This window comes from Phacochoerus africanus, chromosome 2, assembly GCF_016906955.1.
Source record: "Phacochoerus africanus isolate WHEZ1 chromosome 2, ROS_Pafr_v1, whole genome shotgun sequence".
NCBI classification, from domain to species: domain Eukaryota; kingdom Metazoa; phylum Chordata; class Mammalia; order Artiodactyla; family Suidae; genus Phacochoerus; species Phacochoerus africanus.
Genome location: NC_062545.1, coordinates 257,394,918 through 257,467,006, shown reverse-complemented (window position 1 = coordinate 257,467,006; position 72,089 = coordinate 257,394,918). Strand labels below are relative to the sequence as shown.

Here is a 72,089-nt window from a genome sequence, read left to right as displayed (position 1 = left end):
ATGCACCTGCTGAAACTTGTAACTGGTGAGGCAGAGAAGAAGTTATGGCTCTCTAGGTAGAGCTTCACTCACAATGGCAAAGCTCTAGCTTTTCCTATGAACAATCCTAGGTGTTCCAACATGACAATGGCATTACCTGCTTTATGACTGCACTAACTAGACTACTGGTTTGGCTGATGTAACACAGACCCACATTAGCAAATGCATGAACAAGGTCATCTGTTAGTTCTCTTTCCAGGGACGAGATGGTGCTTCCATAATCATTAGGGCAGCATACCACAAGAATCCATTGCCTCTGTTGCTTGGATTCGCTTGTTCATATATAAGTTCTGGATTCTAGAAGGCTTATGGGGAAACTATAGTCCCTATCCCACTGCATTTGTCTTGGGGCTTTAAATCATATTCATCACCCCCTGCTCCAATATGCGTCCTACATCCACCCCCCCTACCCCCCCAGCGAGAACCTCTGCTAGTCTTGGTGGCTTACCTAGTGGCAGGACTGATTCATCCTGGAAGGGTCTGAGGCCATGGTCACCTGCCCTTCATACACTGTGACTGTGCATTTGTCCCTTTACTATCAAGAGGGGGCAGAAGAGCACCAAGGGCATCATCTGGAGACCAAACATTCCTTCTTACTGTTACTGAGCAAGTTCTCCTCCTCATGATCAGAAATAATTACCCTTACCAGCATGGTGACTCCTCTTCCTGCATGATGGTCCCTCGGGAAGAGGAGCCCATCACACCCTAGAAAAGCAGTCATAAACTCTACTTCAGTGGGTCTCTGTGTTCCCTTGAAAGTATTCCCTTTTGGAAACCAAGGCCTCCAAACACCCAGAATTCAGGTCTGCCATAAGGGATGCATCAATTCTCTGAAAGAGGACACCCCCACTGCCATCCTCTTTGTCACCAGTCCACATGTTCTACATTCTGAGGACACAGTGACACACAAAGATCACTGATTTAGAGTACACATGCATCCTGGAAGATGACGTATGACTTGCATATTAGCGCCTCAGCTGTGTTTTCAATAGGCCTTTCCATCACTCTATTAAGATGGCAGTTTCTGGATGGGGAAGAATGGGGTATGATATGTGAATCTCCAGGGCCTCCTTAAGTAAAGTGGGTCCCCTTGTCTGACACAATGTTATAGGGGACCCTGTAGCAGTGAATGGTACAGCCCTTAAGCTCTCAGACAGTGATATCAGGCGAGGCCCTGCAGACAAGAAAAGCAAATCCACACCTGGCTTATGTTCTATTCCTATCAAAATGAATCACTGGCCCTTCAAATGGAATCTCCCTTGGGTTCACCTCCTACCTGCTAGGAAGGGTGCCCGTGTCTTATCAACACCTCTGATGGACTTGACAGTTCTTGCCTATATGTTCCAATTACCATGAAATCATGACTCAATTACCACGAAATCATGACTATGACAGTCTTCCCGATGTTCAGATAATTTGGGTTCCCTCAGAATATATTACGACGGAGGGAAAAGAGAGTTAACATAGCCCTGGGGCCTGACTAATGTACATTGTTAGGCATTCAAATTGAATATAAACTATATTTCACTCCTTCTTCTGACGGGAATGGAAAGAACACATGTATCTAAGACCCTGTTAGTCACCCTATTAAAGATACCATATCCAGAGTTCCTGTTGTGGTGCAGCAGAAATGAATCTGACTAGTATCCATGATGGTGCGGGTTTGATCCCTGGCCTCACTCAGTGGGCTGGGGATCCGGCATTGCCACAAGCTGTGGTGTAGGTTGCAGACACGGCTCGGATCCCACGTTGCTGGGGCTGTGGTATAGGCCAGCGGCTACAGCTCCAATTCAACCCCTGGCCTGGGGACTCCCACATGCTATGGGCGCAGCCTTAATAAAAGCAAAAAAAAAAACCAAAAAACAAAAAAACCACCATGTCCGGCATAATGGCTGCAATTAGGATTCCACCTGAGTGTAGTTTGCAGTAGACTCAATCATCCTCCAAGAACCATCTGCACCATCTGTAGGAGCCACAGGTGACGGACGAATGGAAAGATGGGGACCACCCACCCTATGTCCTTTAGGTCTTTAAGGTGGCCCTGATCTCTGTCACTCCCCACAGCACACAATATTGTTTTGACAATACAAGGGAACCTAGAAAACATCTTGAACGGAATGACAATGAACACACCATGTAAAAATGTGCAAGAAGCCACAAACAAGGTGCTTCGAGGTAAAAGATTAGATCACGATTTTTTAAAACCTTTTCCTTTTTTTTTTTCTTTTTTTGTCTTTTCTAGGGCCACACCCGCAGCATATGGAGGCCCCCAGGCTAGGGGCTGAAGGCTGAATAGGAGCTGTAGCCGCCGGCCTATGCCAGAGCCACAGCAACGCGCCAGATCCGAGGCACGTCTGCGACCTACACCACAGCTCACGACAATGCCGGCTCCTTAACCCACTAAGCAACGCCAGGGATTGAACCGGCAACCTCATGGTTCCTAGTCAGATTCGTTAACCACTGAGCCACGACAAGAACTCCAAAACCTTTTAATTTTCTAATGTAAGTATTTAAAGGCAAAATTTCCCTCTGCATTCCAGTTCAAAGTGTTTTCTAGTTTATTTTGTATTATTTTTTGGGATGCACAGATCATTGAGAAATATGGTATTTAAGTATGTTATTCCAAATATTCAGGAATTACCATTTTGTTACCGATTTCTAATTTAGTTCTGCTATTGTCGAATATATACTCTGCATGATTTCAATCCTTTTAAATTTATTGAGAATTGGTTCACGGTTCAGCATACAGTCAGGAATACACTGGTGAATGTTTCATGAGTTCTTGAAAAGAATGTGAATTCTGTTGTTATGAGCAGAGAGTTCTATAAATGTTATTTAGGTCAGTTTGGTTGATGCTGTTTCATTCTTTGATATCTTTAGTAACTTTCTGTCCAATTTGCTATCAGTTATAGTGTAATGTTAAAGTCTCCAAATATAGTTGTGGATTTCCCTAGTCCTTTTTCAATTCTGTCCGTTTTTGAGACATATGCCATATATTTTAAAGTTCTGCTAATTTGGTATCTTTTTAGGATTAAGTCTTTTTGATGACTTACTCTCATATTCCTATAAAATGCTGCTCAACAGCCCTAATAATATTCTTTATTTGGAATTCTACTTTGTCCAATATTAATATTGCTAGTTCTTTATGCTTAGTATTTCACATTACGTATCTTTTTTCAATAGTCTGATTTTTAAGTTACCCATGTCTTTGTGTTTAAAGTGATTTCCTTTTTTGGGAGGCAAGATGGCAGAAGAGTAGGGGGACGCACTCGCCCTCTCCCACAAACACAGTAAAGTGATTTCCTTATAGGCAGTGCATAGTTGGTTGCATTGTTATCCAGTCTAACCTCTGAGATTTAATGGAAGTGTTTTCTATTTATATTCAATTTAACTAATAATATAATTAGATAAATCTACCCTCTTGTTATTTGTTTTGAATGTGCCCCAAATGTTCTTTGTTCCTGCTTTTCTCTTTCCTTATCTTCTTTTGGATTAGTTGAATATTTTTTTATCATTCTATCTTAATTCCACTATTGGCTTATAAGCAATACTTCCTTATTTGTTTGTTCACTAGGGTTTACCATATGCATCTCTAACTTATCACATACCACATCACATAAAAATTAAAAAACTTTTGAGAGTGTACTTCCACTCACCTCCTCACATCGTTTTTAGCATACAATTTATTCTTACATAGGTTAAACTCCACAATATATTGGTTTGATTCTTCTTTCATTAACCAATTACTTTTACAGATATTTAATATATTTAAATAAAACATTGTATTTACCATTTCTGGAGCTTTTCAGTTCTCTCTGTAGATCCAAATTTTTATCAGTCATTTCCCTACCATGTGAAGAACTTCTTTTTTTAACATTTCTTATAGTTCAGGTCCGTCAGCCAAAAATTCCCTCAATTTTTTTTCTAAAAAAGTCTTTATTTTGCTTTCAGAGTTGAAGATTATTCTTGTCAGATATATGTCAGATATATAAATCTAGGTTTAGAGTTTCTTTTTCCTTTCAGCACTTTAAAGATGTTTTTCTGTTCTGGTACGTAAAATTTTTTGATGAGAAATTGGATTTATCTATTTATTTCTCTATACATAATTTTTTCTGGCTTTTCTTAAGATTTTTCTCTCCATCTCTTTTTTTCTTCATCTCTTATTTTCAGAAATTTAATCAATATGTTCATTTAAGCAGGGGTTTGTGTGTGTTTTTCCAGCTTGAGATCTGATGAACATCTTGGATCTATGGATTTCAAGTTTTTTCATCAAATTTGTAAAAGTCCTTGTTATCCTCCAAATGTTTATGTGTATATATATGAATTTAATATATGACAAATGTAGGTTTTGCTAAGTCTGTGGCAAAAATATATATCCTTTGAGATAAATGGATTGGAACTTTTTTTTCCCTCTACTTCACTCCATTCACAAAAATAAATTGCTTTTATATAACAACCTCATGTAAAGAACATAAATATAAAATTTTTCAGTGAAAATAAAAGAAAATTTAAGAACTTAGTATAATATCTTCAACATATTGCCCTAGCAAAACTTGTATGTATTTATATAAAAATTGCTGGCCTTGTTCTACAGCACAGAGAACTCTCTCCAATATTCTGTGATAATCTATGTGGGAAAAGAATCTGAAAGAGAATGGACTGTGTACATGTATAACTGAGTCACTTTGTTGTACAGCAGAAATTATCACAACACTAGAAATCAACTATACTTCGATAAAACTTAAAAAAGGAAAAAAAAAAGATAAAAGTGCTGACTGAACAAACTTAACTACTTGCTAACTTGGTAGGCAACCCCCAGACACCCCCTTAATCAGATCTGCCGAATGTGACTGTGAAGCTGATGTCAACTCTGCTCAAAATATTCATCAGCTGTTCTTTGAAAGGAAAATTATAAGGATCATGAGCTTTTTGGGAAAAAAATGTCTTCTTGTATTTGGTTCAACTGCAACATATAGCAAAACAGTAACAATAATGTTTTAAACAAAACAGAAATCTAGTTCTCATGTTAACATGGCAATTCAAGGTTTATACAGAGGCTTGAATACCATCAGGTACCCAGGCTCCATCCCTCTTACTGCTTTGCTATGCTTAACACATGGCTTCCAGCTTGTGACCCAAGCTCCATATTTCTTACCTGTTTATTTTATCTTAGCCAGCCAGAGGGAGAACAAGAAAGGAGGAAATCTTGGCCCTCCCTTTGAAAATATTTCCTGAAAAACTGTCAACACTAACTCCACTTACACCCCATTTGTCAGAATTTAATAGCATGGCCACAGCTAACAACAAAGAAGTCTGGGGAATGAGGTTATGTCCTAGGCTACGTTTCCAAGTAATTTTAGGTACTATATTGCTAAGGGAGAAGGGGGGCAGATGTTAGGGGACAAGAAGCCTTTCTGTATTGCTCATTCTCTCCTTCAACAAAGCTGTCTGGCCACCTATATATAAGGCACTAGTGACAGACTCTAAGAATGAACATACAGTCCCTCCCACGTGAATTTGACAGTGAATCTATCAAAGTTGAGTAAGAACATGTATCTTTTATATGCTGCCTACAGCCTACTTCCTACCAGCTTTGTGTGTAACTACCTTGCTGGTTTAGTTCCTACTCATCGCCAGTACCATGGCTAAGCTCCACAGAGAACTCAGCACCACATTATGCACCACGAGCAATCCCTGACTATTAGAATGAAAGGCAACTTCAGAGATCATTTAATCCTTTGTGGTTAAGAAAACTAAGGTCCAGGGAGAGGGGGCTTACCCAAGATCCCTCTTTTGATCTCTTTGCTGGCAAGGACTTAGATCTCTATCTGCAGTCACTACAGACTTTGTCAGGACTCTGAAATTCAAGAAGTAGAAGCTAAGCTTCCCTCAGGATTCCCCTGATGTCTGAGTCATAGAGAAAAACCCCTAGGGACAGTCAGCAATTAACAAAGCTGCAGCTGTAAGAAGGTAGCTCACTACTAGGTATTTGAACTTCTCACTATTAAATGGGAATTGATCCCACCTAGACTGCTGAAATACCTTTCAAACCAGCATCCGTCCAGATCTGAAGGTGCTAGACTTAACTTCCTATGCCATCCAACACCAGCTGCACGTCCTTGAGCACACCCCTTAACTCCACTGAATTTCAAATTTCTTACCTATAATTTGGGGGTGATCATCCCTACATCATAGTACTGCCAGGGTCCAATGAAATACCACAGATGATGACACAATACCTGGTACTCGATAAATGTAACTTTTATGCACTTACATTTATATATCATGGCCTCCAGGAAAAAATTCCTTTATCAAAACTATTTTGGATGATTCACCACTTCAGATCCTTCAGTGGCTTCCAACCACTTACAGAGAAAAAGTGCAAACCCTCAGCATGATTTTCAAAGTCTCTTCTTAAAAATGGGGAGCTTTAGCATATCCAAGATGGGACTAAAACATAACTCCTGTTCCAGTATAACTATAGTAAAATGTAGAAAGTTCTACAAGAGGGAGTTCTGTCGTGGCTCAGCGATTAACAAACCACACTAGCATCCATGAGGACTTGGGTTCAATCCCTGGCCTTGCTCAGTGGGTTAAGGATCCTGCATTGCCATGAGCTATGAGCTATGGTGTAGATTGCAGACATGACTCGGATCCTGCATTGCTGTGGCTGTGGTGTAGGCCAGCAGCTGCAGCTCCAATTCGACCCCTGGCCTGGGAACTTCCACATGCCCCAGCTGCAGTCCTAAAAAGACCAAAAAAAAAAAAAGGAGAGTTCTACAAGAGATTAATATATAGAGCACAGGGGTGGAAGCGGAGGCCCATTTATAATAATGATGCTTATGTTTCCTCAGCCATTCCCTTTCCAGGGACTGGAACACATCCTAAAAGACTAACTATTGTCATTTCTAGATTGCAGTGTTGTGAGTGGTTTTTAATAATTTTGTTATCAATTTGAGTACTTTATAATTTTTTAGCAGCAAACATCTGTAGAATAAAAGTTACGTGATAATGAGAGTAATATGTCAAGACTCTAACTGAAGATTAAGCTGGTAAAGGAAGTAATGAAGGTGGAAGTCTGTGAATGAAGTCAGATATTCAATGACAAGTCAGAAAATTTAATGACAAGGTAACACCAGTGGTCCCTGGGGTCATAAGCATGAATATGTCACACAGAGGATCACCACCGTTTATTCTGTCTCAAGTCCGAGGGTCATTTTTCTGTTTCCAAGATTCTATGGCTACATCTTAAGGCAGGACTTGTCACTGAAGGGCAGACCTCAGCTCTGAGGTAAGCAGCCGACAAGAGATTCAGATCTAAAATACATCAGAAAATCATGCAAATCAGTAAGAAACATACAGCCGCCCCAATAGAAACATGGTAAGAGGAAACAGGCAATTTACAGAAGAGGAAGCCTCAAAAGCTAGCAAGCTTATAAAAAGATATTCAAAATCATTAGCAATTAGATAAATGCAAATGCAATTCTGAATCTAGGAAAAATTACAAACATTTTTGCCATAGCAAAAACTATAAAACTGTGTTAAAAACTTGTCGGTCAGGATGTGGAGAAATTGGAACCCTGGACATTGTTAGTGGGAATGCAAAATGGTGCAGCCTCTATGGAAGACAAGATGGAGGTTCCTCAAAAAATTAAAAATAAAACTACCATATGATCCAGGAATCCCACTTGTAGGTATATACCCAAAAGAACTGAAATCAGGATCCCAAAGAAATAATCTGCATATCCATGTCCAATGCAATATTATTCACAATAACTAAGACTGTTTCCATACAATCTAAATGTCCATAGACATAGGAACAGACAAAGAAGATGGGCTATATACATACAATAATAGAATATGGTTCAGCCTTAAAAAGAAGGAGATCCTGCTACACATGACAACATGGATGAAGCTGGAGGACATTTTGCTAAGTGCAATAAGGCAGTCACAAAAGGACAAATACCGCATAATTCCATCATATGATATATCTGAAATAGTCAAGCCCAAATAAGCAGAGAACAGAATGACGGCCAGCGGCTAGGAAGAGGGGAAAATGAAGAGGTGTTCAATGGGGATAAAGTTTCAGTTATGCAGGATAAATTCTAGAGATCTGCTGTACAACACACGGCCCAGAGTTAACAACACAGTATTGTATACTTAGACGTTTGTTAGGAGGGTAGATCCCATGCTAAGTGTTCTCATCAAAAAATTAACAAGATTAACAATAACCCAAAGAGGCACAAGGAAACTTTTGCAGGGGACAGAAAAACTGAAAACAGAACTGGATTAGCAGGGATGGAGGAATGTAATGATCATCGTGTCCCAGCGACGGAACATCCGGGAAAGCAAACTATCAACACTGACTCCCATACACATACGCTTAGCGAGCAATCTCCCTCCAGGGCACAAAGCAGGAGAAATTCTCACACATGATCATCAGAGGAAACGCCTGGGGATGTTTACTGTTGTGTGTCTTTTGGAGTAAGTGAGAGGATGGGATGGAAGGGAATTCTGATGTCCGTTTCTGGGAGGATGAGCATGTAAAAGCAGGTAAATACACACTATAAAATACCATGAAATAACAACAGGATTTTATACGAATGGCTCAGATTACAGTTGTAGTAACATAGATGGATCTTAAAAACATCACCCTTGATTGGAAAAAGGGAAAACCAGGGGAGTTCCTGTCGCAGCTCAGCGGTAACAAACCTAACTAACTAGTATCCAGGAGGACGCAGGTTTGATCCCTGGCCTTGCTCAGTGGGTTAAAGATCTGGCATTGCTGTGAGCTGTGGTGTAGGTTGCAGACATGGCTTGGATCCTGCACTGCTGTGGCTGTGGTTTGGACGCCTAGCCTGAACTTCCTAAAAAAGACCAAAAAAAAAAAAAAAAGGAAAACCAGAATAGTACATTTATGCATATTCACAATACGCATTTTGAGAGAACTCATGCAAACAAAGAGAGGGACATAAACCCCAAAGCATCACTTTGGCCTCCCCTCCTCCCACGCTCCCTACACTTTTCATGCCAACAATACTGAAGCGCTTGTAGTTCCACAAACTCAGCATGTGTTTCACTACTGTCTTCCTCTGTTCAGGCTCTTCCTTCCCCCCTACCCTCCTGTCTGGTTCAGTGAGGGATGAACACACCGAATTCTACTCGCTGCTCAATCATCAGAGTTTATAGCTTGCTATTTGGAGCAGAGTAGCTGCTCAGTAAATATTGTTGGCTTAAACTCAGTTTGGACGCCCTCAGCAGGCCTCCCCTGCCCTCCTCTCCGTCTTTTTGTGTAATAGCAACCAGTTGTTGAGCACTCTCTACATCCCAACACTATACTAACCTGTGAAAGGCACACAGGTAAAGGTGATTCTGGGAGCTCATATGCAAAGAAAACTGGGGTATAAAAGTTCTAGCAAGCACCCATTATGGCTCAGTGGTAAGGAGCCCTACTAGTATCCATGAGAATGCAGGTTCAATTCCTGGCCTCGGTCAGTGGGTTAAGGATCCAAGGTTGCTTCCAGCTGTGGTATAGGTTGCAGATGTGGCTCAGATCCTGCGTTGCTGTGATTGTGGCGTAGGCCAGCGGCCTGATTCGACCCCTAACCTGGGAACTTCCATATGCCACAGGTGTAGCCCTAAAAAGCAAAACATTAAAAAATAAAAAGTCCCATGTGTTGATTCTCATTTAATCCCCACCACCACCACTCATTTTCTGTAAGATAACCTTCTTCCAACTGTACCTGGTATCCACTAGTCCAGAGCCCCTCTGATTCACTCCCTTCAACAGTACATTTCCAGCCATATACAGGACACAGAAGAAGATGCCATCTGATGTGTCTGGCTGGGGGGATCTAGAGGACCCTTCGCCTTTACATATCTTCAGCCCTTGTCTGGTAAGGCCCAACTTCACCCTCTTCAGAAGTTTCGGAATACAGAACCTTTCTGGGGCTCTAGGGTGTAAATCTCTTTGCTTTTCTGCTTCTACCAGCTTATGAATCAGACTGCTCATCAGGTCTGCTAATACCAACTGGGCCAGGTGTCCATTTGTTTTCTTACTTTCAGTATCCTATCATCCCCTCTTCCCTTCTTTTTGTCCTTGAGTTTATGCCATACATCATGCTGAAAGTTCAGTCATTGTCGGAGTTCCCTCATGGTGCAGCGGAAGGATCCAATGTTGTCACCAAGGCGGCTTGGTTCACTGCTGTGGCTCAGGTTCCATGCCTGGTCCAGAAACTTCCATATGCTGCAGGCACAGCCAAATGAATAAATAAATAAATATAAATAAATAAAAGTCAAGTCACTGTCACTTTATTGGTGTTTCAAGAGAGAACAGGGATAAATGAGTATGGTCAACTTACCATTTTCAACCAAAAGCTGCCCACTTCCAAATAATTTAAATGATTAAAATGTCTTAGAGGCAAAACGGGCAACTTGCTAAGATCTGTCTCCCAAACTTGTTTTGACACAATAAATCTTCAGATAGTAGAGAACTTACAATGATTTCCCCCCTTACACTTTGATTCCTCTCTTCACTAGGATAAAAACAATCCCCACTCCAGGAATCATTAAAATTATTCTATTTGTGTGCACTGGAAACTACTCAATAAACACATTTAAAAAAAAAAAGTTTAGAGGAAAAGGTGCACTGGAAGGAAGAACATGTGAACTTTCTGAAACACAAATTCTCAAACCTCATCTAGCTCTACACGACCAGAAACTCTGGGTCGGGGGCCCAGGAATCAGCGTTTTTAACAAGGAGACTGTGATGCACGCTCAAGTTTGAGAACAGCTACCTCAGGGTCAGCTACAGCCAAGGGCACAAGAAAATCAAGAACCGACCTGGACACTGTGTTGCAGGACGCTGTTTTACCTGAGAAAAAGTGATTATAAACTGGAGAGCCACTAAGTTAATATCAATTACACTCCAAACTCTAAGTAATTAACAGTATTACATTGGAGTTCCCGTCGTGGCTCAGTGGTTAACAAATCCGACTAGGAACCATGAGGCTGCGGGTTCGATCCCTGGCCTTGCTCCATGGGTAAAGGATCTGGCATTGCCGTGAACTGTGGTGTAGGTCGCAGACATGGCTCGGATCCCGAGTTGCTGTGGCTCTGGCGTAGGCTGGTGGCCAGACCCCTAGCCTGGGAACCTCATATGCCCCAAGAGTGGCCCTAGAAAAGGCAAAAAGACAAAAAAACCAAACCAAACAAAACAAACAGTATTACAATGGAAGAGAGCTAACTTCCAGTCCCTGTTGAAAATGACTCCCCTCCATTCATTCTTCAGTCTTGTGCTTTTACTTGCTCTCTCTCTATCCTGTACCCCGGATGTCTATTCTACAAGAGCTTACCCAGGTCTACAGCATTCTCTACACTGGGTATCCATCGTGCTACTCATAATTACAGATTCGAAACAGCTTTGTGCCAAAGGTGTGGCTGACAGCTTTCCAAGGACCTTTGCTCTTGGAAGCTAATGCGTTAAGGTTTTTGTCACCAAGAGGTAATCTACAACAAAGACAGTGAATCTCTTACCTTTGGTTGGTTTCATTCCAATCTTAGAAAATACAGAGGGAGTTGTACCCCAAAGAAAAAAACTGACATTGATACCTGAGTTATTATGATTCAGAAAAGTTTCTAAGAAGTTTCAAAAGGAGAGTTGGAAAGCCATAAATAAAGCATAATCTATTTTTTTGTCACAGAGGCTTTGCTTCTCATTGCTGACCCACCTTGCTTAGAGGGCCATTAAAATTCTAATACACAAAAGATCTAAAATATTGAAATGAAAGTAAAGGTTTCAATTTGAGCACCTACTGCACGCCCAACAATGCGCAAAGCTTTGACATGTATTATGTCAATTCACATAAAGTTGAAAACATTTCTGAGTTCTACCCTTCTTTTAAATAGGAACGAGTTAGGGTTCAGAAAGGTTGAACAGCTTGACCAAAGCCATGCAGCTAGTAAACCAAGATTAAACCCATATCTATCTTCCTGCAGCACCCATGACCTTAACCATCTTTTGCACTGGCTCCAGGACCACAGAGACCAGTTCCCAGCTCAGACAGAACTGTGTCATTCCAAAAGTTATTGAGTTTTACTCTATCCAGAACACACCTTAATCTCCCACCACCACCAATCTTATCTGCCCGACAAATGACTGCATTTTCTTCAAGACTCAGTATGGAGTCATCTCCTCTATGAAACTTTCCCATCACCCAAAATCTGAGTCAGGCACTTGTTTTATTCTGCTATTGTTTACCTATCTGTGAGCTCTTAGAAGGCAGGGTTGGCTTGATCTCTTGCATCACTAGCACCTAGGGCAGAGCTAAACACAAAGGATATATTAAGCAGTTGTTGATTCAAAAAATAAATTAAAGAATGAACGGATAGATGGATGACTGGATGGGTGGATGGGTTTCAAATGGAAGTGACAGTAGCAAATACATGACTTTAGTCTGTATAGCTTAAGTGTTAATTAGGCCAAAACCAAAGCTATTTATTTAAAACACTGGTGGCTTAAGTTCAGTGAATCTTGCCCCTGATGTTTCTTTTATGTCTCTGCCAATTTTGCATGTCTCCTATTTCCCTCCTTTTCCCCTTTTCTTCATTCCCCCTTTCCTCCTTCTCTCTCTCTCTCTCCCTCCCTCCTTCTCTGAGTCTCTTTCTTTTAAATGTGGATAATATAGAACTGAAATCATACACTTAATATTTTCATTTGTTGTAATATATGATTCAGATATAAATAATGTTCCCCATTCTTAATTTCAAAATACAGTGGATGGAACATTTTCGTAATGTCTAAAAATAAGACACAAAACAACAACAACAAAAAAAAACCCCACAGCTCTCTCCCCTGAATTAATAGTATACAGTAAACTGATTTTTTTTCTCTCTTTTTTTTTTTTTGGTGAGTCAGTGACTACCAACAGGGAAAAAATTATCCAACCCTGTTCAGTGGTACAAATTAACATGATTTCAGCACCTATTAAACACCAGTAATGCATTAATCATAATTACACAGTAATCATATATATTAAACATAATTACATATTAATAATCTTCTCCTCTGCATTTATAGGGCGACAACTGAAGCTCAGAGAGGTTGAGTGACTGCCCCAATGTTACCCAGTAAAGAAGAGAAGGAAGTGAGATTCAAATTCAAGACCTATACTTTCTCATTTGATTAAATATTTTCCCACATGAAATTAAAGAGGTGATATTGCTGGGAGAAAGGAAAAGGAAATTCCCTTAACTAAAAACAAAAAGGATTAAGGAGCACTTTTTCAAGGAGAATACCAAGGTTACTCAGGCATGGTTTTGTAATCACGGGTGCAGAGCTTGCATGCTGACACTTCCTATGATTCAGCTCTGCCGTCTTACTCGGCTCTTCACAAAATTAAACCACATTTTAGAAAAGGAAACAATATAAGACTGATAATTTCTGTTTAAAATCTGATAATTTAAAATAAAGGCGAAAACCGATGGAATGACATAGATTTTTATCTCACCTTCTAGTCACAGAAATGTTGACTGTGAAAAAAGTTTGTATTCCAAATTCCAGAAACAAAACTTTCTTTGCTGGCTCTGGAGGTTTCTCATATTGTTTCACAACCTACACTCCCCACGCCCCCACTCTCATGAGTCTGCTTCCTCTTCCTCCCTCAGTCCGTGCCATGAACCGAAGCCATGCTACAGGGAGGGGGCTGGCAGAGAGCAGCCCAGGAGTGCTTCCCTGCATGTGGCACTTCTGAAAATCTGTAACTACCACTGCCCCATGATTCTCTCAAGCTACTCTGGGTTGAGCTAGAAAAAGGAGGAAACCAGGCAGGATGTTAGCCCTACTTGGGTTCTGAGAATTGCTATTGGCCATAGTTTCTCTGGCTTGAACCATAGCAGCAGGCAAGGTGGAAAGTGTAAAAAAAGAAAGTGCAACTGATGTTCTCGAGGAAGTCATCAGAGTGAAACCAGGTGGGGCCTGCGGAAGACCTCAGCTCTGGCCAGGGCCAAGTTGTCCTGCCGAGTGAGGCTGCCGGCCTGTCCTCCTATCCAGACTCTGGGGAGTCTTGGAGCATCAGCAATATTCTCTCACACTTCATTAGCATCCTATTGAATTCTGCGCCTTCATTCTTAAGAAATCACTTGTCCCATTAAATGTGAGTCTTTCTCAAAGCCAATTCTAAGCCTCCGCTCTGCTGGGCTGCATCTTGATGAGTTAGTACACTACTGTGGTTGAATGTGGGCTACAGATTTAAACTGATGTGACTTCAAATCCTGTTGATGTGACTCTGAGCAAGTAACAACCTTTCTTCACATCATTCTGACCTTTGACTTCTTGGTGAGAATAACTCCCTAATCTAGGTTTTCATTCCCTGCCTCTAACAGGGCCAACTGCCTGCTAAACATTTCCCCTTGGGTGTTCCCTTGTTGCATCAACCATGACAAACAAAAAGCATTATCTACTCTTCCCCACTCCAGCCCCATATCCTTTGCTCTGTTCTTTCTTTCTGCTAATGGAACCACCAGTCACTGAGATTCATTTTTAACTCCCCACACTGAGCTCCGATTCTTCCTCCAGAGCTCTCTGCAGTCCAACTCTTCCTTTCTGGAAGGTTCTGGTCAGTTCATGACATTTTATTACTCTTCATGTGTACTCCTTTCAAACCAGCCTTTATTCCACAGTCAGAAAAAATCTTTCTGAGATCACCTTGACCAAAATACCCTTCCATCACCACCTCCACCACCACTGAAAAAACATCAGCAACCTTCCAGCTGGGAAAAGTGTACACTCTTTGGCCTGTTGCTCAAGGCTCTTTGTATCTGGGTTCAGTTTCTACCAGCCAGGGATCCCTACCTAAGGCCTCTGCTCGCATCAAATCATTTCACTCAACATGTATTCATTCCATTCACCAAATATTTGTAGAATGCCCGCAATGAGCCAAGTATCAGCGCTACAGGAAGTGAATAAACAGACGCAGCCTACCCCCAGTAGAACAGACAGGCTTGGGACATGTAAACACATGTTATCATGACAACCTATGAACTCCTGGGTTAGACATGACAAACTGACCACAGCATTTATATCTTTTCCTTCCTCTAACAAAATGAACTACAAAAGAAAACAAAACTGTTTAAGGTATACATGGTCACCAAATCATAATGAAACTTTAGAAGACAGGATATAGATAGATGAGCAACGATCGACTAAGCAGAGTGGAGAAAATTTCAACCTTAAGAACACAGAGAGGCAAAAACTAAACATGATCAATCATGCACCCTGTGGAACCATCTACAGGCAAGGCTCTTGCAGACCTGATGTTCTGCCGAAGCATGAGGTTGCACATCTGGACACAGAGAGGATTAAACTCTTAGATGCCCCCTTGGTTTCACAGAGCCTGACAACCACCAGCCAGGCAGAAGACAGGAGAGCCAGTGTCTGGAGAAACTGAAGGTCCAGCCTCACTTACATCAGGCATAGAGCAGAACAGAGGTGAGGCTTAAAACGATCAGGCACGTCACCATGACACTTCAGAACTCCATGGAGAGAAAGATGACCCCACGAGTTCCTGTCGTGGCTCAGCAGTAACAAACCCAACTAGTATTCATGAGCATGCAGGTTCGATCCCTGGCCTTGATCGGTGGGTTAAGGATCTGGCGTTGCCATGAGCTGTGGTGTAGGTTGCAGACATGGCTCAGATCTGGTGTTGCTGGAGCTGTGGCATAAGCTGGCCCAGGAACTTCCACATGCTGCAGGTACAGCCCTAAGAGAAAAAAAAAAAAAGAAATAAAGAAAGAAAGATGATCCTAAAAGCTCCAGATGGGGGGTAGGGAGAGAGAAGATAATTGTATACAAACAAACAGGAATCAGAAATGCAATCAGGATTCACCACAAATGCTAGAAGTTGGGGAAAAAAAAAAAAAGAAAAACTGGAGAAAGCCTTCAAAGTTCTGAAGAAAATTTAAATCTAGAATCCATTACTTGGCTACACTTTCAACAAACATGAGGGAAATATATAAATATTTCCAGACATATGAAGCCTCAGAAAATTTACCTCCTATATACACCCTCTTTTTTTAGGAAGTTACTTGAGAACATCTTCCGGCTAAGCAAAGGAATAAAGCAAAAAAGAGGAAGACGCAGAGACCCAAGAAATAAGGGGTCCAAAAAAGGAAAGTAATAAAGGGAATTTCCAGGATGCCAGCAAGGCAAGACACAAAGAGAACAAGCTGTACAATCAGCATAGGGTGGAAAGCTCCAGGACAATGGCTGCAGAAAAATTAAAAATAACACACATGAAAATCTGATCTATTTTACCAACCAGAGCAAAGACTGGCAAACTGCAACCCATGGACCAAATTCTACTTACCCACTTTTGTCAATAAAGTTTTATTGTCACATAGCCACACTTATTCAATTACATATTGCCTAGGACTGTTCCCTCTAACAGCTGAGTTGAATAGTTGCAATAGAGACTGTCTAGACTAAGAAGTGTAAAATTTTTATTATATAATCTTTTACTAAGCAGGAGTTTGTCAACCCCTGATTTAAAGTGGGGAAAAAAAATACTGGTTTGATGGACTGCATAAAAAAAGAACAAATGTAAGGAAAAAATTTATACCAACTGGGGGGCAAATAGGCAACTGTTAACTCGGAAATAAAAAACTGTACGAGAAAAGAAATGATCACGGGAAACTACTTGGAACTCTGCAGTGACCAATTTTATGATCATAAAAACATAAACTCTGATTCTGAAAAAAAATGAAGAGGTGAATAAAAGGTCTAAATTTTTATCTGATATAGCGGGAATTCAACACAAACATGCCACTTATAAAGCAACAGGCAACAATATAAGCATACTTGCTAGAAATATAGAGGCATATTCCATAATAAGTAGCTAAAAGAGAAGTTCCCACTGTGGATCAGTAGATTAAGAATCCTACTAGTACCCATGAGGATGCAGGTTCAATCCCTGGCCTCATTCAGTGGGTTGAGGATCCGGCATTGCCGCAAGCTGCGGTGTAGGTCGCAGATGCAGCTCTGATTTGATCCCTAGCCTGGGAACTTCCATATGCCACAGGTGTGGCCCTAAAAAAAAAAAGAAATAGCTAAAGGAGTTAAAAAGTGATTTGTCTGGGAGTTCCCATTGTAGTTCAGTGGTTAACGAATCCGACTAGAAACCATGAGGTTGTGGGTTCCATCCCTGGCCTTGCTCAGTGGATTAACGATCCAGCGTTGCCGTGAGCTGTGGGTGTAGGTTGCAGATTTGGCTCGGATCCCGCATTGCTGTGGCTCTGGTGTAGGCCATTGGCTACAGCTCCGATTCCACCCTAGCCTGGGAACCTCCATATGCTGCGGGAACAGCCCAAGAAATGGCTTAAAGACCAAAAAAAAAAAAAAAAAAAAAAAGATTTGTCTGATAAGCAGGGCTAAATGAGGTAGGGATTAGTAAACAGGCACTGCTAATTTTCAGTATAAGTCTTTCAATACTTTTTTAAAAAAACTGGGTACATACATTATTTAACAAAGCAGCAATTTTCAAAAACAAACAATCTCAAAAATTATACAAGATAATAGGTGTTAAGAAGCCCTAAAACCAGAACCCTCCTGCACTGTTGATGGGAATGTAAACTGGTACAGCCACTATGGAGAACAGTTTGGAGATACCTCAGAAATCTATACATAGAACTTCCATATGACCCCGCAATCCCACTCTTGGGCATCTATCCGGACAAAACTCTACTTAAAAGAGACACATGCACCCGCATGTTCATTGCAGCACTATTCACAATAGCCAGGACATGGAAACAACCCAAATGTCCATCGACAGAGGATTGGATTCGGAAGAGGTGGTATATATACACAATGGAATACTACTCAGCCATAAAAAAGAATGACATAATGCCATCTGCAGCAACATGGATGGAACTAGAGAATCTCATACCGAGGGAAATGAGCCAGAAAGACAAAGACAAATACCATATGATATCACATAACTGGAATCTAATATCCAGCACAAATGAACATCTCAGAAAAGAAAATCATGGACTTGGAGAAAAGACTTGTGGCTGCCTGATGGGAGGGGGAGGGAGTGGGAGGGATCAGGAGCTTGGACTTATCAGACACAACTTAGAATAGATATACAAGGAGATCCTGCTGAACAGCATTGAGAACTTTGTCTAGATACTCATGTTGCAACAGAACAAAGAGTGGGGGGGAAAATGTAACTGTAATGTATACATGTAAGGATAACCTGACCCCCTTGCTGTACAGTAGGAAAATAAAAAAATTAAAAAAAAAATCCAGCTATGATCATAAAAAAAAAAAGAAGCCCTAAAACCAGATGTTATGATAAAGGATAATGGAGGGGATAAACTATAAATTTACTTCAGTCTTCAGAGAAACTGTTTCTAAGGAGATGAAATTTAAATTGAGAACTTGCCAGCTAGCCATCCAGCCAGTTTAAGCCAAGGGGACTCCCAAGCAAAGGACTAGCCTGTGCAAAGGCCCAGGGTGAGATCAAGCATGATGATTTAATGGGTTTGAGTGGACAGGATTGGCTGAGGGTGAGAACTATTCAAAAACAATCTAGCCGAGACAGCAGGAATGAGACCATGGTGCCACCATGAAGCATCACAAAGGGATTGCTGAATCACTGGCTGATGATACGTGCCATCAATGGACTCAGAAGAATGTGTGGCAAGACTGTGACCAACATTTGGAGCCCATGTCTTCTTTTCATGATTTTTGCCTTAACAACAGACTCCAATCCACAACCTAACAGAAGTTATGTGCAGTCAGAAAGTTGAGCCAGACTGTACCTGTTTTCTCCAGGATGACATGTCAGACTCACCCATAAGCAGTGCGGTGACCTCCCAGTGTCCCTGCTGGCTTTTCAAGCAGCCTGCCTTTCTCACATAAACTCACGCCCACACCTGCCCATTCCATCCCCTTAATCCCTCTGGGGATCTGGGTGCAGGATTCCCCCCAACCTCTTCTCAGATTCCCACCTGCCTCTTTTTAACCGAATCCAAAGTCTTGATCTCTGCCATCACTTGATGGACTTTCTAAGTGCTCTATTCTTCACCCTCCCATAATTCTGTCTCGAATGTCTCAAAACATCTTCCAAGGAAGGATCCAAGAGATGCTTTCTCCCTATTTTCATGAGGAAAATGGACTCTCCTCAACATCAGGGGAAGAAATGATTCTCCTCAACATCAGGCAATGAGCTGACGGCAGAACCGGGGTCGCAAGGCAGCCTGCACCACTTTCGGTTTGTGAGGTCCTCCTTTTAAGAGGCTTCACGAAAAAAACCCTAAACATACACACCTATGGCCAGGAGCCTGAGATTATGAATTTTCAAGATGTGAATCTCCTTTTTGTATCCTTTATTAATAGAGGCCTTTTCATCAATTAAAGACATTGTGATTAATATTTGGGAAAAACATGTTCTCTGTTACATTTCACAATTCATGCCCTTGGCTTAACATGTACCTAGACTTAATTATTTTTGTGTAGCACTAATTCTCTGCATATTAACTCTTGCTTCCTTTAGAAGCATCAGAAAACCTCTACATTATTGCTACTCACACTTTCTTGTACTCATTACAAAGATTAATTCCAAGTATTTTTGTTGTACTGGGACAAGGCAGCACTGAATTAATAATGTGCTCTAAACATTAATTTAGTCAGTGGTCCTCCGTCATTCAGTCTCAAAACTCCTTAGCCTTTTAAAAATCAAAGACCCTAATGCTTGTGTTTGTATGAATTTATCTATATTCTTAGAAATAAAAACTGAGAAACTTTAAGAATCATTATTAATTTAAAAATACCAAAAATAAATCCATTACCGTTAATATAAATGAAATTTTTATTTTTAAAAAATGTATTTAAGGAGTTCCCGTCGTGGCGCAGTGGTTAACGAATCCGACTAGGAACCATGAGGTTGAGGGTTCGATCCCTGGCCTTGCTCAGTGGGTTAAGGATCCGGAGTTGCCATGAGCTGTGGTGTAGGTCGCAGACATGGCTCAGATCCTGCGTTGCTGTGGCTGTGGCATAGGCCAGTGGCTACAGCTCCGATTGGACCCCTAGCCTGGGAACCTCCATATGCCATGGGAGCGGCCCAAGAAAAGGCAAAAAAGACAAAAAAAAAGTATTTAAAAACAGTACTAAAGTGAGTTCCCTGGTGGTCTAATGGTTAGGACCTGGCACTTTCACTGCTTGCAGCCTTGGTTAAATCCCTGGTCTGAGAACTGAGATCCCATGTCAAGTACTAAAAAAAAATGGCATTCATTTTACATTTTTGCAAATCGCTTTCATGTTTGGATTAACAGAAGACAGCTGGCTTCTCACATCTGCTTCTTCATTCAGTTTTTTTGTAAATACATTATGCAGCCTGTGGAGAACTCCACTTAGACTGATAAAAGAATGAGCTGGGAAAAGGCCAAACATATGTCGGTATTGTCGGGAAAATAACTTTGACCTCATGGGCACCCTGAAAGGGTTCCAGGGACCTTCAGGAGTCCCAGGACCACAATTTGAGAACCAGTAACTTAATTAAAATTTTAAAAGTTAAATATATTTATTTATTCAAATGCTACTGTTTTCACTTAAGAAGTTTCACTTAATCTTCCCAACCAAGCAAGGAGAAGAGAAGTTTACACCCTATTACATATAAATAAATGTTTGTTAGTAAGGACACTGGTGAGTTTGTTGTCAAGTAGTTAGACGCATAAGCCATGACTGTGGGGCTCTTCGGGTGGACACCCAGTGGTCAAATCGATGTCTCTCGAAGGTGTTGGATTTCACTTAAGAAATAGCTCATCCTATGTTGAACAGTCATCTGCAGGCAATTCATTAGGATCCATCATTCATTCAATACTTACCTCAGTTCTATTTCATTGTCTAGAGTATAGATTCCTATTTAAGGAAGCCGGGTATCTTATTTTGGTGCCAATGTGGGGAAGAAAGCAATGCCTTAAAACCTGGCATTTGTGGAGCAAAACGATAACCACAGTAATAAAATATGGATTTGCACTTTGCTGATTGCTGGAGTCGAAGAGAAGGAAGGCGACCACGGCAAAGAACAATGCATTCAGTACAAGGACTGAGGTTGTGCATTAAGATGGAACTGATCTCCAATCCCTTTCTGCCACTTACTAATAGCACGCCCTGGGAAAGTTACCAGATTCTGTGAACTTCAGTATCGTCATTGGTAATATGGGGATGACAATGCTAGTCTCCCAGGGGTCTGGGGGAAGTTCATATAGGATAATGCCTCCAAAGTAGCTACCACTGAGCCCGATCCATAGTGGGAGCCCCTCTTTACATATAAATGCCAGAAGGCCCATTGAAGAAGGAAGTAATGTGTTGATTTACATTCAGACACAAGTTCCTTATGTCACTGGTACGCAGACTAGGTACTTTGAATAGTGCTACCTGATATACAGTTCACTTTCCCTGGAATGCCTTTCCATCATCACTATCTAAGATCAATCTATTCTTTAAAGCCCCACTCAAGCTGGAGTGTTTAAAGCTACACCTCCAGGAAATCTATTCATTTCCATTAGAAGAAAATATGCCATTGGTGCTCCCTCTTAACACTACTTAAAGCATGTCTAGCATTAGTGTTCTATATACTCACAGCCTAACTCTCCCAGTAGACTACTTGATGGAAAGACTATGTCTAATATGCCTCTATATCTGCCTTCCTCTCCTCTATACTCTGTACAGGTGCTGGCATACAATAAGTGCCAACTAATGGTCTTAAGCAAACTAAGAGATAAACAGATCTAATCTGATCATGATACCCTCCTGCCCAAACTCCTTCAGTGGCTTCCACTGCACTCAGATTAAAACCAAACTCCCTTCCAGCAGCATTAAGCCAGGTGTGACTATCCTTGTTCATGTCTCCAGCCTCATCTGGCTCTACCTCTCCTTTGCCTTTACACGGATGTCTCTCTGCTGTGTGTCCTTTGAACACATAAAATTCTTTCTGGACTGGGGCCTTCACATATGCTCATCCCTCTTCCTAAAAACCCACTTCCTCCCATTAGTTTCCTGGTCCACAATTTCTTTTTTCTTCTTTTTTGCCTGCAGCATGCAGAGGTTCCTGGGCCAGGGACTGAACCCACGTCACAGCAGTAACAACACTGGATCCTTAACTGCTACTAGGCCACCAGGGAACTCCTGGTCCACAATTTCCAACATTTCAGGTTTCAACTTAAAAACCACACCCTCGTAGTTCCCGTCGTGGCGCAGTGGTTAACGAATCCGACTAGGAACCATGAGGTTGCGGGTTCGGTCCCTGCCCTTGCTCAGTGGGTTAACGATCCGGCGTTGCCGTGAGATGTGGTGTAGGTTGCAGACGCGGCTCGGATCCTGCGTTGCTGTGGCTCTGGCGTAGGCCGGTGGCTACGTCTCCAATTCGACCCCTAGCCTGGGAACCTCCATATGCCGTGGGAGCGGCCCAAAGAAATAGCAAAAAAAAAAAAGACAAAAACAAACAAACAAACAAACAAACAAAACACACCCTCAAGAAGACCCTCTTGGATATCTATCAGTCAGGGCCCCGGCAGGAAACAGGTGTCACACACCAAGTAGGCTAAAATGATAATAAAAGGGCTATATACAAAAGCATGCACAGGGTTTAGGGACACCAACAAGAGATAATGCAGCATCCCACAACTAGCAAAGGTAGGAAGCGATTACCTAGCTCAGGCCTGAAGCAGAAGGGGACAGAACATGTTCCAGAACCTGGAGAGGGAAGTGTAGGAAGAAGCCTACCTTAAAAGTAATGACAACCTCAGAGGGTCACAACTAAGCAAGGAGATCTGGTACAGAAAGGAACTAAAGCAGTGAATACTCCAGCCTCGTTCTTCTCCCACCATCCAAACGGCTAGCCCCCAACTGAAACAGAGGAGCCCTTTCACACAGTCCATGCAGGCTAGCCTTCAAAGAAGGATGGAGAAAGATGGGAAGAAGGATGATGGTGAACAAAGGCTACCCAGCACACCTCCATTCTCAGGCAGACCCTTCTGCTACTCTGCCTCATAGCAATTTGGCTTTTTTCTTCATATTCAGTAACATTTTCACTTTTGTATCTTTTGCTGAATGTCTATAAGCACGTTCAGGTGGTAAATTCCATGGTCATGTAAATTTCCAGTGCAGCATTCTCAGCATCTAGCATATAAGAGATGCTGAATAAATACGCTTGGTAGTGAATGTGTGGACACATGCACCAATCAGAAACATAGTGGCACATAAAATTATGCACGTACACATCTCAAAGGGAGAAACCTCCTCTACAGAATTAAGAAATGCCAGGAAATTTCACATCAAAGTCAATTCAATGAAAACAAAATGCTGCCTAGCATAGAAAATCACTCTAACTTCAAAAAGAGCTGATCGTTTTCTAAGAAGAGAAGAAAAAAATATCCTTCCTATTAACTTGCTGTGAAAACAGTCTGAGCCAGACTAGATAAACTATCGCTGTATTATACAAAATTGTTATCGTTCCCCAATCCACAATGCAGACTGAAATAAGGTCAAGTGGAAGAATTCCTCCTTGAGCTCTTTCTTCTAGATAAAATTGGAGGCTCCCGTTCCCCAATTCATAGCTTCAAAAGAAGGCAAGTGCTAGCACACCCTAAATTCCCTCCTCCTGGTCTTGGGGTTTTCTGCACCTTCCAAAAGAAATCTAGATTTCTCTGTGCTTTAGTGATGACATTATGAAGAATACAGACAAAACTTTTACATCTAGTCCTACATATCGCCTGGTAAGTGTATTTTATTGACAGCTGAATCAGATAGCCAAACACAAACGTTCACACTTGCTTCTCCCCTCTATCCCCCAACACATTCACACTTTAATTAGAAGGGGGAAGTCTTTTTGCTTTAGCATTTTACATAATATGATTCCAAACACTTCATCTTTCTTTCGCAGCTCTCAGATGGGTCATGCCTCATCCTCTCCAACCATAGGACTCCTGTATGTGAGGCTCCCTTTCCCTGAAGATGCACCCCTCTTTTCTCCAGGTTGTTCTATAAAGATGTGCTAATGTGAATACCTCGATCATAACGTGGTTTTGAGGAATAACCAAGGTAATAAGATAATTGAGATCATACAGGTAACGCATGTAAAAAACAGTGCCTGGAACAGAGGAAGATCTCAACACGTGTTATCATCATTAATTACTTGCAAATTATCGCTTGGATCTCTAATCAGATTTACTTGCTTCAGGAAGATTTTATGTCTGCTTCCCTAAAATGTGATTGAGTGCTCCAAACATGCTCATTCGTGTGACTGGGTAACTTTCCTTCATAGCACTGATTAAAATACACATGATTCAAAATACGGATAAACCCCACCCCACCCCAAAAAAATGGAGTTCCCGTCTTGGCTCAGCAGTTAACAAACCCGACTAGCATCCATGAGGATTCGGCTTCGATCCCTGGCCATGCTCAGTGGGTCAAGGATCCAGCATTGCCGTGAGCTGTGGTGTGGGTTGCAGATGCGGCTCAGATCCCACGTTGCTGTGGCCCTGGCGTAGGCTGGCAGCTACAGCTCTGATTAGACCCCTAGCCTGGGAACCTCCATATGCCGTGGGTGGGGCCCTAAAAAGACAAAAAGACAAAAAAAAATGGATAACCCTTGAACAATTTGGAGGGTTAGGGGTGCCAACCCTCTGTGCAGTTGAAAATCTGAGTACAACTTGTCTTCTGCCCACCACTCCCATGTCCATAGTCTTTCTGTACCTGCAATGCCACATCCTTGGATTCAACCAACTGCAGACCATGTAGTAAGTACTGCAGCATTTTTTACATCTTCATGTAGGAGTTCCCTTGTGCATAGTGGGTAATGATCTGGCACTGTCATTGCTGAAGCTTGGGTCTCCGCTGTGGCACAGGTTCTGTCCTTGGTCTAGAAACTTCTACATGCCACAGCCACAGCCAAAAAAAAAAAAAAAACACATCTGCATGTAAGTGGTCCATACAGCCAAATAACCATAGAGCCAAAACAACAAAGCTGTGTTCAAGGGTCAACTGTAATCATAAAATAATGTATGTGGCCCTAAATAGGCCAAAAAAAAAAAAAAAATCTGTGAAGATGTAAACGGTAAATGAATTTGTCGTTGGTCACCACTGCATTCCTAGTTTCTGGGAAAATGTTTTACATATAGTGCTCAAAATACATGTTAAATGAAAAGGTGAACAAACAACCTCGCCTCCTCTACGGCACAGTAGTCACCACCCCTTTCCACGTTTTTTTTCGTGTTCATTATTTTAAAGACTCTAAAGATAAATATGCTGAGGTTCTAACCCTCAGTGGATGTTACCTGGAGATGGAGACTTTGGAGGCAATTAGATTTAGATGAGGTCATGAGGGTGGGGTCCTTATGCTGGGATTAGTGCTCTTCTAACAAGAGAACAGAGAGCTTGCTCTCTTTCTCTCTGCCATGCGAGGGCACAGCAAGAAGGTGGCCATCTGCAACGCAGGAAGGGAGCTCTCATCAGAAGCCAACCTTGGTGGCACCCTGATCTTAGACCTTCCAGCCTCCAGAGATGTAAGAAACACATGTCTGCTGGCTAAACCCCCTAGCCTGTGGTGTTTTGTTACAGCAGCTGGGGCCGACTAATACAGTCTCCTACGGGCACGAGTGGAGCTGGGGGATACTCTGCTACACTCATGAGGCCTCAGTCTTATTTATACAGTTTCCTGCACAATTATTAAAACTAATTGTTAAAGCACAGCTCTGAGAGAGAGTATGTGGAGAAAATGCTTTATGTTCACCATACTATTTCTTCCTGGACGGAAAGGCTACGTTTCTCAGCCTCCCCTGCACTTACACTGGGGTTATATGATTGGGCTCTGGCTGAGAGAACTGCAGGCAGCAATGACCTAAGCTACTCCCAGGCCCGACTCATAGATTTCCCATGGGCAACCTCCCAACACTGTCTTCCCATGGGCAACCTCCCAACACTGTCTTCCCTCTTCACAGGCCACAAGCTTCCCACCAGCTTCACTAAGGGAAATGCTGATCTTATTCAGTCCCTGATAGTCCAGGGCTAACTTACCACTGCTGCAAATCCTAGCAATAGCTAACAAGTACAAAGAGGCAGAGTAGAACATTGCAAAAGAAAGGAAGAGACCAAGAGTTTGAGGCTCCACCCCATGATTTTGCTTATTACCTGGAAAACTGGACTGAGCTCTTCCATATGTCCCTCTCTCGCACACCTACAAACAGCTCCAAAGGCAATGGTAAATCACATTATTTTATTGAAGAATTTATTGGGTGGTACAAAATGGATTATATATAGAGTGACCATATGTGTTAGGGTTTGGCTAGGACAGTGCCCATTTAGACCTACTGTCCCAGTGTTATTCAATGTAGTTACTAAGAGAAGAGCCCCCTTTGTCTCTCAGACATCCTGGTTTAAACAATAAATAATAGAGTAAGCTAGATATATCACATACAACGTATAGCAACTCTTACCAGACATCTCTCTGTTCATACTATTCTCCTTTCACCTCAAGACCCCACCATTCCCCCCACATCTTCCCTGGAGCCCTTTACTGGATCCTCTGTACCCAGTTCAGTAGCTGAGACAGAGCTCAGAGAAATATGCCAGCTCCTACTGCCTCATCATCTTTCATTGCTTCAAACTAGCCACATGGCTCCACCCTCTCTGCAAGGGAAACAAATTGAAGACTTCACAGCAATCTTATGTCCTCAGAAACAAAAACAAATTAGAAAGTACGAATAAAGGTTTAACAAGACGCCTTTGCCTTCTCCACAGCAAAGTGACTATTCATCAACCTCAAAGCACTATTCCTTGACAAAAGTGGGTGACATTGTGAATGGGAAAAATGACAACTGATTGATAAACTACCTCTAGACTGGGCAACTGTGAATGAACTATGAATACTTGGTGGAAAGCCACAGACCTGGGCTTCTCATGGTGTTGGATCTAGAAGCTGTGAAAACAGATATTGGTTCCAATGGAGCTTGGGGCTTTTCAACCAGAGTGGCCCCTATACCCAAATGTGTAGTCTTATTACAAAGACAAATGTAATACCTGTGTTCTTGGGGGGAGGGAGGAAACAGCTCTTAAACTCAATGAAGACTCCCAGTGAAGAGACTCAGAGTCTGTAAGAGAGATGAAGTCCTTTTATTTTAAACTACACCTAATTAATTACCCCTCAGTTCCAATGCAGCAGGGGCTGCAACGTCCACGATGTTGTTTTGTTTTGTTTTGTTTTGTTTGCCTTTTCCAGAGCCGCTCCTGCGGCATATGGAGGTTCCCAGGCTAGGAGTCTAATCGGAGCTGTAGCCGCCGGCCTACACCACAGCCACAGCAACGTGGGATCTGAGCCGCTGCTGCGACCTACACCACAGCTCACGGCAATGCCAGATCCTTAACCCACTGAGCAAGGCCAGGGATCGAACCCGCCACCTCATGATTCCTAGTCTGATTCGTTAACCACTGTGCCACGACAGAAACTCCCCACGATGTTTTAAATGTATTAACTTTGGGGCTTTTTCTCCTCTCCTCAAAAGAGTTTATTAAGCTCCATGATATCAAAGCAAGAAAAATAGGAAAGGCAAAGCTACGTGGCTGTGGGGGTGGGGTTCCCCTGGTCCCGTGACGTCCAGGAGAGCTAAGCCAGTTTTGTTCGGCCTGGATGCTCCAAGGAGCACTCACAGGGAAGCCAAAGACAGGACCCCAGGGGAAGAGCTCACCGCCAAGAGCACCTTGCAAAGCCACGCCTGGGTCCCAGCCGGCTCAGGGCGAAGGAAGCATCTTCTAAGGTTTTGCCAAACTGACAGAGGAACCCCTTGTACTGACATCTTATGCTGTCTCAGTTCCCCTAGAAGATTTTCAGCCTGGCCAGCAATTTGTCAGCTATGCCAACATCTTCTGACCAGAAGGACAGAAGGGGATACCCCAGAAAGCAACTTTATAGATCAAGAGAAAAAGGGCACACAGCCTCTGTGGGCTGCTTTCAGAGGGAGAAACAATTTTATTTCTTATATATTCCACATTCCCTGGAAAGAGGTAGTGAAAAAGAGTACATGGTACTCAGATAAGGAAACAACAGATTTCCTATGACCTACAGGAAACTACATATGTTTTAAAAGAAACAACAGTATGTTATTATTTAGTATGACCCCAAGTATTACTGGGGTCTCCCCTGTGGATACAGATGAAGGGTTGTTTCTAGCATCTTCTTACAAAAAGCAATACATATTCATTACAAACAATTTGGGACAAACAATAAAATACGTAACATGAAAATAAAAGAGATAAACATACTTAGAAAAATTGCATCTTGGAAGTTAAACCAAGGAGGGCACAAGGACAAATGGAGAAAGAGGGAAAGATCCTGGGAGGAGAGCAAGAGGAGGAAAGGAAGGGGAGAATAAATGCCTTTGGTGAAATGACCACGGACGATGGAGGAAGAGTTTTGTTACCTGGCTATGCATCCAGTGCTTTATTTAGCTAGATTAGCGTCTAACACTTCAAGTCAACAGAAGGAAGGTTCAGATCTTTGCTACAAATGTAAACCAAGTGCCCCCTATATATACCAAGAGGTGTTCTAAGTTGTTTTAAACACATCCATCTTTTAACCGCCCTAAATGGGAATATGACTGTTGTTATATTACCAATGAAAACGACAGTGTCTTGGGATGACTAAGTAGACCCCCTTTCAAAGGTTACCAGCATCTTACTATGAGTGCTCAACAAATGTTTGTTTTGAGCATTAGGAAGGGGTACGGGGTTTGAAGTCAGGTCTGTGTTTCCAGGCCACTTCTCCGAACCCTTCCCCAAGCACCTGCACTCCTCCACAGCCCCACTGCGGACACCTTTCCCGGTGTTCCCACTCACATTTTTGGCATTTTCAGTCTGCCAATACTACCATCTCTGCACAGCTGAAAGCTGGATATTCAGAAGGCAAGGTTAGGTTGAGGCTTCTTTGTTTTTCCCAGTAAAAATAACAGCCACAAAAAATAAATTGGTGCATTCTGCTGTGGTTCACATGTTTTCTCTTTTGCTTGGCCCTTCACAACTGAAAATACACAGCACTGCACAGCTTAAGCACCTGTTCAATTTGAATAGTTTACTCCAGGATTAAATCGATTTTTACTTCAAAACCAAGACCCACCAAGCTTCAAATTTCGTAGAAATTGAAAAAAAAAAAAAAAAGCCTACTTTAAAGTGAAAAGAAAAGGTCACTTCCTGATTTTGCTAACATCAGGAAACAACACTTCAGGACATCTTTCAGTGTCAACCTCCACCCCCAGTGAAGTCCAAAAATCTAACACAATCATAGAACAGAGGTTGGACTTCACATGAAAAAAGTTTGAATAACTCAGAAATGAGCCATCCTTCTCTTCAAACAGAACAGATCCCAGACTAAAAAGTTTCCAAATTTCTGTCTCTTCCTCTCTACACCTTCTCTTTCTCCTTTTCTCCAAGTTAACATTTGTTCATCTAATTCTTTATTCACCAAATAGGTTCCAAGAATTCATCAATGTCCTTAGACATCTCTATTCAGGGTTCCTCTCCGCTTCTACTTCTAGATGTGTGTACCCATATGCTCATATACCAGGAGGCCAGGACAGAGGTAGGCAGAGAGCCAGGAATCCAGAGGCTAGATGACAGCAAGAGGGAAGGGGCCAAGGAGAGGACCAGGCCTGGGATCTCTTTTCTAGGACAGGCTCGTGTTTAGACCTCATTTATGAAAACTTTTTAAATGGTGGTTTCCCCAATATTATGTATTTAAAATGGATCTGTTAGGTAGACATAGAGCTTAAACATTTATTGGGGGCTAGCTAGGTGTGGACATGCACAAGTCACTTCCTCCAGGGACATGCTGTGTTCTCAAGGCAATGACAGTGTATCTGGGGAGACAGAGCCTTAGGTAGCTACCTAGAGTACAGGTCATATAATCACATAGGGTTACAGCAACTTGCTCTGCCATCAGGCAGACCTGTGTTGGAATGTCAGCCCCATCACTGACTAAGAGTGAAAACTTGGAAAAGCCATTTGGCAGCTCCTAAGTTTCCTTATCTGCCAATGGGAATAATAGTACTCATGGAATAATCGTAAAAATTAAGTGAGATTGTTAATGTAGTGTGTGTATAAGTGTAATGAGCTTATTAAATACAGGTGATGGTTAATCACACAATTATTATTATTGTCATTAATGATTAGAGGTAGAAGTATGCTATGAAACCCTCCAGAGAAAAGAGGGACTCATTTCTTACTGGAAGTTGGGGGTAGAAGCTCAGAGAAGAGACAATATCTGAAGAGCAACTCTGGAAACAACCGTGTTGAGCTGCTGAAGGAAGAGACACAAGATCTGATGTTGCAGTGAGGATGCTCCCTGCATAGAAGCAGGGTCAGGGGAGGGCGTGGCAGGCCAGGGGGTCAGCATACACTGCACCTGGAGTGGTGGCAAGGTTTCAGTGGGATCAGAGGCTGAAAATGAAGCTTAGGGGATGGCCAGGGAGGCCTCGAAAGGAAATGTGACCAGGGCTTCCATGGGCAAGGGGAGATGCTAAAAGATTTTACATTGGGAAAGAATGACAGCGAAATGACCTATGGAGTTTGGATGGATTCTTATTCACTAAACTACTGTAGCCATCAAAGAGTTCACCTCAAGGAAGCCTCATGGAGAGGGATGGAAGAGCTTGAGTTTCCCCACTATGCAGAGGACAATGCCCTGAGCCATCTATTATTAATCAGACATATTATATTATAATTACTTATTTAATTACCCAGCTCACTCACCTGATCATGAGCTCCAGGAGGGCAGGATGATGTCTGCCGTGTTTGCTGTTACAGTGACAGTGTCCAGTACACAGTAAGCTCCCAGACGCCCAATGGATGATGGACCATAGAACACATTATCCTCTATTTTCTCATATCTACATTTTATTGATATGGAAGGATCTTTAGTCAGCCTGCAAAAGGTACAGGCTCATCTCTCCTTCTTGAAGGACAACTGAGCTCTTAAGGACCATATAACTTAGGAGGACTCGAGTCCTTCAACTTTACTGGAAGATGCCAGAGGCTAGGGAAGTAAAGTTCCTTTTTTCCCTTGAACTTCTCACTTCCCAAGTTATTTATCATCAGCTCTGCTTCACTGAAAATCATAACAACATTTCTTTTTAAATACTGCAGTAGTTTTGCTTGTTAAAATGGATCTTAATGCTAACGCATTACAAAGCCACACTTTAAATTCATAGATAACAATCTCTGCCATTTGAGAATATGTTACACAGATCTTCCTCGGCCTAGGATGGAATGACGTCCTGATAAACCCACTGTAAATTGAAAGTCAAAAATGCACTTAATACACCTAAGCTACCAAACATCACAGGTTAGCCTAGCCTACCCTAAACATGCTCAGAACTCTTACATTAGCCAACAGTTGTGCAAAATCACCCGACAAAGCCTATTTTATAATAAATGCTGAAAATCTCATCCATTTATTGAAAACCATACCACAAGTGAAAAACAAAATAGTTGTTTCCCTGGTGACCGTGGGGCTGACTGGGAGCCGCAACTGCCACTGCCCAGCAACCAGGAAGGGGTACCGCATATGGGAGCCAGGGAAGAGGTCAAAATTCAAAACTCGAAGTACAGTTTCCACTGAGTTTGTACCACTTTCACACCATTGTCTAGTCAAAAAAGTGTAAGTTGAATTATCAAGTCAGAGACGGTATATTTCAAAGCATCTACACAAGCAACAAAGAGTCCACTTCTCCTTTTGAACTCGACTACTTTTAATGATCAGAGAGTTATGCAACCCAATGTGTTTTCTTCTCTGCCCTGGTTATCAGAAAGCTGAGAGGTATATATGTTGTGCTCCATGGCTGAAACCACCATTAGCCAGGGTTTCTTAATCCACTCACTTTACACTCTACTTTTATATGCCTTGTTTCAACGGCTTCAGTTCTTACATATCTATGCATTTAAGTTGCTTCAAACTTTTTAGACAGGAATAACGTGTGTATTCCATACATCCATGCATATATGTGTGTGTTTATTATCTATTAGTTATAAGCACACACATACATCCAATACTGGATGTGTATCTATCTATATATTTCCCAGCTGTCTTGGGCCACACCTTACTCTCAGCTCTCTCGGTCTCACTGAACATGACTTAGTCATGTAAATATGAATGAAGATTTTATAGGAGAGTCTTAGGAAACACATTTCTGTTCTCTCCAGATCCTTTCTTTAGTTATTCTGTCTTGAATTTATTTTAATACACTAAACCAGGGATCAACAAAATTTTCTACTAAAGGACTAGACAGTAATAGTTTAGATTTAATGGGCCAGGAGGTCTCGGTTGCAACTACCACTGCTGTAATGCACACAGAGCCACAGACAGTGTATAAACAAACGTGCATGACTTTGTTTCAATAAAACTTATTTATAAAAATAGGTGGCAGGTTGGATTTGGCCAGTGACCACAGTTTGCTGGTTCTGCCCTAAACCTTCTACCATTATATCTGTCGTCACTGGATCCTCTCAGCAAAGTGTCACTCTGGCCAACTCCAATGTCCAATCTATCCAGGATAGTTGGCCTCAGCAAAACTGAGGCCCCTCCAGTTAAAGGGACAGGACCCTTTAGCAGCCAGTTTCACTGCATGTTTCATTGCTTGAAAACAACCTAGGGTTTTTTCCTCTCTCATATAACAGTAGTTTTAAAATACTATTTATTTTTCCTATATACAGTGATCACCACAAGAGAACTTTAGATAAATGCGGCAAATACGACTCCATCTTCAAAAGCAATATCTTTGCAGCCTATAGCCGCATTTGAGGTTAGAAAGAGGGCCCAACCAAGGGATAGGAAAAATAAGTCTTCATGCCAACATTCCCCTCTTCATGAGCTCTCGCTTTTCTCAGCTGCACTACAGGGTAGGGTTTTACCTGCCCAAAGGCCAGCATCTGGATCAGATGATCCTGTATAGGTTCTTTCTGGAAGCTGGACAGGTTTTCTCTAAACTCATGATTTCCAAATGGTCTCAGAATTACAATTCCCTTGGGTGCTTGTTAAAACACAGATTACCAGAGCTCAGCCTGAGTTTCTGATTCAGTTGCTCTATGGTGGAGCCCAAGAATTTGCAGCGCTACCAAGTTGTGCTCTTGCAGGTTCAGGGATCACACTTTGGGAACAAAGAATCTGTCTACACTTAGAGATATCACAGTCCCTCTTATGGCGAGGCAATGGCAGGGGAGGGGCTCCTACAGCTGGTTCCTTATTTTTTCAAAATGGGGTTCCTTCTTGAAGGGATAAGAGATTAGTCCTGTTTGTCCACTGAGTCTCAGCTGCTGCAGTCACCACTTGGCAACTAATTACAGGCTGAATAGGGGCTGGTGGTGACTCTCATGGAGCCATGGTAGAATGTAAAAGCCAATGGGTGAGCCATCTGGAGAAGGACAGGGACAAGGGGGACCACTGAGAAGGGAGAGGCAAATATGCCATCACACGATTCCTCTGTATAAGCCGACTTTCTAGAACTTTCTCTTTCCATAAACATAAAATCAACACAATCATGGACTGAAGTTTGACCATACACAGGCCCAGCACCAAGTAATGCAGGGAATCAGATGAAGACTGGAAAAATGCAGACAGCCTTCAAGAATTCTCAGTCCAACAGGGAAGGCAAAACTCACACATGTTCACACACTTGACAGACATCAAGACAAGTAGATAATGAGAGGCAATATTATGTGGCATAAAGACAGAGGGCTGTGGAGTAAGGATGCAGGTGGACGAGAGAGGCCTGGGCAGCTTTCCTGGAGGACTGGGCCAGGCTGGGGGCCTCGAGGGTAGGAAGGCTCCAAAGCAGTGGAAAATAAGGAGCACACAGGAGAAGCCCGAGTGTGCCTGGAACTGAGAAGAGAGGGGATGAGAATGAGCACAGGAACTTCTGATGGTGTCTCTACCCCTCCTCAGGGAAACTCTCTCACATTATTTCCACTCCTTTGTCTCAGTTTCCTGATTTGAGGATGAAGGGTTTTGAGCTAAATCACAAGTTTCCAGATCTTGCTCCATGTTGGAGAGACCCCAGGGCATTAAATGGTGAATGAGCAGTCGGGGCTCAGCCTCCTCAAAAGGGAGTGCCTTTTTACACTCATTGTGCAGTGTCGCTTCCAGAAAGGATTTGAAAATCTCTCAACAAGTAACTCTACAGAAGCTCTTTCATTGATTCTTTGGGTGACTGGATAGAGAGGGGAAAGAAGGCAGGGATGGGCCACTAGGAGGGCTGGGCGAGCCTCTGCCACAGCTTGACAGGAGAGAAGAGTTTAGAACAATGGTGGTGAGAATTAGGGAACCACTGATGATTCTTGAGGGGAGGAGTGCCAAAGGGAGAGGAGTGAAATTGGGCCAACAAGCAGCTAGGGAAGCAACCTGATCTGAAAATCTCAACTGCTCAGAAGGTTCTGAGTAAAAACAAAGGGTGATTTTTCCCCCTTGTCAGCCTTCCCTCCCAGGACACTGTACTATATGCAAAACGTGTAACTGTAAGACAAACATTTTTTTCCACTGCCCTTCTGAGCCCCATGGGCCTTCAGGAAGACCTGCACTTCAAGCAAAGCCTTTTTATTTTTCAACACCCACAGCTTCCATTCAACAATCAGAAGTTTTCCACTTTCATCAAAGAGACTGCAGAGAGAGGCCAAGGGAGCAGCCTGTTCTCAGCAGCTCCGGGCAGACGACAGAGCCCCCTGCTACCCACTCACTGTCCGTGCCCACCACAGGACACGGCCAGGTACACACCCGCCCCCAAACACAGGCTGACTTCATTCCCACCTCAGTGACAGATCAAATGAACACATGCACCCACTTCTTCCAAAACCTAGCCCAACCTGGGATCGAGGGGGTCTTAGCTTGCTTGACTGCAAAATGGGTACACTTTATTCCATGCTATTTAGCCCAATAAAACAATTTACCTCTTGATGGTTCTTCCATCTCCAGGATCTATGATTTTATGGATTCACTGGGAAGGAATATCCAGACCACCTCCTACAGTGACCCAACTCGGCTGATGCTCAGTAGCTTGGGACATCTGCGAGGGCAGCAGTGGTAAAAATCCAAGCTTGGCTTTAGACACAGGGCATTTCCTTTGGAGGATCTGGGATTTCTGCTGGCTCTCAGAGATACACGGCAGCCAAAAGTGAGCAGAAAGGGGAGGGGTGCAATAAAGAACTGGGTACTTCCAAATGAAGTTTTCAGAGTTACACCCGGAGGCACCAACTACGCAGTGATTCACTTTTTAAATGGTATTTTGAAATGGAGATCATTAGTGACCACAGATGTGACCAGCTCTGTCCTCCAGAAAATCCGTTCTTTCTAAATTCCAGACCATTTGGAATGTTTAACCAGAATGGTGCAACACCATCTGCCAAGTCGATTCCCATTCACAGAGTTCTCTTACATCACTAACTCATTTGACCTTCACAGTGGCTGTCCGTGCAGATGGGGAAAAGAGGCGGGGTGGAATGATTTAGACAAGGACCCAAGACCAACGAGGGGGTAGGGCTGAGACAGGCCCTCAGGTTTTCATCCTTCCAGGGCAAAGACACGTTGAATGATTTAGTGTGCGTTCAGAGGCCAGCCAGGGATGGCTGTGCACCCAAGGCATTTCATTGATCAACATCTGCAACTTTGACAGAGACTCTGTTTATCCTCTCTGATCCTCAATTTTCCCATCTGGAAAAAAGAAATATCTGCCTCGGAGGGCAGAGGTGAGACAATTTCTAAATCTCCTAAGCACTGTGCTGGAAACAGAGGATGATCATTCAACTGTAGTAGTCTCATTCTCTCTCTCACACACACACACACACACACACACACACATCACAAACACGCACCTCCTGTCATGAAGGCAAACCACACATGCACAGCATACACGTGCCACACACCCACCACCTACAGGCACAGCACATGCACACACCACAGAGGAACCCCCCCACACACATTCTGCACCATTACCACTTCCCCACCCCCACCCTCACTGCCAATTCCTTCCCCTTTTTCTGAGGTTTACAGCAAGTCCAAGTTTATCTGCAAATTTAACAGACTGCAATATACTCTGCAGGAACTTCTGTACAAAAGATCAGTGTTTCTGAAAAGTGTCTTCAAAAGATCAGTGATACTCAGAAAGTATCTCTGAATCTGTTCCCGAATTTCATACCGCCATAAGCTTGTTATCCTTTGGATAAATCTCCAGATTTGTGGGCTCTTCCTTCCCAGATATCTAGTAGTATTTCCAGTTTTTAGCAGGAGCCAATATCATCAATTCTTCTGGTCACTCTACTGCAGCCCAAGGAAGCTAGTCTCCCCAAGGCCCAGCCAAGTGACATTTTCTGAGCTGCTGCAGCCCTTGCTAATGTGCAATTTCTCACTCAGGAAGGCGTTTTGTGTCTGAGACTGACTCAAACAGAAGTTGCTTTGCGCGCGCACACACACACACACACACACACACACCCCAGGGTAGGGAAACCGTCATTTTCCTATTCACCCTGTGACATCAGCCACCTTCTCTGTAGCTACAGTTTCTCTTCACTCAAATTAATCCCTGGCGATGAAAAATGAGCCTCTCCCCCACCCCTGCTGCCGCCCTTCTCCTCACGCCCCCAGAGAAGAGTTTCTTCTTCGTGTGGCGGCCGGTGAAGGTTTTTTTCCAAGTCACATGATCCAGGATGCAGGGGGAGAATCCTTCTTGGAACAGAGATGGGCCCAGACCGACTCAGATGAGGAGAGATAAGGTGTGATGTGGGGAAGGCTATATAAGAATGGACCCAGGGCTCCAGCAAGCATTCAACCCACTGGCCCCTTCTCAAGACACAGCCATGCATGTGCCCGCAGGCTCCGTCACCAGCCACCTGGGAACCTCCAGCCGCGGTTACTTCTATTTCACCACGGCCTCGCTGGCTCTGTGTCTCGTCTTTGCCGTGGTGACCATTATGGTGCTGGTAGTTCAGAAGACGGTAAGTGGACTTCTCTTCTTTGCCTTTCCTTTCTGATTTATGTTCCGTTTTCTCCACAGAGACTTGGGGATAAGCTTAAAAAAAAAAAAAAAAAGCCTGCATCATGTAGAGAAAGGGAGCAGAGAAATGGGAACTTAACCCTTCCAAGTAACATGGCTTTTTGAGAGAAAACTCTGTCAAGCCCTCTTCTCCAACTTTCCAGGCTCACGTGAGCCAAGAGAAGGGAGAGGAGCTATCAGCCTAGAGCAATTAAGATATTTAAAGGTTGCTGATCCAGAGACTGGTATCAAGGAAGGAAGCGATAAGGAGACGTGATAACACACTGGTATCACGTCTTAGGTGTTTTCAGACCAGATTCCAAGGTTCTGTATTCTCAGTCCAAATGTCCCTGAGATTTTGGAGGCTTCATCCAGGGCTAAGAGGTGTTTAAACCAGGAGCTAAGTTTCAGAGGCCAAAACCTGTAAGGGAAGGAAGCAAGAGAGAAAACCAGGGCTCCTCAGAGTTTGGGCATTTCAGCGTTAAAGCTCACAAGACAAATTGAAAGCTTCCTTCCAAGCCACTGCTTTGAAGAGCTTAGAGTGTCATAAAAACATAGAGCACAGAGGCAGAACACAAATATTTTTCACACCTGTTCCCTCTGAGACTGCTCAGAATTCTAAAACTACAAGCAATTATGGGTACACACTGTGGAGTTAAACTGCCTCAGGAAATTTACCCTTTTTTCTTTTTAAAGTAAATGGTAAGATCTGTTGTGAAAACAGACAAGATGAAGAAGGAAGCTTCTTCATATTTTAGGAAACTGGTCTTTATAGAGAATCCACCAGCATGTATTTTAAAGAAAATACAGCAGTGATAGTATATATTGAATTTTTAAATTTTGACAGTTTAAAAACTGTACCCCCCACCCTGCTACAGTAAGTACATGTCTATCTATTCCTTCAAAGCTCCCATTTTTCATAGTATTACAATCCTGCAGAATTTGTTCTGGTTTCCTTCAGCTGCCTTGGGTTGAATGCTCTTTAACTCATTGATTGCTAAAAAGAATGAAGCTTAAAAGGCTTTGGTATCTGTTTCTCAATTGCCATCAAGCTTTGAAATTTAAATGAAGAACTGAGGCTGCATTAAAGTGAAAGAAAACAGAATTGACAGCATTTGATTTAGATTGTAGGATTTATAATATTCATCATTTAATGTGCTCATCTACATCTACTGGTAATAACACTCTTGAAAATATTCTAGGACCCTTTTTTTCTGTACAGGGTCTATCATTTCTGTAATTCTAATTGTAAGTAAACCAGAAGTGTATTATTTTATAGCAACAGCCGAAGAAAAGAAATTAAAGTGTTCTTTGCAAATTTCTTTAAAGTTTGCAGCTAGAACTGCTATGAGAAAGAAAGAAAGAAAGGAAGAGAGAAAGAGAGAGAGCTGATGGGGATACAGGGTGTGGTGGTAACATGTAAAGCTAGAGAGAACCCCGAAATGGTCCTTATTCAAATCTTAACTTTGGGTTGAATTGAGTCTTTCCATGAAGGAATTGGAGTGGATCTTTCTGCCCCATTTTTGAAAATGTGGAAAATGAGGAACAGAAAGGGGACAGACAAAGGCTTGACCTTAAGTTGTCCTGAGAAAGTGGTGGAGTCAAGACTGTCTGACTCTTTACGACCGTCCCCTTTGACAATGTAGATGGCCCCAGAAGCACTAAGAAACTTGGTTCCTGCTCTTCTTTTGAGAGTCTTATCTTCTTGGCATCTGCTTTCCTTGACCTACCCTTCTGCTGGGACACGAAAAGATTCACTTCACAATCTGACTGGAGGGTTTCATGTACAGTGATTTCTTGGCCTGAGAAACATCAGTTACTTGCTTAAAAGCACTGTGATATTAAAAGTTAAGTGTTTTACACATATCATTTCCAATAATTTGCTCAGCTATTAACTGTTATTAAGAGCTAAGAAGAGAGAGTTATCCCCTTGAGCTTGAGTTATTAGGAAAGGCTTCCAGGAGGAAAACTTTAGGACAGATAAAACTTAAGACAAATGAAGAGATGCTAACAGGACTTCTGGTAAAGAAATCAATGGGAGATAGCCAAGGAACTTAAACTCACATCTCAATTATTAAAAATGAAATGGACTGATGGCCACATAACACTTTTTGTGTGAGGGTAAATAGGAGCAGGGCTGAGAACCACAAGAATGGTTTTATTGGCCCAAGAAGTCACAGTTCTAAATAAAAAGGCACATGTACAGACAACATGTAAAATAAGATTAAGGCATAAATATAATACGTGATGGAAGACAGGCACATAGGGCTACCATGAGACCACAAGTTAAGGAGACAGAACATTTTCCCAGGCAGGTCTAAGAAAGACTTCACCAGAGACTGAAGCTTCACTTTGGCTTAAGAAGCATGTACAGTATCAAACAGGTGAAGGGAAATCAGAGGACAGAGCACCCCTGGCCAATGGAACAGCATGAGAAAAGTGATGGAGAAGAGAAGTGTAGGGCGTGTAGGAAAATTAACAAAGACTGCTTTGAGATTTGGCCTGAAGCCCAAAAAACTCCAAGGTCAAATTCCTTGGGAGAGGCAAAGAAGGAACTTAGGTTTCAACCTCAAATATCTATTGAGCATCTACTGTGTGCAGGACATTGTTCTAAGCAATGGGTATAGAGCCTTCATCAAAGCCAACAAAATCTCTGCTTTCTTATGGAATTTCTGTTACTTACGGAATTATTGCCTACTGATGTCTTATGTCTCTGGGATGGCTGTATTTTACTTACATTTAAGCCATTATATTTATTTAAAATATTATATTCATGTGCTGTAAGAAAAGTAAATAGTGAACAAAGGAAAAGAAAGAAAAGTAGAAATCTCTCACACTCCCCCCATTCAACCACTAATCCCTCTTCCCTGAGATAAGGACCATCAATAGATTCTTCCATGTCCTTCCAGAAATCTACGCATCTACAAATATATAGTACACACGTGTCATTATAGTAAACTCAAAAATCTGCATCTTGTTACTAACTTGACAGTATATCTTGGAGATCTTTCCAATACATGGGAGTCCAGCTTATTCTTTTGAAGAGTCACATAATATTCTATCATACTTCATATTTCATCTGTGTCTAGTGAAGTATCTTATGTTTTTCTCTAGAAGTTTTGCATCCTGTGTCCGTCTGAAGTGTATCTATGGGATAAATTCCCAGTGATGGGAACAGAGTGTACATTTTTCAATTCTATAAATAATATCAATCAGCTTCCAAAGAGATTGCACCAATACACTGCTCTTGAGGAAGCAAAAGTCCTACCAACAAAGAGACAGATCTTAATTTTAACAGAGAAAGAAAGAAAATGCATTTCTTTTTTTTTTTTTTTCTTTCTCCCTGTCTTTTTTTAGGGCTGCACCCACAGCATCTGGAAGTTCCCAGGCTAGGGGTCTAATCAGAGCTACAGCTGCCAGCCTACACCACAGCCAAAGCAATGCCGGATCCTTAACCCACTGAGCGAGGCCAGGGATCAAACCCGCAACCTCATGGTTCCTAGTTGGATTCGTTTCCACTGTGCCACGACGGGAACTCCCAGAAAACTGATTTCTTGTTGAGTATCCACAACAGAGTACATGCATATATGTCAGGATGAAATTTCACATAGTTTAAAGTAAAAAGAAAAACAAAATGTCTCATATCTCCTCCAGAGACAAGGGTTATGTAGAGACAGACTATAAAGTTGACACCATAAGTATTTTCAGGAGTTCCCATAGTGGCGCAGTGGTTAACGAATCCGACTAGGAACCATGAGGTTGCAGGTTCGATCCCTGGCCTTGCTCAGTGGGTTAACGATCCGGCGTTGTCATGAACTGTGGTGTAGGTCGCAGACACGGCTCGGATCCCATGTTGCTGTGGCTCTGGCGTAGGCCGGCGGCTACAGCTCCGATTGGACCCCTAGCCTGGGAACCTCCATATGCCGCGGGAGCGGCCCAAGAAATAGCAAAAAGACCAAAAAAAAAAAAAAAAAGTATTTTAAGTTCAAGTGGCTCTGAGGTCTTCAATCTTAGAGACATCTCTGTTACAAATCAGGAGCCTGGACTTATCCACCCCTGGAGAGATCCTTTTACATTCCACAAGGTTAGAACAGGGGCTCCTTAGGTCTTCTAGGAGACCCTTTCTAGACAGAAGAGAAAGAAGATACCTTCTTTCCCTTTATAAGCAAAGAAAATTGCTATTTAAAAAAATTCGTATTTACTAATACCATTCTACTTTCCCCCCAAGAGTGGGGTTTAGGGTTAGTCATTGGTACGGTTTTATGGTCTGCTTTTCAACCCAGATAAAATATAGGGGTGAACTGAAATGCCCTGTGATACTTCCCTCTATCCAAGTTACTCTTTTCCAATGCATTCAGTTTATCAATCCAAAAAGTCCACTGAAAATCTCCTCTGGGGACAGCCCTGTGCTGGGCTATGAGGGAAGGACTCAAGTGTGTTTCTGAGAATCTCTAAGGTGGAGAGATGAGGCCCAAACACTCAAGAGTTTGAGATTAGGGCAGAATGGCACTGAACCTGAATGTCATAGACCAGAGGAGAGGAAGATAATTTCTGCTTGGGATGAAGGAGAGTTTTGCAGAGGAGCTTAGAAGAGAATCTAAGCCTCCTCCGAGAATTAGAAGGATCCTGTCTTATGCCCAAAGTTTTATTTAAAAATATGTTAAACCTACAGAAAAACAGAATGGTAAGCACTCAAATAACCTTTAATCTAAATTCATTAAATATTAATATCTTGCCATGTCTCTGCTCTTTCTATATATGTGAAAGTGAGTTTCAGGCAGTATGCCCTTTCACCCGCATGTATTTCAGCACCCATCTCCCACTTACTGCAGTGCCGTTATCACAGCAAGAGTGTTAACTCAGGAACATCACCTCATATTAAATATAATATATTATAATTACATACAGCCTATATTTTAATTTCCCCCACTTGTTCAAAAATGCCCTCCACATCTGTTGTGCCTGATTTCATTTGTCAATTCAGAATCCGCTCTTAGGTCACAAACATTAGGTTTCATCTGTTTTAATCTAGAATGTTAACTGTTTAAAAGGTGGTCCTGGGAGCTTGTTAGAAATGCAGAACCTCAGGCTCCATTCTAGATCTACTGAATTAAAATTTGCATTGGAGTAAGGGCCCAGGTGATCTATGGGAACACTAAAGTTTGAAAAGCAATGACCTAATAATCTCCTCTGTTCTTTGTTGTTTTTTATAACATTGAGTTTTTCAAAGGGTCCAGGCCAGTTCTGTCTGGGATTTGTCTTAGTGTTTGCTCACAACTGATTATGTTCAGATGAAACATTTCACTTTCTCATGGAGTCTCAGGAGAATTTCCCACACCAGCTTCATCCTGCCCTACCCTAGAGAGGCGACATGGCTTGGCATTAAAGGGCACTGCCTTCCAAGTCAACACACCTGAGTTTGAATCCTTTCCCTGCTATTCATCACCTGTGGGACCTTCTATAATCATTAAGCCACCCCTCCAGGTCTTAGTCCATCACTAACTCTTGGCGTAAAGAGCCAATAAAATAATGCACGTAAACATTTGGCCCCCACTAACTGCTTAATCACGTTAGTTCAAAAATAAGAGAGGCAATCCTGGCAAAGGTCTCCATGGCCCACCTTACAAGACAATGTGAGGCCAGCAAGGAAGGAAATATGGAACTGGCCTGGCATATTCCAAACGTTAGCTGCCTTTGGCCATCTTCAACCAGAAAGGGCATCTTTTGCCAAAGTACATTTGGGAGCTGATCTCCCTGCACGGCATTGCTTTGTGGAAAGAAGTTAAGTCTTTCCAGGCAAATTATGTACCTCAGTAGGGTTAAGAGGGGAACCAAAATAGCTACCTTTTCAAGTGCCTGCTAATGTGTTAGGTGTACCTTATTGTGTCCACAACGACCCAGTGGAGGGAAGGATTATTAGCCCTTAATCACAGGGACTAAAGGAAATGGGAAAACGGAGTCCTCAGCCGGGAAGATGATTGCAACAGGTCATTTCATGTGGGGACAAACAGATTAAACATGATGGTTCCTTCTTCCATACACAGAAACATTGTTGCAGATGCCCATCCGACACCCAGAGTCTGAAAAAAAAGAGAAGTACACTTAAGGAAGTGTAGCTGGTTGGTAACCATGGAGATGAAATTTCCTGAGCTACTCAATGGAGCTGAGAATGACAACTTGGGAAGGTCCCTTTGCTTGTGTCTGTGTCTAGCCTATGTCCTACTGACCTCGAAGCCAAGTTGCTAAGCAAGGTGGTTCACATTTTCCCAACCAAGACCCAGATCCCCAGGCAAGATCTGGGAAATAATTCTAAGACTGGGAGATGCCTTACTAGAGAGGAGCAGATGGGCTGCCCTTAGCACAGTGCCTAGGACTAAAGAGCCCTCAGAAAATTTTAAGTCATCATCCATTTACACCCTACTTCCCCATCTCCAAATATAAGGACTGCTAGTGGGAGGGGAGAGGGAGGAAGCTTTGCTACCCCTGGCTTCCAAAGACACCGTCTCTGCTGGGCAGTAGAGAGAGCTCTGCAGAACTGCAGTCCAGGATCTGTCACTGACTCATGGATGTCTCAGGTTCCTTGTCTGTATCATTATTTTGATGGACTAAAGGAAGTCTTGGTGCCCCTCTGGCCCTGATTCTCTGATCCTGTCTGGGACCCTGAAGCCAAAGGAAGCTAAGGGGACCTCAGCCCAGGAGCTCTCCAAGACAAGAATAGTCAGTCTCACTTCTGTCCTGGGTGCCATGTTCCCTGTGTGAAGGTTTAAGCAACAGGATTCTTTTCTGTACTAAGAGGCTTTGTGGTTGACATCCTCCTGTCTGAAGCCAGGAAACCGAAAGCCCTCAAACGACAGAGCCCCCCGGCCCCAACCCCTTATCCAGGTAAATTAGATCTCCTCCCAGATATGATCTATTACAACCTTGCTACTCAAGGTGTGTTCTGTGCACCAGGAGCACAGGCATCGCCTGGGAGCTTGTCAGAAATACTCTCAGGCTCCACCCACACCTGCTGAATCAGAATTCGCATCTCAACAAGCTCCCCCAAGGGATTCTAACACAAGTTAAAGTTCAAGAAGCACTATCTTGAAACACTCTGCCTCTCTCCCCTCCTAGTTCTTGCCACAACTTCTAGTTACATACTTATTTGTATCTTGTACATGACAGCTTTAATGATTGATCCACAAAATCCACCGGATGCCTTCCAATGACTAACTTAGAACCTGGCGCACACCAGGAGCCCATTCATCATGTGCTGAGAGTATGAGTCTCTGGTATTTCCCCGAATCCAGCGGTCCTGGGATGGTTCTGCAGATTTTGCTGCTCCAGCATTCCTTCACTGCCCCTAAATACCTTCCTGGTCAGCCAACAGATGCATCGATCTTATCACCACATCCCAACGGAGATGTTTTCTTCATGTGTGTGTACATCACACTAATCCACAGGCACGCCTGGCAGTAAAATAGGTGTCTATTAAGTTGTGAAATGCTGTTTGTTGTCTTGCAGAGGCAACCTAGAGGGGATTTTTGTGACATCAGGTTTTCCTCTGAACTGCATGCGTAACTGAGAGACCACAAATGTACAGCATTGTTTGTTAGCTTAAGAGTTTTCAACTAAAGCAATAAAATTATAGAATATTAGAGCAAAGAGAGAAGGACCTTCCGAGCCAAGTTCATTTCCTTTCCCCTGATGAGCTGAAGCCCCCAAATTTATACCGCCTTCCACCACCTCCAGATCAGTACTCTGCCAGGGCTTTGCCTCAGGAGACTTTCTCAACTCACTACCACCCATGTGGGCTGGAGAAGAGACTCATAAATCAGAAGAAGAGCTGTCAATGGGAGCCAACCCCTAGAGCAACAGGAGAACAAAAGAGGAACTCCAGATGGCCCTAGGTGTTCATGCCACAAACTAAAAAAATAAGAGGCGGGCAGCTGCTAACTTCTTGCTCCAGTAGAGTGTGGGGAGTTGTTTTCATCCATGTAAATGTTCACATCTCTCTAGGTCTTTATCAGTATTTCAGTCCAATGCACTACAAGAGATCCCAACCTGGACAGGTCAAATGGTGAATAAGACACTTCATTCCCTATTGGCAAGACACCTGAGGGGTGTCTCCAGGCTGAGGTGGGGAGAAGGGGGAGGGGTGGGGAACCTAGTCTCTGAAGAATTTATTAGGGGTGAAGATCTATGCCCATTTACTTCTGTTGCTTAATTGCTCAAAGCACCTCAGCAAGACCTCCCTCTCATCCCCTTCGTTCCCCAGCCCAGGAGGCCCTCAGAAGACAATATGCTATCAGATTTTCTGCTAACAACCTCTCACTTACCCCTGTAAATATTTATGTATATAGTTATGCTTATTATAGAATAAATAATATGAAACAGTGTGAAAATTAAATATTTATGATTATGTATGTGACATATTTATAAATAGTTAGATCAATAGCCAAATATAAACTTGTAATAAATTCATCAGGGCAGGGAGCCAAATTATTTATGGTATCTTCACAGTGCTCAGCATGTAATCATTCTATTAATTCAGAATTTCCAACCACAGGAGAGACAGAAATGTACCTTCCCAGGTATGTTTACAACACACTTTCACTATCTGATGAACCAAACACAGGAAAAAAAAGTCCACGTATATTTATATACTACACTTGATTGTGCTTACGTTAACCAAAGCAGGAAAAAATAACACATGTGGAGGTAAAAAGAAAAGCATTGGACTAAAAGTTGCAGATGCTGGTCCCTGAGCTACCAGAAACTTTTTGCCTTTCAGTCTCTGGCTCCTCCCCTGGGAAATGTGGGCAGTAATTCTCCAGTTGTGTTTCTGATAAGCAGGGTGTAGAGCAAATGATGAGAAAGCGCACTGTAAACTAAGCCAGTGAATCCATGTTTTTTTAAATCTAAGAGTCAGATGGAACATGAATTCAAAATTGCGCAATACTTTGAGGACAACTAAAATGGAAATGAAAAACACGAGCTGTTTCAACCAGATGACTTCCTCACGCTGCTTTTGTTTTTCTCTTTCTTCTCTTCCAGGACTCCATTCCCGACCCACCAGGCAAATTTCACCTTAAAGGAGGTAAGACCTTGGGATTGGGAGCGGCGTGCAGGGACTCATTCACATCATGTCACAGGCCATTAGCAATCAGAAACATCATGACAGTGTCCAACAGAAGAGTGAGTGGAGGCAGAGGTGGGGCGGCTCAGGGCTGATGCATCGCCATCCACCTGAGCAGCCCCCCACAAGTTCTCCCACCAGTGAGAATTCTCCCTCTGGCATAGGCTGCCACACTGGCGCAGATGGGAACACAAAGCGGCGTTGTGCTGGGAGCTTAAAATCTGGAGTCAAGCATCCCTGGCCTGGGAACGGAGATCCCACATGAAGCTGCTGCATGTGGGAGGGACCCGAGGGGGAAAAATAATCTAGAGTTAAGCAAATGTGGGTATGAATCTTGGCTCTACAACCCACCTGAGACACTCAGTTCCTCATCTATGAAACGGGACAAATAATACCCACCTCATGAAGGGACTGGAGAAACCTATCGGATCTCTCCCGTAAACTGCTTGGCGTGGTGAGCAGCACAGAGTAATCATTAAGTAACTGGTAACAGCCATAATGCACAAGGAAGTCAAAGGCTTGTGAAACAGACCTCCTCACCACCCATACTTCCTATCATTCAAGTCACTAATGAATGTATTGTCTCTACCAGCCCCAGAGTGGTGACATGCAGTTAACGTGGAAAATGAAAAACTTTGAGATCTGATAAATGTTTGCATTTCCCAGAAAAGGAACAGTAAGACCAAGTGAAATGTCTTGGTCAGGGTCATGCGGAGTCAAACCTAGAACCCAGATGTCCTCCTCTCTAATGCAGCGTCCTTTCAACCCCAGAGCAGTAACCCCATCTCAGTCCTAGAACCTTTAGAACCTAGACAGCAAGCACAGCTGCAAAACCAGAGAGCTCAGAGGGGAAAAAAAAAAAAAGAACAAGAGTGGGTCTTTATAGGCACTTGGATAGAGACAGCAGGGCATCACTGGGACCAGAGGACACAAGTGTCTGGACACAGCTCCCCACACCAACAGCACTCACATCACACTTGGCATTTCCTTCAGGATACCCTTAGCCATGCTTCTGCTAATGTCTGTCACCCAGAGACTTCAAACGTCAGGGCAAAATCCCCCAGAGCAGCAGTCTGGATCGTTCAAGGCAGACGCATAATTACAGCTTTGTCGACAATAGCTAAACTTTGGCTGAATTACTTAGCATGTGACCTCCATTCCCATAATGCCTCTGTAGACAGTCACATTAAGGTAAACAGAAGTGTGGCATCCTAGAGGTAAGCAAGCTTTCTTTCTCTGTGAAGGGCCAGACAGTAAACATTTCAGGCTTTGCAGACCATGAGGTCCCTATTGCAAAGAGTCCACTCAGCTGCTGTGGTGCAGAAGCAGCCATCAACTGTGCAAATGAGCAGGCATGGCCCATAGAACTTCATGCAGAGAATGAGGCGGTGGCCTGGATCTCTTCCACAGACCAGCATTTGTGCCCCCATCATGGAAACAGTAACGCCTTTAGAATCAGAACACGGAGCTTTGCAAAAAGCCAAAGGCACAGAGTAAATGTTCCACAGCCATCCAGGTTTTCCAAGTTTTGACCGGAACTTTATTTTTCAAGAGGAGGAGGTGGATTTTAAGAACATATAACCTCAATGACAAGGACAGTTTTGATCAGGCAATGTGACCTCAGGCATTCTGGGTCTCAGTTTCTGTACTTTCATCATAGGTCGCTGACCACAGGGGCTCTTTTTCCCAAAACCAACTATACTTCCCTCTGAGAGTATGTCCCAGCCTACATATTTTTGGTGCTAAAATGTCCTTTCTTTTACAACATGAAGCCGATACAGATGGAAATTAAGTTGGTTTGCCTTCTGTCAGTTTTGTTGCTGTTGTTTTAATGGTCACAAAAGGGAAAATAATAAGCTGCCTGTTCTATGCTGGCCACTGAATTTGCATTTTGGAGCAAATATTTTTGGTCCATAAAATCCAAAATTTTGGGAGTCATGGACTAGAAAATTTATCAGATCACTTCTGATATGGGTCATCACTGTGGACATCAGAACACAAACTAATCCGAAACCAACCTCAGCTCACAACTCGATGTTTTTGCAACCAGAAAAAAAATGCTAATCATTTTCACCAGGGCCATGACACTTCTGTGAAAGTGCTTCCTGCACTTCCTTTGGGTTGATCTTAGCCTCTATCCTGTAAGTGAGCAACATGGGGATTAGCATTCCCATTTTGTAGATAATGAGCTGAGGCCCAAGGAATCAAGGTGACTGGCCTAAGGTCATCTAGGGAGTTGATGGCAGGGCAGGGATCAGAATCCAGGGCTGCTCTCTAGCCCCGCTGACCTGCTATGCATGGCCCCTGGCTTTCTCCTGCTTTTAATGCTCAAGCCTCCACTCCTCTCAGCTTGGCAAACTACAGACACAGCAGTAGGGCGAGGTGCAAAGAAAACCACCTTGGAGCAAGACCTGGGCTCCAGAACTGACCTTTGCACCAGCAGGCTGTGTTTCTCTGGGCAAGTCTTTCCTCCTGTTTGGGCCTTGCCAGCAATATACTAAATGAAGTGGAAAGGTCTTTCCAGCTTTGGTGCTTTATGATACTCTAACCTTTCACTCATACAGGAATACAGAAGAAAAAAGTCCAAAAAGATTATTTCTAACAATCTTGAGGAAGTCTGCAGCCACAGTCTCCTCTCCCCTGCGAGTCCCTGTTAAAAAGGGACGAGCAGCAAACTCCCTTTTGAAAAGTCACTGCAAGACACTCCAGGCAGAGGGGAAACGTCTTCCAGAAACTCCAGGGAGGACACCCAGGGGAGGTACGTGGTTTGCCACTCAGGTTGCCAAGAGCAGAAGCCAGACACCTTCCAGGGAGCCCTCTGCTACCAGCTGATGGAAACTATCCCCCGTCAGCAGGAAGCCAGCAGCAGCCCAAAGCCTGGAAAGCAGGGCCATATACACACCCCACAGCAGTGAAACACAAGATGACACTTAGCTGCAGGGAAATCACAGAAAACCAAGCCTTTGAAAGGACGTCTGAGTCCCGACAAAGCTGCCCCTTCCCACAGGCCAGGAGACTTGTCGCCAGCAGACTGCCGCCTCACACCCACTCCGCTGTGCTGCCAGGACCCATCCAGGGGCTCAGTCGGGACTGTGGGCAGGAAGAGCACTGAGAAAGGACCTTTCCCACACCCTCTCCTCTTCCCTAGAAAATGGAGTCACTAAGGACTCCTGCACAGAGCCACTACAAGGGGGGGCAGCAAATACGAGCGCTGGCTGAGCCTATGTCCTTGGACACAAGGGTCCAGGAGGGCTGGGAGACAGAGGCCTGTGCTGCTTCTCATCACTTCTTGTTCCAGTTTCCTGCCTCTGCCTCATTTTGAATCTCACGTGTGCCCGGGTATGTGCCTTGTCTGCCCAAACCCCTGAACATAGACCCCCTATTATGCCTGACTTGCCCAGAGTTCCAGAAGCACCGCACACTGGTGTCTAGCAAAGTGGACAGCAGGGTTTGGGCTGTGTGGAGAAGCTGGCAGGGCTGTCCCGTCTGTCATGGAGGATGATGCAGAAGTGAGTCTTGGGGCCCACCAGGCCTTCGAGGCCTCTGCGTTCCAGCCACCGGGGCTTTCTCAGGGACCGTGTTCCTCCCTGGGCGTCAGCTCTCCGCCATGCATACTGACCCACTCTCCCTCTCACCTTTTTTATGTCCTCTTTCTTTCTGTTCTCACCACCCCATCACTTCCCCTCGCAAACCCTGCTGAAATTCAAATTCTACTGACTTTATTGCAAAATGAGTTTGGTCGCCTTGGTCTCAGCCCCAGGACTTCCCAACATCCCAACAACCAATTATCAGTTCTTACCTGCATGAGGGGAATTCTGTAGACAGCTTTCAAATCAGTTTTTCTTTTATTCCCTTACGAGGCATGTGTAAGGAAGGATCTGTTGGAGTGAAAACCACAAACACGGATGGGGCAACTCACTCTGTGCCAAGCACTGGGCTGAGTGCTTGGTGATTCACTCATGCAGTCTCACAACAAGCCCTGAGGATAATTATCAGTTCTAGTTTATAAGTAGGGAAACCCGAGCACAGAGAGGTTTACTGACTTGCTAACAAAATCCAGGCTGATCTGCCCTGGAGCCCTTTGGCTTAACCTGGACCGTAAGGTGAGGTAATTCTTCCTGCCAGGGCTCCTCCTGGTACCCCAGGCTAGGAATCCTTCCAAGGCCCTTGATCACTAGCTCGGCACCTGCTCCTGCAGCTGTCTGTCTTCCTGTCACTGCAGCACTCTCTCTGCTGCGGAGCTCTGGACAGAGAGGGTCACTAGGGCAACCACGGAGCGGTGGGGCCCAAAGGGCCATGAGCAGGGGATCTGAGGCTAAGTTCAGGCCCCAGCTTTGCAGCTGAGGAGTCATGAGACCTGGTGTGATTCCCTGCTCCCTAGAGCCTGCCAGGTAGAAGAGTCTGTCTTTCCTGGGAAGGTCAAGTGGCCCCCAGCATCCAGAGGTCTCTGGAGGCCCTGAGGAAGTGGAAACGGTGGGAAGACCATGTGAAGGGGTCTCGAACCCCTTCTGAGCATCCCCTGCCCTCATATGGAATCAGTCTCCTGCTGAAGATGAGGTACAAAATGCAGAGAACTGGGCTAAACTCTGCGATACCTAGATTCCAGCCCTGGGACTTCGTCTCCAGGGCTGGAGTTTCCTGTTGTTGAAAATATCAGAAGTGAGGGGGACAAACCAGCTGACCTGTCCTGGCGTGGATTTTGCTCTGGATATAACATTCCACGAATGAAACAAATAGGATTAGGATTTTTGACCATTTTACCAGCCTAACAATTTACAATTTGTGCAGGCTACCCTCCTTCCCACTCCTCCTACTAAAAAGAAAACATAGCTGTTAAAAGAGATCAAGTAAGGCGGGCTCTCTAACTAACTAGGGAGCCCCCCGACCCCAAGGGAACAATACAAGCTACCCACTGAGGGCAGTGAAACCAAACCAAGGATCAGGCTACTCACCAACCCCCGCTATCCCTGAAGTCGATGAGCTGTGGTGGCAGCACCACCAGGACACGACACTGGTGGCAGAAGAGGCAGGTAGAGAAGCTGCAGCCCCCTCCCCGAGAAGGACTGAAAATAGCAAACAGAGACCTCACTTCTTTCAGACGGACTTGCCTGGATCTTAGCTTCCCCAATCCACCAGCTGTTGTAGTTTTTCCCACAGCAGCAGGGGTACTCCTGCTCAGGGGATAACTGCTTTTCAGACAATCACAGGCCTCAAAGAGCTTATCTGCCGCTCCATTTACTTTAAACCCGCTCACTCAAAACTCACACTTAAACTGTCTTTTTCTTAAGGCAGAGCCAACAGGTATCAGAAATCTCTGTATAAGAAATAAACTAGAAAATGGGCCACTGAGAATAAGGTAGAACAGGGGGCCACCCAGAGTGCTAAAGCCATGTAATGTGTACCTAATCCCTACCCCTCACCCCTCGTCACCACGAGGAAAGAGGGGAGGGAGGAACAGATGGGGTGGGGTCAAGGGGAGACAGGAGGGGAGGGGAGGAAAAGGAAAAAAACTTCAGATCACTGAGAAACATTACAATTTATACTCAGATTTAGCACATACAAATCACAAGTCTCTAAATCCAGAGGAAAAAAAAATCCTCATCTTTCAAATACTTTGGAGAAGAGGGAAGAAAGAAAGAGAGAAGTAGTGGAAGGAGGGAGGAGCAGAGGGAAGAAGGGAAAGAGGGAGGGAAAGCAGGCCAGTTCCTCAAACTGGCTTCATCACGTATTTCACCCAAGCTCTCTGGACACTAAACGTGTTGGCTTAAATGCCTACAAGCCGAGCAGTGCAAGCTCGGGGCCAGGCCATGGGAGCCAACCATCACGCAGTGGACTCTGGATGATGGACACAACCTCACTGTTACACATTATCCCACTTAATCCTCCTGGTAACTTTCCAAGAGAGGTTATTATTACCCCCACTTTTGAGAGAATCCAAAGAGGCTGAGTCATTTGTGCAAAGCCACACAACTTCAGCCAGATCACTCTGCTAAGCAGCATTGCTAAGCTGTGCCACTGTTAACAACCAGGGAAGGGGGAGCAGGGGAGCTACCATGTGCTAGTCGTCTCCTCTAAGCCATGCGCTGTACCGGCCACTTGACATCCACAATCCCACTGCATCCTTGCAACATCCATACGTTTGGGTTGACTGTTACCATCCCCACTTCGCGGATGCAGGAACTGAGGGTCAGGAAGGGGAAGTGACAGGTCTGAAGCTAAAAGCCCTGACCAGAACCCCGGTGCTCTCTTTGAGATGCGCTGCATCTGTTTTGCCCTGCTATCAACCTAGGTGTCTGGCACTCAGATCCCATACAATCTGGCTGGAATGGTAGTCTGTTTTGCCCCCTTGGGCACTGTTGCATCTTAATGGAAGCCTGACTGCCTTTTACTTACAACTCAGTGGGGTTCAGCACAGTGGCCTGAAGTCACCTGCCAGTGCTCACCCAGGCTACTTTTTCCCAGCACCTTCCCCTCTCTGGGCAGTTTTTTAGTCCAGAGTGAATGGGGGCTGCAAACCCACTTCTTATATTTAACCCTCCCTGCTCCACGGGAAGACCAAAAATAGGAGTCAGAGCGCTGGACTAGGAGTTAAGAACTCTGTGCTCTGAACCTAGATCTGCCACTAACCTACTGTCATGTTTTAAGCCAGACCTTCGGACCCTCTGGGTTCAGTCTCCACACTCATAGTCCAGGGTCATGGTTAACTTCGCATCTAATGGCCCTATCTAATACTGTGAGGTCTAATATTTTGAGATCTCATGGTGGATTCCAGTTCTCATGTTGCCATTGATCTGACCTCTAGGACATGACCCTTTCAACCACCTGAAGCAACTCTTTCTCTCTACCTCTGCTTTCTGTGCACCTGGCCAAGAGGGTTTCTCTTCAGGCTTCCAAACAAAGCCCAGAAAGTTCCCTCTAGAGGAAGCCAGCGCTTGGAGAAACAGCTTACAAAGCTTGCCCATCTGAAGGCCTTGGTCCTCAAGGGAATTCACAGAGTACTCAAACCGCCCCCATGGAAGTAAGGAGTCCTTGGCTCTGGCTCTGCCTCTGTCACTGACTCCTGGGGACAGACTAGGACAAGTCTGCTGTGGGGGTAATGTTGGGGAGCACATGCTATGCAGTTACCAAGCCCAGACCAGATGACTTCTACACGAACTTTCATTTCTATGGACCATGAAAATCCTTATGGAATCAGAACAAGTTATTTCTCGTTCCTGTCTCATAACCAGAAAGAAAGGTGTATCATGGACTCACAGACTCAAGCCTCCTGGCTGATGACCCATGAAACATTCATCTAGGTCTTAACCAGAGCCTCAGGACCCTCAAACCAACCTGACGAATCTTTGAACAGCACTAACAGGTCAAGTATTTGAGCCGCCAGCCCTGTGACTTACAGTGTGATTTGCATGTCCTTAGTGAGGGCCCTCCCACTGCCTCACCTGAGAGATGGGGACAAAAGCAGTGTGGGTATTATCAGAGTGCATGTCTCCTTAAAGGTTACGGAGCCTTAGGGTTTGGGCTCCACGAGCAGCTGTCTGTCTTCCTGCCAATAGCCTTGTCAGATGTTAAAGGTCAGCAGTGTTTCCTTCTCTGGGCTCCTCTCCAAGTTCAGCAGCCCCATTCCACCACTAGCCTCCCTGGTGCCTTGGTTCCCCAGCCCGCCCCATTAGCCAGCTCTAGCAATGTCATTCTTCGAGGGAGTGGCCTGTGTTTTTCCCTTCTCTTGAAACCTTCTAAAAGATTCTTTAAGAAAAACTAAGATACATCATGCCATTTGACTTCAGGAAATGCAGATGCTTCAAAATAAGGGTTTTTTTTTTTTTTTTTTCCATCCTTGGGTTTCTCAGAATTACAACTGAGGTCAACCCAGCAAACGTGCAAAGACCAAAGGGGAAAGGAAAAAAGAACCTACATGTGTGAGAGGCAAACACAGGCTTGTACTTCTACAGCCACCTGTTTACAGAAACTCACCTGACAGATGCCACCACAAGTGACCTGGTGTTGAAGGGGTCTCTGGCCATTGAGTAGAATCTATTCTTGATGGGATGTGCTGGCCTCAGACAAGAGCATGAATCTTAACCTTTTGTTTAATCTAACCGAACCTGCAGAACCAATGGGAGGATAAAGCCAGGTGTTATTCCAGCACAGAAGGGAAAGGCAAGCCAAGCATGCATATTCATCTCACTCGAGCCATAGAAGGCACCCCAAGCCCCCAACCTCCAGGATAGAGGTAAAAAAATCCACTCAGAGAGTTCCCAATGTGGCACAACAGGACGTCCTGGGAGCACTGGGATGCAGGTTCAATCCCCCGCCCAGCACAGTGGGTTAAGGATTTGGCTTTGCCACAGCTGCAGCTTAGGTCAAAACTATTTGAATCTGATCCCTGGCTCGGGAACTCCACATGCCATGGGGAGGCCAAAAAAGGGGAAAAAAAAAATGCAGGCATTATTGTCAAACAGCCTGGCTTTGAATCTCCACTCTAACACTGAATAGATGTGTAAATGTGAATAAGACATCTAACTTCTTAAAGCCTCAGTTTCCTTATGTACAAGAGAGAACTCATTTTAGTCCCTTTCTCATGAGGTGATTGTGAAAATTAAGTAAAATAATGCATGTAACATGCTTAGCAGACTACCAAGAAAATAGCCATCAGTTAATACGTATCAGCTATTATTTTATGATTATTACTAGTACTACCAGAACTACTACTACTACTAGTACTACTACTACTACCATTGGGACAGAGAGGACAAGGGAATGAGAGGGGAGAGGGAGGGAAGAGACTGCAAAATTCAGCAGGAGTTAGAACACAAGGGAACTCGAATGTCATGTGGAAGAGCTTAGCCCTGATCCTGCAGGCACAGTAGTATCAGAAAGGGGTTCCAAGCAGAGCAGAGAGGCAGCCAGATGTACCTCTCTCTGATTCCTTCCAACTGGATGTGCCACACCCCGAAAAGAGAAGGCTGGGCCGGGGGACTCCCTCCCAGTAGGCACAGCACATTTAAGAATGAGCAGCCCTCACTGTTGTGACTGTACACACCTAGGAGTGTGGGCTACAGGCCAAAACAGGCAGGACAAGAACGCTAGTTGGAGGTGAGTGAGAGTTGGGATCAAAACAACGGCAGCTGGCCTACCAGCCCTCCTCCTCCAAGAGACGCTTGGACCAGAGCCTCTTTATGCCCTGAGGGCAGATAAGGATGAAAACCACTCCCTGCTTCTGCTGGAGGTGCCTCTAGCAGTGAGCCTGTTCAGACAGCAGAGGGAACTCTTCACTTAATTTTCAACCACTCCAAGTCCCCTATCCTGCTGTAGGAAAGCCAGGAGGGATTTTTCTCAGGCCTGGACAGAGAAGGCAACCAGGAAGATTGTGAGTCCAACAGATACTACTGGAAGATCCAGTGAACAAGCACACTAAGATGTGGCCGTTTCAACTGAATGGACCTATGACTGCCTAGTCTCTGATGAATGGAATGAATGCTCACCTCTTGTGACACCATCAAAAAGAGGCCACTGTCAGGTCTTAGATCTCCCAGTTTTACAAACAGGGAAACCAAGGCCCAAAGAGGAGAAGAAAAATCACCAGAATAAGCTAAATTCATGAGTCACTGCAGGAAATGTATAACTTGGTCCTTTGCAGACAAAATAGTTATTATAATAAGAAACTAAGCTGCCATCACCAGGGAATATATTAAAAATATTTCTATTTCTTAAATGCCACCACGACATAAACATTGTCTTTTTTCCCTGCCCAGGAAGTTCCAGATAGCAGGCTCCCTGCTTAGATCTTTTTAATCCCATATCCTCTTAAAGTTGAGCTCTGGGATGGGTTTATCTCCCCTGACTGGCAAAATGAATGGCCTTGAGAAAGAAACCTGGTCTCTGGAATCAGACAGACATGGGGATGAATCTCAGGATTTCCACCAACGTGCATGACCTTTTAGCACTGACCATGTCTGGGAACCAAGATTAGCCTTTGCAGAGTTTTTTTGAGAATTAATTAGCTGAAATACAAAAAAGTACACAAACGAGTATCTGGTGCACTTGGAAGGATGACAATAATTACCATCAGTATTAGTGTTCTAACTACCACAGCGTGGCTTAGTAACATAAGACAATGTACTTAATCTGTCTGGTCCCTTGGAGTTCCCGTCGTGGCGCAGTGGTTAACAAATCCGACTAGGAACCATGAGGTTGCGGGTTCGGTCCCTGCCCTTGCTCAGTGGGTTAACGATCCGGCGTTGCCGTGAGCTGTGGTGTAGGTTGCAGACGCGGTTCGGATCCTGCGTTGCTGTGGCTCTGGCGTAGGCCGGTGGCTACAGCTCCGATTTGACCCCTAGCCTGGGAACCTCCATATGCCGCGGGAGCGGCCCAAAGAAATAGCAAAAAGACAAAAAAAAAAAAAAAAATCTGTCTGGTCCCCAGGCTTTTTGTCCATCTCTCAAAGGGATTTAACAATACCTCTCTCATGGAGTTGTTGCAAAGATCAAGTGAGCCGAAGTATATGAAGTGACAAGAATCACACCTGAATAATATAGGAAGTCAGGCCACAACTGTTTCCTTCTAGCAACTTCCAGTCTTTGGTAAAAGCCTAAATGGAAGCAATCAATTAAATATATATGTGGTACTTTAGGGGAAAATGAGAAATAAACAAAATTTCCTTTTGCTGTCTCCAGCTCCCAGAGCAGAGAAAGACATTTAATCTATGATCTTCTTTCTAGGGAACTGCTCAGAGGACATCTTATGTATCCTGGAAAGGGCTCCGTTCAAGAAGTCATGGGCCTACCTCCAAGGTCAGTAACTAAATCCAGGAACCCCAACCGTGTGAGGGACATGTCCTGCGGCCTTTCTGAAATGTCTAAGCCAGAGGTCACAAGTAGAATCCCACAGCCAAATGTGACATGCAGATGTGTTTTGTTTAGCCTGTATGGTAATTTTTACACTTTGAATATAAGTGCCTTAAAGGGAAAAGAGAGATGTTACTCTAAAGCTACAAATTCCTGCTTCCTCAGCCTCATTCACTCCTGTAAGCATGCCTCCCTGGCCTCTGCAGGCATCGGTGCCCGGCCCCCCACTGCTCTTCATGCATCTGTCCACAGGCTGCAGGCACAGTGGATGGAACCTGTCCTCATGCAAGGGAAGTAGGCTCTTAATCTCTGCCTCCATCAAGTTATTCACAAGGGAACCACAAAACTGCTTTGTGCCCAGACTGACAGCTTAATGAACATGTTGGCACAGGGCCTATTTGCATATTGCAGCATGCTTCAGGTAAGAGGCCTCTTATAAATGAAATAATAAGAGGCATTTACACTGGGAAAGATAAGGTACAGAGGAGATGGCCAAGTTTCTCTGAAATAGCCATTCTGCTCATTTAAAAAATTCAATTTTGCTGTTAGATTAGTTCTCATTCTTCAGTTGAACTGCAGTGAGGTTTAAAGGGAAGCAATTAAAATGAACGTGCCAGCTTTCCGATTCTGAAAGACATTCTGACCAATCAGTGCTGATTTTCACTTGCTAGGACTCAGAGACTTGGCTTCTGACACCCACATGTTAGCTGAGAGGGTCTGCTAATTCTCTGCTTTTCTATAAATCCCATCTGGAGGAGTCTCTTAATGTGCACTGGAGATTATGTTTGGCTCCACGATTATGTTTGGCTGCCCTCTTGAAGTTTAAAGAGAGGGAGACATTTAAAAATTCTGACAATGAATAGCTAAAGGACACGTCTTAATGTGAAAGTTAACAGACTGAGATTCTCCTGGAACTTCCAATGCCTTAACTGATTACTAACGGAACAAAACTGAATGTTTTATCTCTGACACTTTGTGCAATGCCTACCGAATAATAGTCCCCATTGACCAAAAACATTCATTGATTGACTGAGTAAATTAACATGATAGATCAGAATGCATGGAGAATACAATCCAGGAGCTTATCGTCTGAAAAGGAAAAATAAATGACAATTATAATAACAGAATAATATAACAAGTGGAAAACAATTCTGTAGGAGGTAGAGATCTCGCACCATGTGCGTTCTGACCCTCCAGCTTTATGCATCAGAGATCAGGAAAAGGGGCGGTCTTGCACCTGCGCCTGAGGACTAAGTAGCACTTAGGAGTAACACAGAAGATATGCCAGATGGCTGAAACAGCAGGTGGTATTACAGAAAACATGGGGTGTGAATGGGAAGCCTTACGTAAAGACCCCAAATTTCCCAATCGGTATCTGAAATTTGCCTAATAATTCTGCGGTTCTTCTGTCCTCTTTCCAGTGTCAAAGCATATAAACAAAACCAAGTTGTCTTGGAACAAAGACGGCATCATCCATGGAGTCCGATATCATGATGGGAACCTGGTAATCCAGTTCCCTGGTTGGTACTTCATTATTTGCCAACTGCAGTTTCTTGTGAAATGCCCGGAACATTCTGTTGATCTGAAGTTGGAGCTTCTTATCAATGAAAATGTCAAAAAGCAGACACTGGTAACAGTGTGTGAGTCTGGGGTGCAAACCAAAAGCATATACCAGAATCTCTCTCAATTCTTGCTGGAGCACCTCCAGGTCAATACCACCATATCAGTCAACGTGGATAAATTCCAGTACGTGAATACAAACACCTTTCCTCTTGAGAATGTGTTGTCCATCTTCTTATACAGCAGCTCAGACTGAAGCATCTCTCCTGACTTTCGGGAAGAAAGCAACGCTCTACCACACAGCACTTCATCCATCCAGACACTTGGGGAAAAAAGCAAACTTTAGACCCAGACTGAAACCACAAAGGGAATTACATAGTACACTTCTCCTTCTGTCTCTTGGGAAGATACAGCTCCAGGTTAAAAAAGAAAGAGTTCTGTGTGAAGTCTCTTTCAGATAGAAGACAGGGAAGCCATGTGGTGAGCTGGACAGAGCCCCACATGGGAATCGGAAGGGATGGACTCAGGCCCAGCCCTGCCGCTAACTCACTGTATGACCTGGAGCTGGGCCTCTCCCTCCCTGGAACTCAGGACCCATGCCTGAAAAATCAAGGGACAGGGCCTGAATCTGTCCAAAGTCTCTTGCATCTCAGAAGACCAGGCTTTCTCGTCACAGACCTGCGAACTAAGATTCCAGCACTGTTCTCAAAGACCCCAACCAAAAGAAAGCTCCCATCCCCCACTGGGATAAACCAGGTATTAGTAATATCTGTCTGCATGTCACCTCAGCCGAGCCAGGCTCTGGGGACACCATGACAAATGGTGTGAACTGTAGGATCTAAGATGCATAAAACTGACCATCCCGAATCTCATACCTCCGGGATATTTGGAAAACCATCTGACCAGGCTTGATTCCACTCAAGTTAAGACTGACAGTATGTTAACGACAGCTTTTGTTTCCTGTCAGCAAAGGGCCACGCATTCAGCAAGCACTCAATTAGTGTGCTGCCGTCAAGGTGATCAGTCATTTGGTCAGAGAAGAGCTGCTGCCATCACCCACATAACCTCTTTCTGTTCCCAGCTTCAGACACTGCTCAGGAAACCACTGCTGTGGAGCGTTTTTAAGGCCCCACGGCACTGCTGATAGACAGGGGTGACTCTGGAAATGGGGAGAAGGACTTCGGAGTGCTGGCCACCTCCTCTCCTGACTTGGGAAGCTGAGACACTGCAGCCTATGTTCACATTTGTCTTCGAAGAAGCACTGTTTGTTTGAGAGAAGGACCACTGACTTGAAATAGAAGCTCCTATGGTTTTGCTTCAGAAGGAAAAGGGACCCTTAACTGCTATGCAAAAGAATGAGCGAGCAAAATTTGCATTTTCCTCAAACAGAGGAGAGAAAAGAAAGGAGCCAGAACTCAGGAAAGTTTGTCAGAGAAAGACTAGCAAAGACTTCAAAGGAGAACAAAAGATGGTATGAATGAGAGGGCTTTGGGAGGAAAAAAAAATGGCTCAGGGAGAGACTGCAGTCATTTGCTGAGCAGGGCACTATGTCGACCCTCCTAGGTCTCTGCTGTGAAATATGAGTAAAGCCTACAGTTCTCTCTAATACTTCCCGTGAGTAGCTTCCTTGGGCGGAGTGGGCACTGGAAGAGGTGTTGAATTCAGCAAGCCAAGTGCTACGAGGTAAACACAGAAACAGGTTTTGAGGACTTGAAGCCACAGAAGAAGGGGGCACCTGGCACTTATACCCTAACTCTGCAGGACAAATGAATCTTGCTTAAAGCAACCTCATATACCTTTGAAAAGGTATCCGCAACCTAAGCATGTGCAAGCTAAGCAGATTTTCTACCTTCTCATATTCTAACTTGAGAAAGTTTCCATTTTCATTTTTCAGCAACACCTCTCTGAGCAGACTTGCACATTGCGAGGGGTTCCTAATCGCAGTCTCTGTCGAGTAGTGCTCTGAAAGCCAACATCAAAGACACGGGAGGCACAGAATTTAAAGGAATCCAGCAGAAGACAAAAAACGTACAGGAGAATAATCATTAATAACCCAACACAGGGATAATACATGGGGTGTAGACAGCCTAGGAGTTTTAAAATCAAATTCTGTCACTTCCTAAGGGCTACCCACCCTCAGGGAATGTTATGAGCAAATGACACCATCTGTGCAAGTTCAATCATTTTTCTAACAAGGAACCCAGGCTACCTGAAAAAAATGTCTCTTTGGAAAAAACTTACCTGGAGCTCCCAGATTCTGCCCTCTCCCAGCCCCAACACACACACACACACACACACACACACACACACACACACACACACTACACACACACACACACACACACACTTGTAGAGTTTTTAGAGCAGAGCGATTGGTAAACTGATGAAAAATAACAAGTCAGTGGAAATGCCCTTAGGGAAATTCACAGGACTTTTTCCACATTTGGTCACTTTTCCTTCACCCAGTTTCTCCATTACCCACTGATGCCTCCCTCATCCAACCCCTTCTCAGAAGCCCGTCATGCCAAGGCTGGCACAGAGAAGGGCCCAGCAGCCCCAGGAGGGTTGACATGAACAGGCACCAAAGGAAGTGCTGAGGGAATCTGGGCAGGATTCACCACATGAGGGAGGCTTCCAGAATCCCCGGAAATTCCACTGTGTCTTCTGGCACTGGGGCTCAAAGCCTTTAAGTTAAGAAGACAGAGAAGTCAGTCTGTGCCGTCTCTGGAAAGATCCTGAGAAATGAGCTAAGCCAGCGTTTGAATGGAAGCCCAACATGGGCAGAGACTCAGGTGATGCTGGAAGCCGAGCTGGGATCTGGGTCTATTAGTTCCCACCAGGCCCTACTGGTCTCTGTGGTAGCCTTTCCATAGGTCACATCTTTCCAGCCGCACCCTAGAGCAGTCCACAGCCTTCAGGGATTCCTCTGTGTCTCCCCACCCCTCAAACCAATTCAGGATCGTCAATCTAATGTGAGACACGGGTGATCTGTAGATTCTGTACACTGTCAGTCACAGAAGGGTCAGGGTCCCAGGATGAGCTCTACCTCTCAGAAACTGAAGAAATATATGACAAGGACAATATTTTGCAATAAAAAAGTTAGAAGCTTTTTTGTTTTGAGGTTATTCATATTTGTGTGTACATTTATGTGTTTATAAGTACGTATGTGTAATATGAGTACGTTCATATGTATGTACACATATGTGCATTTTATATATACATATATGGATGTGTGTGTATATGCTTTCCCCTAATAACTGTTTTACAGGTCATCTGCCTAACCAAGGGTCAGGGGAGGGAGCCCGATTCTTGCTTTGGGCATTGTAAAATTTATATACTCTTGTATTTATTTTAAATTGTGCAAAGAACAGAAGTAATATTTTCTCCATGCCTCACCAGTGTATTTAATAACTATTAATATTTTGCTATATTTGCTTCTGTTTCTTTTAAAAAATAAAATAATATAGATAGAGCCAAAGTCTCACCCCTCCATCCACTTCCTCATGCCCTCCATGGAGGTAACTACTGCCTAGAAGTTTGCATGCTCCCTTCACTTACAGAATGGTATCTTGGTTTTCCCGTAAGAATACATGGTACAATTTTGTGTGGTTTAAACGATATCACTTTAAATGTTGTATATAACATTTTATGACCTGAATTTTTCATATAAAGTTAACTTTTCTTGAGGCTGACATATGTAGATCTAGCTCATTCATTTAACTGCTATATACTGTGTCTGAAGAGGCACGCTTTGCTTATTCTCCTACGGATGAACACGTAGTTTGCCTCTCAATTTTGCTATAATAAGGACATCTTCCTGTAGAGTTCCCACCCCTTGTTGCCACTTTTCAAAACTCCTCTTTGAAAATCAGAAATAGTATCCTAGAGGTTATAGGGCCAGCATTGACCAGTGAGCGAGTAGACCCCTCTGCGGTCACAGCACGTGAGCTGGAGCCTTGGAGTCTAAAGAACGCTTTCTGCCCTGGCCAGGTGCCAGCCTAGGATCCAGCTCTCTGTGGGCTATGGCTCTCCCAGGCTGCTGCAAAATCAGTTCTAATTAGCGGCTGTTTGAAACATGCCTTTCCAAACCACTCTGGGGCTCCCCAGCATCCAGTTCTCTTTCTGGAGAGTAAATGAAAAATCCTAGACTGCAAGAGAGACAAGCACAACCCCAGAAGGAAACTACCCCCCCAAGACCAAACTCTGTGTTCTTGGGGTCTGTTCCCTTTTCTCTTCGCATTCCACACTGTCTCCCTGGGTGACTTAATCAACCCTCTGCCTTCAAATGACATCTTCTTGCCAATGAGGGCATCATCTCTACCTGCAGTTTGCTTCTTCTCCTAAAATCCAAATGCACACATGCAGTTGCTCTTGCACTCTACCCATCAGTTCTCTCTGAGACCCTGAGATGGAAGATTGGACTCAACATCCAGTGCAGTGGCTCTCACTGCATTGTTATGGTTGTTCTACCATGACCCAGAGGAAGAAACGCTTTACTTTGCAAAAAAGGAGCATGCGTGCACACGCATACATCCCTAAGACAAACATTTCATTAAGTAATACTTACCCTTGCTGTTTTGTAACTAAGAAAAAAAAAACTGTGTGTGAGATCACCTGAATTGATTTTACGATGCTCTCATGAGTCACAACCCACAGTTTGCAAAACACTGTTCTAGTGTGCCTTTCCTTGCTCCAGAGGTGGGAGAACTAAAAATATACTTTCTTTATTCCCTTTGTAGCCTGGGCTTTAGAATAGTTTGGTCTGAGATGGACAGGACTTTGGAATGCCCATCCATTCACCTCTCAAGAGCAGCTGTGGAGGCATGAAGTTTTTCTGTAGCTGCATTTGCCGAGGTCCCAGTGTTCAGATACTAGTATAGCAGATATGGCAAGCCTGAGTGGAGGGAGTGGAGCATCATTCTGCTGACATGGTCTGCTGCAGATTCACATTGGTTCTAGAACTGGCAGCAGAAGCAGCTTCCTGACTGGGGTGGTTTCCTGTTTGAAACAGCAGTGTTGGGGCTGTAGAGAGGGCAGCTTCCTGACTGCAAGACTGCTGAAGAGACAGCAGCTACCATACCAGCTCAGTTCCCAGGAGTGGCGTCAGAGCTTGCTCCCAAAGGCTCAACCTGGATTCTGCTTCCTCAGCCCTCTTAAAAATTCTATAAGCCATTTAATACCCTGGGAGAAACACCTTCCTGCTAAACAAGCTGGAGTGAAGTTGGCTCCCCACAACTGCCCCCCTGAGGGATACAACCTCAACAAGTACAAAACTGACCTCACCCCTAACTTGTCACTATTCCCATGTTCCAAATTTCAAGGACTACCTGAAGCTCTTGTGACCCTTCTTTCCTATCTCTCATCCAATCAACATCTGCCCCATTTATCCAGCTCTCTGGTCCCAGCCACCATCATCTCAAGTGCACTAGTCTCATCAGCTCCTAACTCACATCCTCATCTCCTGTCTTCACTCCTTACAAATTACATCACCATTCAGAATAACAGCTTTCCATTGTTCTTGGAATTGATATCAATAACGATCATTTATCAAGCTCTCACATGTTATGCACTTGTCATGTACTCACTTATTTAATCCTCAAAACAGCCCCATAGAGAAGGCATTATCAGCCCCATGCTGGAGACAACAATGGCACTGAGACTCAAAGACACTAAATGGCATGGCCAACATCACACAGCCGGGGGTGGTAGAGCTGGGGTTCAAGCCTCTGTCTGTGAACATCCACATTTCACATTCACACTCCAATCACTACAAATTCAGCCTTCCTAAAATCTAAGCTCTCCAAACCACCTCTGCTCCATCTAGATCCTGCCTTTCTCTTCAGCTTCATGCCTTCACACCCACCTCCCACGTTCTATGCTCAAATAACACTGAACTTCCCCCAATTCCTCAAGCCTTCGGGGTAGAGCCTTCCCACCAGCTGTTTACACATGTTCTTCCTTCTGCCCGGGATACCTATTTCACTCTCTTTTGCCTAGTGAACTCCTACCGTTATTCTGATCTGCTCAACAAAGTTTTTCTGACCCCTCTGGCGTCACCTAACTCCTTGCTGTCTTCTCCCACACCTGTCCCACCTCTAAGTGCATGACACCTACAGTCCAACCTCGGTTTTCTCTATAGCTCCTCTCCAGCATCCACACTCCTCTAGTTCCCATCTTGGCATAGTGGAAACGAAATCGACTAGTATCCACGAGGACGTGGGTTTGATCCCTGGCCTCGCTCAGTGGGCTAAGGAGCCAGCGCTGCCGAGAGCTGTGGTGTAGGTCGAGGATACGGCTTGGATGCTGTGTTGCTGTGGCTGTGGTGTAGGCCAGCAGCCATAGATCCTCCGTACCTCCATATGGCCCAGGTGCGGCCCTGAACAAAAAAAGAAAAAAAAAATCTGAACTCTTCGAAAGCAGGAACCCTATCAATCTCAGTCAACACTGGGTCCTCAAACCCCAGCACAGTTCCTGATATAAAAGACAGCCATTCAATAGCTGTATTTCTTAAATAAATCACTGAAGAAAATCTTTTTAAAAACAGGCCTCGTTTTAGGGAAAAGATATCAAATAAGCCACCAAAAAATAAAAATAAGAAGTAAAAACTCCTTACTAAATATAGAACTTTAAACTGAAAGCCACCTTCTTCTTATGAGAGAGTGTTACTATCACTCAGGAGAGTAAGAATGTTAATTGAAGAAAGGTGAAATTTTCAGAAAGCAGTTCTCTGTGCCATCAGAGAACTCCGAAGGGGAAAAGACACACCCTCACTTACTTTGTTGAGCCTTTTCTACAAGCTAGGTGTAATGTTCACTATGTAATCCATCTCTTCCTACTCCTATAAGATGGCTATATGCTACTGGAATCATTTTCTAAGTGGGGATACTCACCCTAGAGAATTTAAATCAAATTTTAGTGTACCTTAGAACAAACTGATAGACTTCTTAAGATTCTCCTGCCCAGGCCACATCCAGACCAATTGAATTAGATTTCTAGGATTAGGACTCAGGCATCAGGATTGAGAACCCAAACTTTAAGTTTAAAGGTGTGTGGTTTAAATCCATGTTGTCCACATAGTGTCCAGGAACAAAAGTTCTCGTATCACCAGATAGCTTGGTGACGATGCAGAATCTCACAGCCGCCTGGACCTACTAAAACAGAACCTGAATTTGAACAAGATCTGAGAGAGGTTCCCATGCACCAGTTTGTACAACACTGGTTTACATGGCTTTCCCTAGTGAGTGGAGATTCATCTGCATCTATCATACTTCTCTGTTTCCCCCTCCACCTCCAAACTGACTTTGGGAAATGGATCTGCCTTCCCTTCTGCTGCTTAAACAAATGGGAGGCTCTAGACACTGCCAAAAGCATCATTAAGTCACAATGCTGGTATTCATTTGTAATTGTCATTACCGAGTTTTTAAAATTTGCTTTTGGTCCCGCTCTCTCCCCTGGGAATCTTAGGCAAGAGCTGGGATGAAGTCCTGGCCAATATGTTGCAAGCTTTGGAGAGAGCACAGGGAGGGCGTGTACCTTCCCTGTGGCCGAGGAAGAGAGAAAACAAGTCTGCTGAGGGCAGTGGATGGGAAAGGACAGTTTGGAGGCCCGAGTTGGAGTCCCAGCTCAGGCAATCATTAGCATTAGGATCTTATGAGTCACAGACACTCTTTAAACTTAAATTTCCCCAGCCATAAAATGAAAAGCATAATCCTTCTCAAAGCTGGGGGAGAACAAACATACAGTAAGCTTGAAAAGTATACAAATGTGAGGTAATTTTATTATATCCCATATTCACCAAGGAGTTTCACTGTGGGGAGAGGAGCAGAGGAAAAACAACAGCACGTTTGAGAGAAATGAACATTCCTCGGACTTGCCGAAGCCACCTTCCATCTGTGTCCAGAAAAACAAGCCATTGGACCAACAATGGTGTCTGTGAGACAAATGCTCAGGGAGTGATTTCATACTTAAGGGAAAACTGGAAAAGGCAATCAATTATTTGGCAGATGGAGTGTTGGGAGTCCCCTCCCTGCGTTTCCCTCATGGCAGCACTGGAGCATTGGTGTTTGGATATCTTTTTTCCCACTTAGAGTGAAGCATCTGGAAGGCAAGAATCCTCATCTGAATCCCCAGCACCCAGATCAGAGTCTGGCACAATCAGCACTCAGAAAAAGCAGATTTCACCAGCAGCGAGACAAGGAATTAATGCTAAGGATATCAGCACAGAGAATTAGGAACATGTTGCAGTGAAGTCTTATCTCCCTTCACCCCCGGAAGGCTCCAAGGGAAAAACCAGCTAAAGTATTTCATCATTTCATTCCCTCCACTGGGGGCAGAGATGACATAACTGCGTGACCTTTTGACTTTGCCTTCTGCTCTTACGACTAGTTTCATTTTACCAGCTGGCCTGTTGCACACAGCATCAGGCACAGAAGTAGACAAGGGAAGAAAGACCTGTCATGGGATTCACACATCAAGATGAGGACAAAGCAAGAAGATGCTTAAGGAGGCTCAATTTCCTGCTGCCAAAGTTACATTCTTATTTGCAGCAACATGGATGGAACCAGAGACTCATACTAAGTGAAGTAAGTCAGAAAGAGAAAGACAAATACCATATGATATCACATATCTGGAATCTAATATATAACACAAATGAACCTTCCCACAGAAGAGAAACTCATGGACTTGGAGATCAGACTTGTGGTTGCCAAGAGGGAGGAGGAGGGAGTGGAACGGACTGGGAGTTTGGGATTAATAGATGCAAACTAGTGCATTTAGAATGGACAAGCAATGGGATCACGTTGTATAGCACAGGGAACTATACCTAGTCACTTGGGATGGAACATGATGGAGGATAATGTGAGAAAAAGAATATACGGGAGTTCCCATCGTGGCTCAGTAGAAACAAATCTGACTAGCATCCATGAGGACGCAGGTTCAATTCCTGGCCTCGCTGGGTGGGTTAAAGATCCAGAGTTGCCATGAACTGGGGTGCAGGTCACAGATGCAGCTTGGATCCTTCATTGCTGTGGCTGTGGCGTAGGCTGGCAGCTGTAGCTCCGATTCAACCCCTAGCCTGGGAACTTCTATATGCCATGGGTGTGGCCCTAAGAGACAAAAAAAAAGAAAGGAAAAACTATATATATATATATATATATATATATGTATGTATGTATGTATGACTGGGTCACTCTGCTGTACAGTAGACATCGACAGAACACTGTAAATCAACTATAATGGAAAAATAAAAATCATTAAATAAACAAGGTTACATTCTTACACTCAAATATATAACCTGCATTGGATCTGATCTTTCCGTGCTCCACCTTCAAGAACTATGGTGTCTTTATTTAAATAGCTTTGTTATTTGAATATGCATAATTGATAAAACTTAACTGAATACATAACTTATCAGGTTCCAGGCATCATACTGAAGGCTTTATATACTGTAGTCTATTGCATTCTGACAATACTCTGTGAGAGAGAGATTGCCATTCCCATGTTAAGAGATGAGGAGACCAAGGCTCAAAGAAATGCAAGTACAAGTGTAAGCTACTCAGGAGCCAGGATGTAAATGCCCAGAGTCTGACTATAAAGATCCACATCCCTAAGGGCACTAACACTGCTCTGCTGTGAAGCCACCTAATTTGCACAAGTGATTCCTCTGTCTGCAAGGTCCTTGCCCTCTCTTCTCAGTTTGGTTAACTGACCTCATTCATAAAAATCCCAACTCAAACATTATTTCTCAAGACCCATCTCCAGGCTAAGTCGGGCATTCCGACCTGTGCCTTGATACCCTCACTGCCATCAAAACACATATCACCTTGCACTAGAATTGAATGATTCCCTTCCTGCACTGCAGACTTCTTAATAAGAACAATGCTCAAACAGAGTACACTTCTTCTACCAGTATCTACAAAGTAAAGTAATTCTTGCTTCCAAATTGTTTTAACATGATTCCCCCATCATTCGCACTCTATTCCAGACTCTGGAGGGGACATTGCTACCTTGAGGGCAGTCACTCTACATCCCTGATCTTTCACACTTTATTCTGGCTGCTCCATACATTTTGGCTGCTTCTCCTCTTGGTCACTGTCATTGCTAAGTGGAAAATCATGGACTTGAAGTACCAATCATTCTAGGCCTAACTCCACACAGCCAGGCAATGAGTCTTATTCTGCACTACTAGAATTACCCAGGCCTTTTCATGACTGAGAATCCCAAACCAACCCTTCCTGGCCTCAGAGAGAAAAAGAACTGTGACCACCCCCAACCCAAAGTGCCAATTCACCTGCCCAGAATTAATGACTTCCCAAAATGAATGACTATGTGATCATCCATTCCCTTGAGGGGAAAACCCCACCCCGACCCACCAGGCTGTCATTTACCCTATGACCCCAACCTGACAATCACCACAACAGTCTGATATTTGTGCCCTCCCAAAATTGATGTGACTGATCCTTATCTGCTACCACCTTGTTGTTTTAGGATAGTTCTTGGGACACAATGGGCATCTGATAGATATTTGTTGAATACATGAAAGGATTGGTGAATACTTCGAGATGTCTGCAGAGAACTGCAAAGTTTATAAAACCACTCTTTCAGGTGACAGATGAGGGAACTAAGCTGTGCAGTCAGCTGGTAAAGGGCAAGAACTGTGAGCCCCTGGTATTCTTATTTCTTTTCCAGACTATACTATGTTCTGGGGTTAGCAAACAATAGCTTTGGGGCATCTGCATGCCTTGTAAATAAAGTTTTATTGAAACACAGCTGTGTCATTCACTTACATACAGTCTAAGGCTGTTTCTGTGCTACAATGCCTACAAATTGAGTAGTTAAGCCAGGATGCAAGAGAGATTCTATGGCCTGCTAAGCCTGATTTATTTACTATTTGGTCCTATACAGAAAATGTTTGCCAACTCTGCTACACATTACTGGTGGGACCCCATATATGTTCAGATGTACATATTTACACACAACACACACACATCCTACATTTACCCACAGAGAACCGTTTGGCTACTGCCTCCATCTGAACTTCTCAATATTGTTACCTGCGAGAAGGGACTATCAAGGATATTGGAATCATGTATAGAACATGTCTGTGAATGCTGAGTGACAAGTTCTATGGGCCACAGCTTTGACCATGGCAGTATCCTTTCTAACAATATGAGTAACAAACTAAAAGAAGAAAAGGCTTCAGAGGCAAGTCCACAAAGAACAATGAGAAAGAACAGCTTCCAGCAAGAGGAGGCAGAACCATGAAAAAACAAGAGTAATTTTTAAATCACAACTTGGGCCCCTTAGCTCAGGGTTTTGTAAAAGCCCTACACACCCTTATAACTGACCCAATTCAGTCCAGTAGTAATATTATGGCTGACAATGAAACACATTTCTTGTATTATTTTTATTTTTTATTATTATTAAATCTTGATGACTTGAGTTAGAGGAAAAGCTGCTAGAAGCTTCCTAAGTCAGAACACTGACTTAACAGTTGAGAACAAAGAGGTTTTGTTTTGGGAAAAACGCATTAACAAACCTTTTATTTACACAAAAGAAAATCAAAGATCTTGTTCTCAATAAAAGAGGTTTGAGATGTGAGAATTGGAAGTCCTTTACAATAATGAAAAGCTTATTAACAGATGCTTCTTTCTAAAATAAGGATTCAGAATGCACTGCTCCAGGAAAACTGTTGGCTCTTAAATGTGTATGTTTTTCTTCAATCAGCCACAAGCGAGTGGGGGGAAGGGGGGTGTCTTAGATACAGGGACCAAGTGGTCACTAGAGAGATATGAAAATTTACCTTCCATTTACACTAGTAAAGGAGGGGGGACCTAGTGAATTCTATGTGAATTATGGAAACCCATAGATGGCTATTTTGGGGACTGAATTATCCAGATTTCCAGAAGTATAATATCAGATGTAAGATCCTATGCAATCATGGAGCCAAACCTAACACTGTGAGTAGTGGAACGTTATCAGTGCCCAATAAAGACAAGGTATCATTATCACCCCTGTTTGACTCATATGGTAGGAACTTATGAGATATTTACTGACTAAAAAAAAAAAAAGCTGAAATCATCTTTAAAAAAAAAAAAGAAACCTTTTTTTTGTTTGTTTTGTTTTGGGCCACACCCGCAGCATATGGAATTCCCAGGCTAGTGGTCAAATCAGAGCTACAACTGCCAGCCACAGCCACAGCAACACAGGATCCAAGCTGTGTCTGTGACCTACACCACAGCTCACAGCAATGCTGGATCCCCGACCTACTAAGCGAGGCCAGGGATCAAACCTGCATCCTCATGGATACTAGTCAGATTCATTTCCACTGTGCCACAGCGGGAACTCTCTCCCCCTAAAAAAAAAACTTTCTATAATTGAATTTTTTCCTTTTAATTCAATCTCCTTTAAACTGAAAATATTCTATCCAAATAACCATTAAATGAGCTTTAGGCTTATATATTTTTAAAATAATTAACGGAAGGCTCCTTTTAAATAAAGGATTAGCAAGAACAGCATTCTATTTGGTATAGGAAATGCGGTATAGTAAAAAGCTGTAAAAGACTAAAGTTTAGTGGGATTGCTGACTAGCTCATAAATTCAAATTATCTCAAGTTTTGTTGTCTCTGATATTTTTTACAACCCTTAAAATTGCAGAAAAATGATTGTAATGTAAATAATTCTTGTCCATAAAAATGCAAATTGTGCCCCATGCAATGCAACTGATTATCATTCTGTGGACAGTGAACAGTTTTGCAACTGTTCTACTGTTGCTAATAGAATACTCTCCCTGACCCAGGAGCATCTATTAGCACCCCAATAGATTTTTTTTTTTTTTTTGGTAAACACTGGTATATACCCTGTTTTGGAATTAACTCAATAAGGCCATATATATACATGTATATCTTACACTCACATATGCACATGTACTAGTGATTATGGTACAGATTTACAGTATTCTGATAGTCCAGCTATTTTTTTTTTTTGTCTTTTGTCTTTTTTGTTGTTGTTGTTGCTATTTCTTGGGCCGCCCACAGCATATGGATGTTCCCAGGCCAGGGGTTGAATCGGAGCTGTAGCCACCGGCCTACGCCAGAGCCACAGCAACACGGGATCCGAGCCGCGTCTGCAACCTACACCACAGCTCACGGCAACGCCGGATCCTCAACCCACTGAGCAAGGCCAGGGACCGAACCCGCAACCTCATGGTTCCTAGTCGGATTCGTTAACCACTGCGCCACGACGGGAACTCCAGTCCAGCTATTTTTAAGTAGTATTTTTGTTCAATAAATGAGATTTTTTTTTTTTTTGCTATTTTAATCTGAATATTAAAGTATAGAAGGAAGCTAAATGCATTGAAAAGGAGGCCTTATGGTCCCCATTTTAGTGAGAATCAGAGATGAAAATCACCTAGCTAATAAATACTAAATGGAAAAACCAGAACTCCAACCCAGATTTTCAGGAACCAAATTAGT

The 72,089-nt window shown here is 43.5% G+C and overlaps 1 protein-coding gene across 1 annotated transcript; it reads left to right on the top strand.

The window, feature by feature from the left end:
* Positions 1–36,558: 36,558 nt before the first annotated feature.
* TNFSF8 (TNF superfamily member 8) lies at positions 36,559–60,109 on the top strand. The gene is made up of 4 exons (XM_047768250.1): positions 36,559–37,057; positions 46,132–46,174; positions 56,932–57,003; positions 58,479–60,109. The coding sequence occupies exons 1-4, from the start codon at positions 36,863–36,865 to the stop codon at positions 58,871–58,873; spliced, it is 705 nt and encodes a 234-aa protein (XP_047624206.1). The 5' UTR covers positions 36,559–36,862; the 3' UTR covers positions 58,874–60,109.
* The last annotated feature ends 11,980 nt before the right edge of the window (positions 60,110–72,089 follow it).

Excerpts from the sequence above, each read along its gene's own strand:
- TNFSF8 (XM_047768250.1), top strand. The coding sequence starts at position 36,863 with ATGGACCCAGGGCTCCAGCAAGCATTCAACCCACTGGCCCCTTCTCAA. Across the intron at positions 37,058-46,131 it reads TGCTGGTAGTTCAGAAGACG|GACTCCATTCCCGACCCACC; the intron begins GTAAGTGGACTT and ends CTTCTCTTCCAG. Across the intron at positions 46,175-56,931 it reads CAAATTTCACCTTAAAGGAG|GGAACTGCTCAGAGGACATC; the intron begins GTAAGACCTTGG and ends TCTTCTTTCTAG.